Source organism: Balaenoptera musculus, chromosome 6 (assembly GCF_009873245.2).
Source record: "Balaenoptera musculus isolate JJ_BM4_2016_0621 chromosome 6, mBalMus1.pri.v3, whole genome shotgun sequence".
In the NCBI taxonomy this organism is placed as follows: Eukaryota; Metazoa; Chordata; class Mammalia; order Artiodactyla; family Balaenopteridae; genus Balaenoptera; species Balaenoptera musculus.
This window is the reverse complement of record NC_045790.1, coordinates 8,581,746-8,653,265: the sequence shown is the minus strand read 5'-3', so window position 1 is coordinate 8,653,265 and position 71,520 is coordinate 8,581,746. Positions and strand designations below refer to the sequence as shown.

Sequence of the window (71,520 nt, the reverse complement as noted above, 5' to 3'; positions counted from 1 at the left end):
ATCCGTTGGTGGTCGGCTCACCCTGCCAGCGTGTCCTCAGGACCCACTGTTGTCATCTCCACTTGATGGTGGTGGAAACGGAGGCTCAGAGGTTTAAACTACCTAGAGGCAGGCGACAGCTGAGGAGTGAAGCTGGGATTGGAGCCCAGAAGCAAGGACACCAGTGCTGGTTTTCTGAATGGCTAGGTGCTCTCTGTGCTCTGTTAAGACCTTGTCTTTTATTCACGAGCAATCGAAGGATTTTGCTTACCTTACCAGGACCCTTGGGAGGATGGACCCAGAGAAGAAGTGATGCAAGCCTTAGAAATTTCCGGGGAATTCCAGGTCCTCTGTGCGTAGTAGGAAGGGAGGGAAGGATATGACCTCTGGGTGGGGCGCATCTCCTTGTCCCTCTGGACTCCTCATCCCCCAGGGAGGGGTATAGAAGGAAGAAGGCCAGAGCCAGCCCCTCAAACGTCCAGGACCCACGACAGAGCCTCCGTTGCCATCACCTAAGGGTGGGAGGTGTGGACAGAGCCCTGGACTCAGACACAAAGGCTGGAGTTCTGAACCCGCTCAGCTACTCCCTAGCTCCCAGCTAATGACTTAACTGTGTGGTGCCTTACATACAAAGCAAGGAGATACTGCTTGCCTCAGAGCGCTACAGTGAACACGGAAGGATGGGTATTGACACTTTGCATCCATTTTTTTCAATTGACAGCTCTCAGCTGTCACCCCCGCCTTAGAGCTTGCTTCAGTGGAAGACGGCCTTGCCCAAGGCCATAGGCCTCGCAAGGCAGCGCACATCCAATGACACATCCACTCCCAGATCTGAAGGCCTGTTCTCTTGTCCCAAGTTGGGGCTGCGGTCCCACCTTCAGACTCCCTGTGAAAATGAGCTGAGTCTCCATCAAGACTCCATGGCAACCCAGATCGTATGGTAATCCTACGTTTAATTTTCTTAGGAACTGCTTTACTGTTTTCCGTAGCCGCTGCACCATTTTGCGTTTCCACCAACACCACACAAGGGTTCCAACCGCTCCACATCCTCACAAACACGCGTCGTTTTCTGAGGTTTTTTTGCTAGTAGCCATCCTAATGGCTGTTGGTTCAATATAGGTTCCCAGGCCCCTGTTAGACGTGCTGTGTTTCTTAGGTGTCCCAGGCAGGTCTGACACACAAACAGGTTTGAGAAGCACAGCTCTGAAATCCAGTAATCACAGCAACCCGCTCCTGCACAGATCGGATACACATTTCCAAGCTTTCAAAACAAACATCACAAGAAATGGTGCAACAGGCCTGGGACCCTAATGTCCAGAGCCCTGTGTCCTCCGTCTCCTTTGAAGTGGCCTTCAAAGTGGTCTTTGCCAATAAAACGGGAGCTTCGAACCAGCAGAGCAATAAGATCTGTTTGACTTTGCCGTTGGCTCCAACTCTTGTACTGGGTATGAGACTCAGCTAGGACCCCGTTGGGAGAGATCGTTTCTACTGAGCACAGACAGACAGACACCGCACCACACAGGGGCATCGGACGAAGTCTTCCTCCTTCTTGGCGTCTCTCCTCCTCAATCCTGCATGTACCTCCCCTAGGGACCACCCCCGCGAGGGTCTCCACCACGCAGCTTTCCCACCACACTTCACTGAAGCTAGGAGGGGGCTCCAGGCCCAAGGACACCCATCCCGCAGGCCTGAGGGCTCAGGGCAGTGAGGCTGCGACGTCCCCTCCCCTCCCGGCCCTGCCTCCTTTCGGGGCATAGCCATTCCCGAGCCCAGACGGGAGTCTCTCCTTAGAATAAACGCCGGTGGGGTCTCCCCTTCCTATAGAGAACTCCTGGATCCGCCACTCTGATGGGTCCACAAAGCTCTTACGGAGAAGGAAGACTGGGATGGGAACCACCCGCAGACACGCCTGTCTCAGAGCCAGCAACCCCTATTCCACATACAAGCCTTCTTCACTCTCCCCACCCCCTCTTGCTGACCAGACCGCTTCAATTGTGGCAGTTCGAGCATCTTTTGTTTTTTTAAAGTTTTTTTTTTTAATGTGGACCATTTTTAAAGTCTTTATTGAATTCGTTAGAATATTGCTTCTGTTTTAGGTTTTGGTTTTTTTTGGCCGCAAGGCATGTGGGATCCTAGCTCCCCGACCAGGGATCGAACCCGTACTCCCTGCATTGGAAGGCAAAGTCTTAACCACTGGACTGGCAGGGAAGTCCCTTGAGCATTTTTCTTAAGCACTTAGGTGTCTGTCAGGCTCCTGCTCTGGTACTAGGCCTACGCTGGATTCAGGAGGAAGCACCACATGCAATAGTAATGCTGTGATGTTGATTTGTAAATCCCCGGGGTCAAGCACATTGCCTGGGAAAGACCCTGTGGCCGCTGGGTCCACAGGCTGTGGTCTTGCCCTGGCCCTCTAGACTGGGAAGACAGAGGGCTGCATCGTTGCCTCTGCCTCCGGAGAGCTCAGTCCCTCTTGTAAAGGCTCACGAATACCTATTTAAACAGCTTTTTGAGATTCCGCTGGGGCCCTTTCCTAGCTGTGTCCCCAGCTACAGGAAGTTCCCCCCACGTTGTGTGGTAGATGTGCAAGTCAAGCCCTTATGAATACGGTTTTTGTTGGAAAAAGACACGGAGTGCAGCAGACACTGATTGGGTGACCACATGTTTCATAGGCCTCTTCCCAGACACAGGGGTTGAATATTGACTTGTCTAAGCCAATCATGCAATTCCATTTCCTTATCATAGGGCATGTGATACAACCTTGGCCAACAAGCGTCTTCTGAGAAAGTTTTTATCCATTAAAAGGAATACAAGTCAGGGATTCATCTCCTCCTGCTTTTGATTGTTGCCAAATGTGGATGTGATGCTTGGCACCACTGCAGCCACCATGTGACCATGAGGAAAAAGCCCAAAGAATTCCAGAGTCTTAACTTGGTCAGGTCATTGAATTAATCAACTTTGAAACCACCCTCCTTCTGGACTTCTTGTCAGATGAGACAACAAACCCCATGTCTGAAAGCTACTTTTAGCAGGAAATTCTGTTTCTTGCGGGCAGAAGCATCCTACCTTGCAACAGTGGCCCAACATGCAGCTTTGAGTGAAAGGGCCCAGGGACACAGGGTAGCAGCAGCCAGGATATCAATCACAAACTGGCATTATCCACATCTAGAACAGTGAACTGCCATATGATCAGCGCTGGCGCACAAGATGAACCCGGTGGCCATCCTGTCATATGATGGATGAGGAAATTGAGGGTTAGGGAAGTTATAAGAACAAGACTCCACAGTTCTCTATATTTCACAAATTGCTTTTATATAGATCATCGCACTTAATCTTTACAAAAATTATTATCCCCATTTTACAGGTGAGTAAGCTAAAGCTGATGGGGAATATTAAACTATTAATAATTATGTTGTGTTCTACAGTTTATAAAGTGCTTTGCACATCATACTTTGTCTAACTATTACCTTTAAATCCAATCTGTAAGGTGGAAGTTTATAGATGAAGAAGCAGGCTCAGAGGGTCAGCTCACTTGGGCAAGCTCCACTAAGCTCCAGGGATGTTCTTCCTACATCAGTGGTTCTCACGGAGCAGGCCCCAGACCAGCAGCCTCAGCGTCAGCAGACAACTTGTTAGAAATGCAAATTATGGGGCTCCACCCAGACTCACTGAATCAGAATCTCCAGGGTGGAGCCCAGCCATCTCTTTTACTAAGACCTCCAGGTGATTCTGATGCACACTCACGTTTGAGAAACGTTTGCTTTGCACCACAACTGTCTCTATGGTGAATGGTCCAAAGTCGCCCTGCCCAGTGAGCCAGGGGTCTCCATCAAGAGCCAAGGGCTCTTTCTAATACAGAAAACTGAGACTAAACCAAAAAAAAGAGAATATGGACCCCGAACCATAAAGAGAAAAGCGAAGATCACAACTGTTGTCCTAAGACTATATAATCATGACGCATACACTGTACTATTGAGAGAAGATTGTCCTTCAACCCTGAAGAAAATATCTTAGTATCAATAGGCAGAGGCAGTATTATTATGCACCTCACATAGTAGACTAACAGAACTTAAGGATCCCAACTAGTGGAACGGCCAACAATATATACCCACCCAAAAGAGTTGAACATTCTTCAGAAACAGGTCCATAATTTGGTGCGGAGAAGAGATAATAAATACGGATAACTTGCTATGCACCAGCCATTTACAAATGTGATGTCATCTAAGCTCAAACAATCCTTCCTGGTAGGTATAATCCTGCCACGTTATCTTTAAAGAACCTGGGGCTCAGAAAGCTTAAATAACTCGCCCGAGATTCACTCGGTTAATGAGTGGTGAAATCACTATTCAAATAAAGGTCTGGTTTTCTCCAAATTCGGAATTCTTTTGGCTGCTTCACTTTACTATTGACTGTGCTACATCTGGGAGAAAACCTTTCAAAGCAGCTCACACCCAACACCAATGTCTCGTCTGCAAACTTGAGGTTGGCTAGGTCCCCACTGAGGATCTCCTAAGCCCTCTTTGCTTCCACGTGCCCACTCCCACAGCTCTCCACCTTGTGCCCCTGCCTCCCGTCCCAGGGGTCAGGGACTGCATCATGACCGTTTCTGTAACCCTCACAGTGATTCCTTCAATGATTCCTTAAAGTACTTTTAGACACTGATATTGGGGGAAGGCCCTGCTCCTTGGGGGATGCTGGCATTAAAAGGAACAATGTCCTCCCAGCGTGACCCCCGTGCCTCTGACCACTGCCGGACAAATGAACCCATGATCTGAGCCGGAGTGAACATTCTTTGAGTTCCTGTGTGGTTGGATTGTATCAGCCAAGAACCTCCTGTAAGCCACAGGGTGGTTGCTCAAGAGATATTGTTGACAGATTGATTTACTGACTAATTTATACGACATATTTATCCAATGACATAGGGATCTTGGAGGGAGTTCAGAGGAAAATAACCAATATGATTAAAGGATTGGAAAATGTGCTTCACAGGGAAAGGTTATAGGGACTGGGGTTGTTTAACTTGGAGCTGAGAAGCTGCTGAGCGCTGCGTGCACACACCATCTTGCTGGAAAGAAGCGGCGCCTGGTCACGTCTAACCAAGTCTTTTCCCACCTGGGAACCAGGGCCCAGAGATCAGGGGTACCACGCGGCCAGCCAGAGCAGGGCTGGGCTTCGTCGTTACTGGTAGCAACGATCTCTCCCCGACGCCAGGTCCCCCCAGCAGCACACGCACACATGCACAAACACAAGGACTCCCGTGCACATACACGCACGTGCAGGCTCACATACCCCCCCGCCCCCCCCACACACAGACATGCATTTAAGCACCAAGGTGCTGAAAATAGCAAGAAGCTCTTCTTTCCCCCCAAGGCTGGCCGAGGCAAGCAGGCCCATCCCAGGTCTCCATAACTGATAAGAGGAATTCGGGATGATGTCGACACGTCTAAGAGGGCACACAGAGGACAACATGGGTGGCACTTCTCTGGAGGCTGCCCCAAGCGGGGGTGTTTGCACTGTCTGAGGGGCCCTTCTGGATGAAGGAAGGACCTGATGCCCTCCCAGGGCGCCCTCCACGGTCGCACCGCAGAGAGGCAGTGGCTTTTGCCCTTCCCCGTCGCCACGGAGCGGATTCCTGCTCTCTGGAGGGAGCCGTCAGCAGGGGCGTGGGGAAGGTGCAGACCCGAGGCACAGGGACAGTTCGTGGCAGTCACGCTGGGCTTGGCCCTCACTGGTCGAGAGCCCTCTGCCCATCACCCTACTCCCCTGGCCTTGGTCTCTTTGTCGGCACACCCAGGACAGGAGGATGGCACTTGCCTCGTCCAGGGATGAACGTGGAAAGAGCAACGAGGAGGAAAGAGGGCAGAGGCAGACCCGGGTCTGGCTCTGCGGCCTTTACGTAACTTGAGCTCTCTGCGCCTCCCTACCTTCTTCTGTGGAAGTGGGCACAGCCATGCTAGCCTGAGGTCAGAAAATTCAAAGAAGCAATGCCTGGGGACCCTGACCCACTCCTTCCACTCTCTCTGTCGCCCGGGCTCCTGATCCTCCGAGAAGCAAACGTGCCCTGACTCCCACATGGGGGTTCTCCCCCTGCAGGGGTTGAGGGGCGGCCCCACTTCTCCAGGAGCCCGAGGAGGGTCCTCGGGAGGGATTTCTCCCTCTCTGGCTCCAGCGACTGCACTGTTCCCCCTCCAGGTCCAGGTGGGAGAACCAGACAGGCTATGATACTAACATCCCGTAAATCAACGTGCAGGAACCTGCATCTCAGCAGCGCCGTGTTTCAACATGACCTGCCAGCACACAGCCCAGCTGGCGGGGGAAGAGACCCAGCCCTGCGTCACACGAGCAGCCCACTCAGGACGTCTGTCCCAGAGACTCAGGCAGAAGCGCCTCCCTATTGGCTGTGACTTCCCAGACCCCAGATACTCTGCCCCTCGGGTGACCGACCCTATGGGACACCAACGGCTACCTACTCACCATCCTCCGGGGGGCACAAGGGCACGGCCGGCTCCCCTGAGTCCTCTGAGCCCCAGGGAAACGTCCAGCGGAGGGAAGTCAGGCCAGTGTGGGTGCCTCCCCTCTCCCGGCCGTGGTTCAGCCTCCTGGGGCCACGGGGCTGGTGGCCCTCCTCTGGACCATCCTCACGGCCGCTCTCCTTGACCCGAGAGCCCAGAGCCCCAGCCCCACAGAGCAGGCGTCCTGCCTACTCTGAGGCCAGACACCCGGCAGCTCTCCCCAGAAGAGAGCTGGATTATGACAAACCCCGAGAGGATTAGGGGGAAGCCATCTGCAGAGAGAATAATTAGCTTAGTGGGCTACACAGATTTTTCCTGGCCCTCTGCCCAAGGGGGCCACACTCTTCAAGACAGTTAAACGCAGCCCGTGGGTTTGCAGAGGAGCCCTCCACGCACCAGGGTGCACCAGGGTCTTCCCCCTGCCTGATTCCAGCTGCCCGCGTGGGCCACAGGCAGCCTGTGCTGGCAGGGGGCACTGGGGTACCCCACGGAAACACCAGTCCTGAGTAGAGGACACTAGGGAACACAGATAACTGGCTGGTCGCCATAACCCTGGAAAAAGCAGAAAAGGAAATATGACGCTGTCACGTGAGACAGGAATTAGGTGCATGGAGGCCTGAAAGAACCAGCTGACAATTAAACCCATCCGTCAGCTGTCTTCTCTACCAATGCTGAGTAACCAGTTTCCCCTGGGGGGACCGTCCTTACTAATTTAGACTAAATTGATCATTTTGGCTTTATGTTGGCAACGCTTTGGGGGAAGCCTGGAATTTTCAAATCCATTCTCTCTGAGGCCAGAAAATGATTCTTTCCTAGGATATCGTGTTTAGGTGGTGCAGGGTTGCCTATAGGCAGGGATGAACTATGTGATCTGAAGCCTGGAAGTTTCCTCACTGGAAATTAATCAGGTTAATGAGCCACCTGTGGAAACTATTGGGCCTGAGAGTCCTGGGCCACCAAGAGGCAAAGACTTAGCCACTGTACGATCAACATCAATATGCCTGACAAATTCTGCAAACAGAATCATTCAAGGCTTGCTTCTGGCTGACGGATACAGCAATTCAGTCCAAACAACCACATATGAGTGGATGTGGGTTACAGGATGATGGAGATCACTCCCTGAGAAACAGAACCAACATGATACATATAGACATGCAGAAAGACACACAGAAAGAGGGTTATAAGGAAGGGTTGGCTCATGCACCTATGGAGGCTGAGAAGTCCCATGATCTGCTGTCTGCCAGCAGCAGAACTGATGGTATAGTTTCAGTCTAAGCCTGAAGACCTGAGAACGAGGAGAGCTGACAGAGTAAGTCTTGGTCTGAGACTGAAGACCCAAGAACCGGAAGCACCAATGTCCAAGATGGATGTCTCAGCTCAAACAGAGAGAACACATTCACCTTTCCTCCACCAGTCTGTTGGGGCCCTCAGCAGACTGGACGGTGCCCACTGCATTGGTGAGGTCAATCTGCTGTCCTCAGTGTACCGATTCAAATGCTCATCTTTTCCAGAAACACCCTCACAGACACACCCAGAAATGATGTTTTACCAGCTATCTGGGCATCTCTTACCCAGTCAAGGTGACACATAAAATTAGCCAACACACTGCACTTTCCCAAGTAATTTTAATAAGTTAAAACAAACACAAGAGTCATTGGCTGAGTTCCAGATTCTTCATGCAAAGTGCAGAATATGGGTGGCACAAAGAAATTTCAGGTGGTGTGTGTTGGCTCACGTTTATTGAGCACCTGAGAAGTGTACAACATTCATTGATATTCAACAACTGCCAATTCATCTGAACATATGAATAAGCACATAAGGATAGTCAAACCATTCACTGGCTTTCCCCTCCCCCAGAGGAATGTGGGAAATCATTGCAGGTAAAAGGAAAATATAATCTGTTCAATGTCCACATTTGGTTCACATACGTGAACCAAGTGACCTCTAAGTGGAGTGACCATATAGTTTATCAGCCAAACCAAGACACTTTGGGGATGGAAAGAGGAAATTATCAATTACTTTGGGACAACAGGAGTAAACAAGGACTGTCCCAGGCAATTTGGACCTAGGGCTACTCTACCTAAAAGAACAACGTTGTGTAAATATCTATGATTCCATGAGTTGTGTGGTCAAATAGATTTTGTCCTACAGAGAACTGATTTAAATTACTCAAAGCTGTAAAAAGGTAACTAGAACTTTTATGCCTGACCCTCAGAAGCCTTTGTATCAATCAAAGGCTTGATATAGTCGTAAGGGATTCACAACTATATAGGTTTCTAAGATACTTACTATATTCCTACTGCCTCTTTAGCCACTATTTAAGGGGCAAAGAAATCTTAGAGAAGCTCACATCAAATTGTAGAGACAAGAGATAAGCAAGCAAAAGCTAACTATCAATCCCAGCGTTAGACAACCATTTGACTGGCCCAAAGCAGAGCATGCCAAGTGAGTATTAGACACAGAAAGTGCTAGAAAGACTACCGTGATTGGAAAGGTTTCACAAAGGAGGACGCCATTCTTGAAACATACAAAAGAGAGGAAATTCTGATCCAGATAAAGCAGTAAATGCATGCATGAATTCACGTGCTCCCCTCCAAGTTCATAGCCATGAGAGATAAAACGAAAAAAAAGGAAAACCAAAAAGGTATAGCTAGGCTACGGGAAAAAAAAAAGGACAAACATTTCTTTTGCCCTAAATTAGAAGAAAAGCATGAAACAGTGATTATGCCTGAAACCATAGGTTGGCTGGGCTCACCCACTCTTCCTAGGAAAACAAAGCTATAAAAGGTAATGCTGGGCTTCCCTGGTGGTGCAGTGGTTGAGAGTCTGCCTGCCAATGCAGGGGACACGGGTTCGAGCCCTGGTCTGGGAGGATCCCACATGCCACGGAGCAACTGGGCCCGTGAGCCACAATTACTGAGCCTGCGCGTCTGGAGCCTGTGCTCCGCAACAGGAGAGGCCACAATAGAGGCCCGAGCACCACGATGAAGAGTGGCCCCCGCTTGCCGCAATTAGAGAAAGCCCTCGCACAGAAACGAAGACCCAACATGGCCATAAATAAATAAGTAAATAAAATAAAATAAATAAAAATTAAAAAAAAAAAAAAAAAAGGTAATGCTGAGCCCCAGGGTCAGGGTATGACTTTATGACAGTGGATCTCAACTCGTAAAGCAGGGGCTGCCCCCAGGGGACATGTGGCAATGGTTAGAGACATTTTTGCTGTCACAACTGGAAGGGAGGTAGCTACTGGCATCTGGTGGGTTAGGCCAGGATGCTACCAAACATCCTACAATGTACAGAATAGTCCCCCATGACAAAGAATTACCCAGCCCAACATGCCAGTAGTGCTGGAGTTGAGAAGTGATTGGCCTAATAAGTGGAGCGGGGAGGGGCCTCCTCACTGGTGACTGGGTCTGGGATATCCCCAACATTATTGTAGAACAAGAACTCTAAAAATGTCATGACTGGTTCCGACTGGAGACCAAGAAGCACATGAAGACAGCCATAAAACTACTACATGGGGAGGGGCAGCAGTGAGAGAGGGAGAGAAAACAAAGCTAAAACAAACCTCCCACCCAAGGTAAACCTGCAAACCAAAATTTAAAAGCATAAGACAAATACAGTGCAAAGAAAGACACAGATGACAAAATCAGCAATTAGAACATGAATTCACTCCAGATGAAACTAATTCCATGAGACAGTCTGACAAAGACTTTAAAATAGACATTATCTGGGCTTCCCGGGTGGTGCAGTGCTTAAGAATCCGCCTGCCAGTGCAGGGGACACGGGTTAGAGCCTTGGTCCGGGAAGATCCCACATGCCGCGGAGCAACTAAGCCTGTGCACCACAACTGCTGAGCCTGCGCTCTAGAGCCGGCATGCCACAGCTACTGAAGCCCGCGTGCCGCAACTACTGAAGTCCATGCGCCTACAGCCTGTGCTCCGCAACAAGAGAAACCACCGCAATGAGAAGCCCGCGCACCACAACGAAGAGTAGCCCCTGCTCGCCGCAACTAGAGAAAGCCCGCGTGCAGCAACAAAGACCCAACGCAGCCAAAAATAAATAAAATAAACAAATTAAAAAAAACAAAAGCTTAAAAAAAATAGGCATTATCTGGAGCTAAAGCAGTTGACGAGAGAGCTGCAGAGAAGACAGGCTTTGTAATTACTGTGTAGCAGCCACTGCCCCTGAAAAGTTAACTAACTTTGCCAAGGTCGTTTGGCTGGTGTGCGGCAGAGCCAGAATTTGGATCCAGGCAGTTTGGCATCAACCTCCCTGGGTCTCACCCCTGTGCTCTGGTTTCTGTAGAGAGAGCAGCATATGCCCAAGGAAGGAATGCTCTTCTTACAGGAGCAGGAAAGAGAGTGAAGTGTCTAAAGGGAACGAGGAGGGAGGAGTGAAGAAGCAGCAGAGTCCAGCATTATGAGAACCAAGAAAAGCACGTTTCAGATGTGAAGGAACAGTAATCCAGTGAAGGCAGTCGAGACGTCAAGGAGAAGAAAGGTGGGGGGACGAGCAGCCCTGGTTGCGGGCAGGCAGCGCAGAAAGCCTCGGCGAACCTCACGAGAGACACCGCGGGTGAGATCGAGGTGGGAAAATAGAGGCTGGGGCTACAGAGAGTTTCTATTAGGGAGTTTGCCAGTGAAAGGCAGGAAAGGAGATGGTGGCCAGAGGGGACAGCCTGAAGGCAGAAGGCACCAGCCAATGAAGGGGAAAGACCGAGGATGCAGGAGGGAGGGGACAGTGAGAGGAGGGGTCACCGCTCGCCAGGGGGACCTGGGACCGGCATGTGAGTTCCGCTACAGACCATTCAGACACGCGGGAGACACGTCCGCGGGTTTCTGTGTCCCCAGACCTGGGACTGCTGCAGCCTCCCCACTGCCATCCCTCCTGAGTGCCCGTCCCCGTCATGCCGGCACCAGACCCAGCTCGGGGCTCTCTGGGCCACCCTCCTTCCCTCGTGGGCATTGCACACGCTGCCTCACGTGGCCCTTGAGCTCATTCTTCTTTGCGCAGAGGACGCTGCCCTGCCCCATGCTTGGTGTTCTCTGGGATCAACAGCTCTGCATCACCCACCTTTTCAGGCGTGAACCCTCCACTTGCCACTGCAGCCCTGCCCTCCCAACGTCCCCGAGGGACGCCGCGTCACCCCCCTCGCCCTCCCAGGGACGGCGCTGGTCTTCCACAAAACGGTGGCCTCCAGACCACATTTCTCACCATGGTGCAAAGTCCCTTGTCCCTTTGCGGGGCTCACCACCTGTCCTGTCTGGCCTCGTGCCCTGTCTTCCTCAGTCCCCTTAGGCACCTTTGGTGGAGACGCTCCCTTCCGTTCCAGTCTAGCCACCGTGCCCAGAGACTGGGATGTCTGTGTGGCACCCAGCCCACAACCTGGCCTCACATCCCCTTGGCTCGATCCCCTGTGTCTACACCCCACCTCACCAGCTCACTGCCCAGGCTGAGTCCCTCGTTCCGGGCTCAGCTCCGGAAGACTCAGTGCCGTGGGGTGAGGCTTGGCCCCGGCCACCTGGCTCTGGCTCTCCCTCTCTCCCTCCCACCGCCTCTGCTCTTCTCCACCCTCAGCAGACCTTAGCCACCCTCCCCGATCCGGTCACCCCTTCCCAGCTCCAGATCGCTTTGCACGCGCCCAGCGTCCACGGGGCACGGCTCCAGCCACTCTCTTGCTGATCAGCCCAGCCACCTCCTTCCTCTTTTTTTCCACCTCCAGGGGCTGGAAGCTTCTGGAAGAATTCACTCTTTCCTATGGATGACTCCAGACCCAAGTCACTGTCTCCACTGACCTCTGACCAGGGCAACAGGATCTGGGCTCTTCGTTCACAAGGTTAGCGTCACTCCTCTTGCTGCCTGCCCCTCCCACCAGCATCTCAGCCTCTGCCCCCCCTCCCCCGCCACAGTCTCCTCTCCAAAAGAGGCCCTCAGGGAAGCTTCAGACCCCGCCTAGGCGCATGCACCCGGAGTGGTAAAGGCTTTGACCGAATTACATTTTCCTCAGTGTGGGCTCCAGGGACGCAGGGTTACCCTCGCCTCCATCACTCTCCTGCTCTCTACAGCCGTTCTCCCAGACTTCTGCTTATCCCACCAGCCGAACCCCCTCCCTGCCCCCTCCCCCTCAGTGAGGACATCATCTGCGCCCCGTTACTGTAACGTGAAAACCAGACTGGGGTCGCTCTCTTCTCAGAGAAGACGTTAAACAAGCTCCAAGCCCATCTCACGTAGATGGGAAACTCAGCGCCTCTCCCCACATCTCTGGAGGGATTTGGGGGCTAGATCTTTCATCTCGTTGTGCCTGAGTCTCATTTACTGTGGCTAAATTCCCAGTATTGCTGAGTGGCTTTTGAGTTGCTACCTGTCTCTATCCCAGGTTGATCTTGATTTTTCCACAGCCAGCTCGTCATGCGTAATAGATGTCTGTGGCCTTGGAAAAGGTAAGGAAAGGCAGTCGGGTTCCTCGCAGCCCAGCGAGGGAGGCCATTCTGAAGTGGCTCTGACACACCCCTTGGTCCTCACTGCCCCCCACCACTGAGGACCTTCCTTGATGACCTCTCCCCAGACCCCAGCTTCCTCCATCGTGTCCTCTGCCCCAACCTCCTGGACCGCCCCCCCACCAGATCCCTCACCTCTCCTGCCTCTGAGGTCTTGCCACTCCTTTATTTTCCAGCCTGTGTGCCCTCATCCCAGGCAGAAAGGTTTTGTTGCTATGGCAGGAGGGGTTGATTGCCCACTCTCTTCCTTGCCAACAGAACCCCACTCTTTGGGATTGAATATTGAGAGTCCAGCCAGTCTCCATGCAGAGCCATGTAGCAATCATGTGGCCTCTGTCCTCAGCTCCAGTGTTCCCCAGGGCCGTCTTCCCACAACCAAAGAGGCTCATTAAAAGCTATTAAAAAAATCCCTCCCCAAGAGGTTACCCCTGGCTCTAAGGCTAACTTCCACATTTCTCTTTCCCACATTGAAATTAGGGCTGTGTGGTGTGATGTGGTGTGAAATTAGGGTCTCAGCCTTCCACCAGGACCCGACACCCGCACCTCACCACTTTCTATATCATCATCCCCCCACTTCCCCGGGCTTAGGAGAAGAAGGGCTCTCCCAACCTCCCCTGCCCAGCTAACCTACCAGACCCCTCCTCTCTCTGCACCGAGCTGCAGTTCCCGGTTATTCCCACTCTGTCTCTGGCAGAGCCGTTTCCTCCAGGAAGCTGTTCCTGTCTGGACTGGGGTCCCCTCCTCTCTTCCCTCACAGCCCCCTGAGTGCCCTGTCATCCCATTGAGATGGCACTGCTTGTGACTTGGTCTGCTGCTGCCTGAGACTGGGAGCATCTGAAGGCAAGGCGTGTGTCCATCCGTTCAACAAATACATCTGGAGTGTCTGCCGCATGCCAGACACTGTTCTAGGCACAGGGTCCCCATGGTGAGCAGGGCGAAGACCCTGCTGTCATGGAGATTACGTTCTTGTGGGAGAAGACAAACACGTAGGAACTGATACGTGCCAGGAGGTCATTAAGTGCTGTGAAGGAAAAAGCAGAACCAGAGGCTAGAGAGAGAAGGAGGGGCGGCCCTTGGAGAGGCAGGGTGGGGGAAGCATCTCTGAGGATGTGACCTGTGGTCAAGGCTGGAGTGAAGTGAGCTGGCCAAGCAGGCATCTGGAGGAGAGCCTCCGGGACAGAGGCAAGAAGAAGTCTAAAAGCCCTGAGAAGGAGCGTGCCCCGAGGCTTAGAGGGTCCAGCAGTGCGGATAAAGCAAAGGAGAGTGAGTGCGATGGGCTGGCTGAGGGAGTCAGGGCCCGTGTCAGAGCAGAGGCTGGAGGCTGTCTCTGCATCATTTCACACTTTTAGCAGGAAGGCTACTCTCCCGTGCTCCATTAACATTCTTTGAGCGAATGAATGAACGAACGCTTAGAATCATGCTGAGGTTTACTAACATGCTGAGGTGTCCTAAAAATGACCTTTGTCCACTGTGTATCTGCCCATCCCTCTAGGGGTCCTTCCCCAGGGAAACAAAAGGTTCCCACCTGTCAAAGGGCTGCACACTCGCAAAGGCTAAATCTGCCTTCCGAGAAGTGTCCACAGTAGGGTAGACTCTTGTTTCATCAGGATCATTTGTCCTCAGTGGGGCTCCTTTTATGTTAATGAGCAGATTTCCCATCCTCCCCAACCCTGGAAAAATCTCCCAAGATGACTGCCTGACTGTCCCTTTCTCAGGGCCCTGCCAGGAAGTCGGACGTGCAGCTCACACTGGTGACCAGGGGACATATCCTGCAACCTAAACGCCTCCACTTCCTGGTTCTGGCAAATCGCTTTACTTCTGTGAACAAGAACGCCTCACTGCCTGGTCCATCTCATGACCTGATTTGACCCAACTAGAGGTTCAGAAATTAGTCTCCATACACTGAGAGATTGAGTGTAGCTACACGTAACTCTAAGCCCAAATAACAGTGGCTTAAACAAGATGGGGGTGGTTTTACATTTCACATCACAAAAAGTCCTGAGGTCAGTATTCAGCAGCTGGTGCAGCCAACCTTGGCTATCATCAGGGCCCCCGGGATGGGATTCCCATTCATATGCTTGCAACACGACTGCTGGTGCTCCAGCAATCATCTCTGCATTCCCAACTGGAAGAAAGAAAGGGGCAAAGGGCAAAAGGGCTTTTCAAAGCCTGGAAAACATATGCAGGAGCCGTGTCACATGGCCACTCCAATTTGCAAGGTAGGCAGGGAAATGTTTTTCAGCTGTGTACATTGCTGCCCCTGGGAAAATTGGGCCCCTATTGGTAAGGCTAGGGGAGAATAAATATCAGACAGACCACAAAGATTATCTGCCAGGATCCACCTCTTGAGCTACCCATCAACCATAAATACCCTTCTTCACATTCACATTCATGTCCACTAAGGGCAATGCCCTCCTTTCCATCATGTATAGATGTGGTCCCTGTGACCCAAAGTTCTAAGAACTAAAAGTCAGAGTCTGCCCTAGCACAGAAGGTAACTGTCGTAAAAGCTCCCATCAAGTACAGAGAATAATGGGAAGTCCACAGCAGTCATTGGTCCATGGCAATTATGGGAAACTCTGGAACAGAACCAGTGAGGTCTCTTGGCCTTGGCCATGGTCTTTTGTCCTTGGTTAACCAGCCTAGCCAGTTGCTTCACCCTCTCCCTCTGGGAGAATCTCCCTTAAACATTTTCCCCATTGTTCTCCCCTCTGGAATGCTCTTCCTCATCCATTTTTCCCCCCAGCTGCATCTCAGAACAGTGCTTGGGAGGATAGCTTTCCATAGAAATTCACAGCCCTTAAATCCCACCTCTTGTTTGGGTTTGGATGCTCAGGATAGTTTTAGGGATTTAAGAATCATAGGATGTTGCAGGTCAGGTTGGGCTTCCAATGGCAAGTGTCTCTCTCAAAACGTAATTGACTTTGGTTTTAATTGCTTCCAGTCGATTCCATGTGCAAGTAACCACATGGAACCAAAAATCCTATCAAAACGTAATTTTTAGGGCTAAAGCTGCTTGCCTTTTTTTAATTGGCCGCTGTGTAATCCCTTAGCCCTTAAAATATGGCTACTGACTTGAGGTAATTTCCAACAATAAATTCCAGCTGGAAGGCTTAATCCTATCTTTACTACGAGATCACTGCCTTTGCCTGACAGGATAATAGTCTTAGCCCACTGTGGCTGCCATTTTGAATTCGCCGCTTATAAATTGTTCGGTTTGAAGTATAGAAGCAGTTGGGTATTTCTTTTTTTGATCCTGCAAGACTCTAAATTGCAGTGCTCTCATTTGTACACTCACGTTCATAGCAGCATTAGTCTCAAAAGCTAAAAGGTGGAAGCAAGCCGTGTCCATTGATAGATGAATGCCAAATATGGTATATACATACACTGGAATATTATTCTGTCTTAAAAAGGAATGAAATTCTGACACAGGCCACAACATGGATGAACCTTGAGGACATTATGCTAAATGAAATAAGCCAGTCACAAAAGGACAGATACTATAGGATTCCAATGATTTACGAGGTACCTAGAGTAGTCAAAATCATAGAGACAGAAAGTAAAATGGGGGTTTCCAGGGGCTGGGGAGAGGAGAGGTGAGAATGGGAAGTTATTGTTTAACGGGTACATAGTTTCATTTGGGGAAAATGAAAAGTTCTGGAGATGGATGGTGGTGATGGTTGTAGAGAAATGTGAATGTACTTCACGCCACTGAACTGTACACTTAAACATGGTTAAAATGGTAAAATTTATGCTGTATGTATTTTGCCACAGTTTAAACAAAATCATCTTAAATAAATACATGAACAAAAATGTGCAGTGCTCACAGCTAACACAGATTATAGATCACAGGCAGAAGGTATATTTCTTAGGAAAGCAGTATTTCCATCCATCTCTGCTTGCAGACTGTCTCGCTCTAATCTGAATTCACCTCTCTCCCTGAACTTTGCTGCCAGCATCTGAATTCTTCTTCCCAAATTCCCTGATGCTGCAGCTTGGATGGCAGGTGGTATACATTCCAAGGTATAACAGGAGACAGTGTTCACAAATGTTTTCAAATGCATCACAAGATCCCCAGCTTTTAGTCTGTAAGGTCTGATATATTAATATCTCCCCACCTACTTTATTCATTCAGTCTTGTTCAAATATTAGGTTCTGTTACTTATAGTACTGCACTCCTGGTACCATAGTCTGCAGTTAGGAATTGTGACAGCTGTGAGTACCAGAGACCCAGTTATGGTGGCTTAAACATAAAGGGCTTAATTTTGTTATCTAATGAATAGTCCAGAAGTAGGTAACCGATGATGTCGGTTCAGTGTGTCAAGGTCAAGACCTCTCTGATTCAATTGGCCTTTTAGTCATGGTCCAAGATGCTTCTGAGGTCTCAGCCATGACCTCCAAGTAGGAAGAAAGAAGGAGAAAAAAAAGGCAGATAATGTGTGTTCCAGCTGGGTACCCAGCTCCTCCTAAAACCCTTCTCTGATGTTCCATCTAGAAACTTCTGCTTATACCTTATTGGGAAAAACTTCATCATATGTCCAGTCCTAGCTGAATCAGAAGCTGAGAAATGTAGCTTTCAGCTGAATGCATTGTTGCCCCTTCCCCTGAAACACAAGGGTTCTGATAACAAGGCAAAGGGGAAGAATAAATATTGGCTAATGATCAGCATCTCGGAAACTCTACTGAAGAAACTCAAGTTCTCTCAATACCACAAGGCACCATCTCCCAGCCAATCTGTCAACTGTTCTATTAGACTGCTTTCACCTTTTCCTTGGGCATTCTTAGTAGGTATAAAGTGGGTTTTTTAGGTAGTTTTGTTATTTTGTGTATTTACTCTAAATATATATGCTGTATATATGTGAACAAAAAGCTATGTGTGCCATGTAAGTCCCTATAGGGCAGTATTATCAGTCAGGGGTCTCCAGAGAAACAGAACCAAGAAGATATAGATAGATAGATAGATAGATAGATAGATAGATAGATGATAGATGAGCGATAGATAGATAAAGCAATAGGTAGATAGATAGATAGATGATAGGTAGGTGGATAGATAATAGATTGATAGATGATTGATAGATAAATTGATAAATGATTGACAGATAATAGCTAAATAGATAAGTAAGTAGATAGATAGATAGATAGATAGATAGATAGATAGATAGATAGACAGACAGACAGATAGATATGAAGAGATTTGTTTTTAGGAATCGGCTTATGTGATTACCAGGGCTAGTAAGTCCAAAATCTATAGGACAGGCTGGCAGCCTAGAAACTCAGGCAGGAGTGGATGATGCAGTCTTAAGGCACAATTTCTTCATTTTCAGCAAACTTTGGTTTTTCTCTTAAGACCTTCAACAACACTTAGATTAACGTTTGATTAAAGAACTGGGTACTGCAGCCCAGCCAAGTCAATACATAAAGCTCACCATCACAGGCAGGTAACATGATGTAGATGAAACGGCACTAATATGTGGTCAGAGGCTTGAGCTCCAGCCCAGACTCTGGTATCTAACTAGTGATGCCCCCTTTGCTCAAGGTCTCATTCCATTATCTGGAAAGTTTAGGGTTTGGACAAAAACACCTCTGTGTTCCCTTCCAGATGGATTATTTTTAGATAATGTGACCTTACCATGTACCTTCGTATATTTCTAGCATCCAAACTCATGTCTTAATAGGGGTTCAATTCTGATGATGAAGATGATAAAAAATGTTGACGATGAGAATCAACATCATGGGGTATGGAGATTCCTCCAAAAATTAAAAATAAAACTACCGTATGATCCAGCAATCTCACTTCTGGGTCTGTATCCAGAGGAAATGAAAACAGGATCTTGAAGAGATATCTGCACCGCTGTGTTCATTGCAGCATTATTCACGACAGCCTAGATACGGAAACAAACTAAGTGTCCATCAATGGTATGTATATATTGATACAATAGAATATTATTCAGCCATTAGGAAGAAGAAAATCCTGCCATTTGACAACACGGATAGACCTTGAGGACGTTGTGCTGAGTGAGACAAGGCAGCCAGAGAAAGACAAATACTGCATAGTATTTACTTATATGTGGAATCTAAAAAGAAAGTCAAACTCATAGAAACAGAGAGTAGAAAAGTAGTTGCCAGGGACTGGGGAGTGGGAGAAATAGGGAGAGGTTGGTAAAAGGGTACAAACTTCCAGCTAAATGATGAGCAAGGGGACTTCCCTGGTGGTCCAGTGGTTAAGGCTCCGTGCTTCCAATGCAGGGGGGCATGGGTTCGACCCCTGGTTGGGGAACTAAGATCCCACATGCTGCGCGGTGCAGTCAAAAAAAAAAAAAAAAAGGATGAGTAAGGTCTGAGAATCTAATGGTGACTATAAAAAAAAAAAACCAATGTCGATGATGATGATGATAAAGGACAAAAAGAAAATATAATGGCCAAATCTGCCCTGAATCATTCAAGGATATACAAAATCTCTAGGTTATCGTGTATATTGTAGCCTGAAGCAAGCAGTTAAGTCAGCTCTACTTGGGTGTTAACTAGAGTCTTTGAAGCCTGAATGTCCTGGACTTATCTAGAAAACTCTTGAATTCTGCAGTAGCAATTAGTATGGCCAATTGTTAAGACCGGGTTTCAGCACTAGTTTTGTGATCTTGTGCAAGATACATAATCACTCTAGGCCTCAGTCTCCTCATACGTCAACTGGGAATGATTATCATTATACTGATCTCATGGAATTCTTGCAAGCATTAAAAGAGATAATATATTTAAAGCTCCTGGAATATAACTCCCATTATTTACTAACTAAGAACACTCTTTAGCATTGTTCAGTAATTCTATGAGGTTTTTGTTTTGTTTTGTTGCTATAACTAAACAGGCCTTTAAGATAGGTAAGCTGAGATACACATATTCATTCCACAAATGGTAAATAGGAAAGGTCATCAAGTTCAAAGCCAAACTATGTGGCTTTTATATGGATCTCAAGGGAGATTTGAGAATGTCCCTTTTAATGAAAGAACATTGGGTGTGGCCAAAATGAGTCAAGTGCCTAGGAAAGTTCTGTCCATAGCCTGTTTCCATTCTGTCAGTATCACTTCGTGATGTTTCCAATCATGCAACTGGCAAACATCTACTGAGTGCCGGCCACCATGCAGGCCATACACCAACCCCCGGGGCCCCAGGGGAGCAAAAGACATTGCCCACGCCTTCATGTGATAAGCAGGCTGGACCAGGAGGCAACTGTTCAGTAGAAAGGTGAAAGGTCACATCATAGGGTCATGACAAAGATAGTCACAGCCATTCAGCAGGCCGTGGAGCATACCGTGGCGCAGAGTGGTGAGCAAAAGTCGTCAATAAGAGGAAATGCCCTCATGTCTTACAACCTAGAGGAAACAGGCACCAAAACAAATCATCAGAATGGTTAAGTGAACACTTACAACGTGCAAAGTGCTGCCGGTAACGCGTTCAGGGCTACCAGACTTGTCACAGGGACCCGGAAAAGGTTTCCCTGGGAAAGAGACAATTAAGCTGATACCCAAGGCACCAGAAGGATGTAGGCAGAGACAGGGTAGAGGAGCTTCCAGGAAGAGAAGCAGCATATGCAAAGTTCCGGAAGGAGGAGAAGAAAGGGCTGGAGAAGAAAGAAAGACCCCGATCACAGAGGGCCTTGTAAGCCCCATGAAGTCTTCGGGGGCTACTCTACAAGCAACCACTGAGGGTTTTGAAGCAAGAAATTGACATAGTCCATTTTTAAGTATCTATGTATCTGTGTGTGCAGAGAGAGGGAACAATATAGCCTATATAAAATAAAATTCAGAGATCTTAAGCAAGTCGGTTATACCAGAATAACCAACCCCCCAAAATAAGATGCAGAACATTATGATCACCCTAGCAAGTTCCCCCTTGCCAATTTCCAGTCCATAAGCAGAGTTTTGTTTGTTTTTGTTTTTGTTTTCTCTGGTGACAGTGTGGAGAATAGTTGTTTGGGGTCTGGGTATGATAGTACCTAGGCAAGAAATGATGGAGGACTATCCTTGGGTCATAGTGATGGGGGTGGAGAGAAGAGAAGGGACCCGAAAATATTTAGGAGGTAAAGTCGGTAGAACTTGGAGTGACTGGGAAGGAGGTGGAGGGGGAGGAGCAGGTAAGATGACTCGCAGGTTGCTGGTTTGGGCAGCTGGAGGAACACTGAATCAGCCTGGGGGAGAAGAGGGTCCAGAAGACTTTCTAGAAGTGCTGACACACAAGTGGAGCTTTGCAGAATCAGTAAGAGTTAACTAGGTGATCAGGGGTTAGAAGTGCATTTCAGGAAGGGGGCTGGTAAAGGAAAAGCTCAGGGACAATCCTGGAAATGAACACAAATTTGAGCAGCTGGATCTAGCCTCGCCTGAAGCACACGCTGAGACACTTTTGTTCTGTGACACAATAGATTCTCACTTGGTCTAAGCCAGTTTGAGTTTCTGATGCAACAAAGAGAATTGTGACTTACAGACCACAAGGAGAACATTGAAAGGGATGGGAAAGGAAATGAGAAGGGGCTCTAGGTCTGGGACATCAAGCCCCATCCCAGCTCTGGGACCCCAGACTTAGGAGAGAACTCAAGTAAGGGGCATCACCTGAGAGTCCAGGCATGGCGGCCATCCTGTAGGCCCTACCCCAGCATTGCAGGCTGTGACAGCTCCTGCTGGGCAAGCCTGGACTTGGAGACTCACCTCCTTGGACCACTGCATGAAGATTCCCTCTGGCAACACACCCCAACACACATCAGCCCCGGGGACCCCTGAAAACCTATCAAGCAGCATAGCTTCTCAATCATCCATTTCTGGGGAAAGACATCAGCATACCCCAAGCTGAGACAGAGGATAGTGAACACTTCCATTACCTAAATCTGGAAGAAATACGTCGTTTCTATGGATGAACATCGATGTCATGCACTGTATAAAGTCTCTCAAGAATATGTGGCCTGTGAACCTTGAGGACATTATGTTAAGTGAAAGAAGCTGGTCACACAAGGGCAAACACTGTATGTTCCACTTACATGAGGTCTTAGAGGACTCAGATTCATAGAGACGGGAAGCAGAATGGGATTGTCAGGGGCTGGGGGAGAGGAAAGGGAAACGTAGTGTTTAATGGTGACAGAGTTTCAGTTTGGGGAGTTGGGAAACTTCTGGAGATGGATGGGGGTGATGGTTGCACAGAAATGTCAACGTACTTAATGTCACTGAACTTACACTTAAAAATGGTTTAAAAAAAAAGTAAATTTTATGTTATGTATATTTTACCCCAATAAAAGAATTAAATTTTAAAAATAAAAAGAGAGTACATGGGATGACTCTTGAAGACGTTATGCTAAGCAAAATAAGCCAGTCATAGAGCACAAATACTGCATGATTCTATTTGTATGAGATATCTGAAATAGTCAAATCATAGAATCAGAGCACACAACGGTGGTTGTTAGGGGCTGACGGGGGGAGAGGAGGATGGGAAGTTGCTGATCAATGGGCATAAAGTATCAGGTGTGCAGGATGAATAAGTTCTAGAAATCTGCTGTATAGCAGACTGCCTGCAGCTCTATTGTACACTTAAAATGTTTTGAGGGTAAATCTCGTGTTGTGTTCTCACCATTAGAATTTTTAAAAAGGATACGTAGCCTAGAAAGACAGGAGGTTGTGGACAGAGCCCTGGATCATGGCAACATGTAAGGGACCAACGGAGGCAGGGAAGTCTTCACAGAAGGCAGAGAAGGAATGTGTGGAGAGACATAAGATCATTCAGGAGAGAGTGGCTCGTTAGAAGCCAAGAAATAAACAATTGTTCAACAGAAGCATCAGCCAAGGATGGCAAGGACAGAAAGGGACAGTGGCATAGCAACTACACATTGCAAAGGGGCACACTTGGTCCATTCGTTCCCTCCATGAGATAAACAAGAGTGTGAATGTTGCTGAAGAGGGAATGAGTAAGTTTTCGTGAGGAGCCCTAGGGATCCCCTCCCCTTCCCCTTGTCCCTAGTAATCTGCGGGAGTGGAACAAAGTGACCCTAACCCAGGTCCTCCCAGTGGCAGGAGAGGCAGCGAGGGCCCTGAAGTAATATGACCACGAGGACAAGGAAGGTGGAGTCACGTGGCCGACGGGAACGATGGCTCTGAGTGGTTGAGGTGGCAGATGCTGGGACCTTCGTGAGCTCTCACGCATGGCCAGGACCCCCCGGGCCAGGCCCGACACCGAAGAGCCTGGGCAGGTACCAGTGGAGGCAACCCCAGCACCAGACAGCTCAGCCACCGACTCCCCCAGAGTCCCGGGCTTTCCCCCCTGAGGCTCCTGGGCACGGAGTCGGGGCTTATGGGCAGGGAGGCAGGGGGGGAGCAGGGCTCGCCCCTCAGGTCCCCAGCTGGGCTTCTGGGACAGAGAAGGGCAAGGCTAAGCAGGACAGCGAGACCAGCTCCCCACAGATCTTGGCATGCGGGTGTTTGGCCACTGCACGGGGACACCTCCCAGAGCTGTTTTCTGCACCCAGCACAAAACAGGGATGCATGCAGCAGGAAGTCGTGATGCCACTGGCCAGTGCAGAAGTGGGGGAGGCCAGATCCTGGTGGGATGAGGAGTCGGTGAGGAGGTGAGGCTGGCAAAAGGAGGCCAGCCTTTCCACAGAGACAGATCCCTACTGTGGGAGGAAGCAGAGGAGCGGGGCTTGGGTTAGAAGGAGAGGGGTGGGACTTGGGTTGGTAGGGTGTGGAGCATGGGGGACCGTGTGTGTGTGTGTGTGTGTGTGTGTGTACAGCAAAGCCTGAGAAGGCTCACTGCCTGAAGGAGAACAGTTTGTGAGGGGGAGGCTGGAGACAGGAAAGGGTTCCAGGTCGCTGAGCAGGTGTGGGGAGCTGAGACCCAGAGCCAGCTGGAGAGCAGGGGCGGGAGGAAGGAGCCTGGGAGAGGCACCTCGAAGTGGGTCTTCGTGACCTCACAAAGCAGGCACCCTCAGCCCAGCGTTCCTGAAGCTCTGAGTCAGTCCTGGCTAGGTCTCCTAGCAACTGGGTGTAGAGGCCATGGCACTCCTAACACCCCAGGGAGTGAAAAAAGTCTTCCAATTTCAGGTGAAGAGAACACGTGACTTTTCAAAGGAAGTGTGCTCAGATTGATCTAAGAGTGAGGTGTGTCCTCCGAGGGGCCCCTGGACAGTTCTCCTGTCCCAGCACGCCAGTTCTGAGGCCCACCCGCCACGGGTGTGTGCCCGGGGGATGCCAGGCCAAAGTCTTCCCAGCCCTTGGAGCTTGGGGCTATTTTCCGGGCCTGCAGTGACAGTCCCTGATGCAGCAGAGCCCGCGTGGAGGGACAGAGGAGGCACTGTGCCCACCTTCACTCCAAGGAGGGCCCGGGAGGCCCCAGGGGCTGGTCACAGGGGTGCCACCTTCACCAGGAGCCCCAGGGCCCTGTGAGCCCTCTGGGATTGTACACCAACGTGTGGAGGGAGTGTGTGTGTGATTGTGTGTGTGGTAGAGGGTGGGGTCTGTGTCTCTAGGGCAAAGAAGGGGGCAGATTTTGACGGTTTCTCAGAACCATTTCTGAGGCCAGAAGACATGAGCAAGGTGGGCACCTGCGGAGTGAAGAGAATCCAGCCTGCAGGGCTCAGGCCTCTGAGCTGTCCACAGAGGGGTGTCAGGGCTCTGCTGCAGACCTCAGGCAAGAAGACCCCAGGCCAGCTATGTGCACAGGTCAGCCTCTGACCGGCAGCCTCAAGCTGCTGGGGAAGGCCCCTCCCCAGGACCTGTGATTTCACCACCTTCCCTGGATCTTCCAGCCAGCTGTCCCATCAGGTGCCAACCTAGGGATCTAAGAGGGCTGCAGGGGAGGAGAGAGGAGTGACCAGGGGCTGAGACAAGGCTCTGGGCCTTACTCGGGCACCGTCTTCCATCAGTTCCCCCTCCCCTCACCCCAGGGGAGCTCCTATGTTTGGTGGTTGCCCACTTCATGCCACACCTTTTCTTACCCCCTCCTTGAAAGGCACTTGATTCTCCTACATGTGTTGGTGATCTCTAAGAACCTTTCTGGAAGGGCCAGGCGAACTCTCAAGTAAAATGAATCCTAACCTATAGAGGGGAATAAGATGTACCCTGACCAGTCTCTATCGCCTAGCTTCACCAAGCAAGACACATTTCTCTGCTAAAGCATTGCATCTCCAAACCTCTTCTTGGCCAGTCATTTACACTTTAGTATGAATTTCATGATCGGATCGCCATCTCTGGAGCAGTTAGTTGGGAGTCGTCTCAGAGGAATGTCAAATTTTGTTTGAGGGAAGGGGAAGCAAGGATCATAATAATTCAGGACTTGAGGCCTGCTGGAGGTGTAAAAACCTGGAACTGCAGCAGCTAGCATGAGAATGCCCAGAGGAAGGAGCAGTGCTAGAAAGGTGAGGGAAACCTGACCAGAAATGAAAGATGAACTCTGCCCAAGCATACCCCCATTCTGGGTCACTCTTCAGGATGCTGGAGAGCATATGCTGGGCCCCCAGTAGTGTTTTGCCCAGTGACGTTGGCATCTTGATTCCTCAGTCTCATCCTCCACCGCTCGTATATCATGCCCTGCAGAAACCAGAAGGTCGGGAGCACCTACGGAGACTGCTCAACTGGGAAGAGTTTGACGAGCTCAGAGACTCCCGCAGAAGCATCCTGCTGGACACCCTCTACGAAAGTATCATCTTCGCTGTGGGCAAAGGCTTCCCCTGGGTAGAGGTGGCCCAGGTGGTCAAGTTCACAGAAGAGCTGCTCAAGGAAACCAAAGGTACGGGGCATCCAGGGCAGGAGTCAGCGAGGCTTGGGGAGGGCACACAACCCCAGGAGCTCTCCGAGAAGCCTGGAGCCCCTTCCTTTCTTTCCCTGGCATTTAGCCTCCTTGTATGCTCACAAAGAGGGTCCCTGTCCAGATTTTCTGGAAAGTGGAGCAAACAGAATGTCCTTGCTGAGTCTTATCCCTGATCTCCCTGGTGGAAACTCTCGCACCACGCCAAGCTGTTCACAAAGCAACCAAGGGGTGTTTGCTTTTCAGTCAGTCATTTACACTTTAGTATAAACTTCATCATTAGACCCATACCTCTGGGGCAGCTAGTTGAGAGCAGGCTCAGAGGGAAGTCAATTTTTGTTTTAGAAAAGAGAGAAGGAGGGACCATAATTTAGAATTTTTGTTTTGTTTCTGCTTAACATAAATGTGTCACTATTCTGCTTAAAGTCCTTCATTGACTTTTCACTGTACTCCTGAGAGACTGCAAATTGTTCCCAGCATCAGTTTTTGCTCTGCTGAGTGTCTTGAGGGAATCCTCTACAGGCGTCAGCTTGCTGGCAGGGATGGGGGAACCACAGTCAAGTTATGGAGGGAGCATCTCTCCCACCCCTACCCTGTGTTGGGCTTCAGGAGAGGAGGGTAAACATCTCTCCCCGTGATCCATGGCACAAGGGGATGTGGCCACCTCTGTCCACCCCTTAGGCTCTGAGATGCCGATTCATCCATTAAACAAATCCATGGCCACCATCGTAGTCATACTCAGCCAAGAATCATCAGTAGGTGCTAAAACCAGTGGGTGAATGCTTGATGGGAAATGGGCTATTTACTCACTTCCCAAGAACCTCCCCACAACAACCTCACTGATTGCAAAGGGGAAAAGAATGCTTTTACAGTGAGGTAGCCTGGCAGACACCTCCTTAATCAAATGATCCATCCGTAAGAGGACACACAATACTCTGCCGCTTGACGGGATGCAAAAGAATTAGCCAGCCTGCTTCTGTGATGGTTCTAGCAAAGACTCAGAACATGATGTCATAAAAAAAAAACCACTTCCAATTAGGGGCACTGCACAAAGTCCCTCTTCTGTAAGCTTCAAAGCATTAAGGTCTTGAGAACCAAGGAAAGATAGAGGAACTGTTCCAAACTGAAAGACACTGAGGCGACGTGGCCACTAAACACAGCAGGTGGTCCCAGTTTGGGTCCTCTTGCTGTAAAGAATGTTATTGGGGCAGCTGGAGAAACTTGGGTCGGGTCTGGGGATTGGGCAGTAGTGATGTGTTGAGGGTGCACTCCGGATTCTGGCGGTTGTGGTTATGAGTGTGCTCGTGTGAGGAAATGCACACGAAAGGATCCTGGAGGGTGGGGCATTAGGTGGATCACTTATTCTTTAAGTAGTTTGGGAAATTTTTCTTTGTACTATTTTTTTCTAGCTTCATTGAGATACACTTGACACACAATACTGTATAAGTTTAAGGTATGCAACATGACTTGATACATGAATATATTGCGAAATAATTACCACAATAAGTTTAACGAGCATCACCTCACCTACTTACAATTTTTTTTCTTGTGATGAGAACTTTTAAGGCCTTCCCTCTCTTGGCAACTTTCAAATATACAATACGGAATTGTTAATTATAATCACCATGCTGTACATCATATCCCCAGGACTTAATTATCTTATAACTGGAAGTTTTTACCTTGGGCCACCTTCACCCATTTTGCCCACATCCCAACCCATGCTTCTGGCAACCACCTAACTCTTCTCTATTTCCATGAGTTCGGTTTTTTTAGATTCCACATATAAGTGAGATCATACAATAGTTGTCTTTCTCTGACTTTTCTCCCATACCATAATGCCCTCAAAGTTCATCATGTGGTCACAAATGGTAGGATTTCCTTCCTTTATGGCTGAATAATATTCCTGTGTGTGTGTGTGTGTGTGTGTGTGTGTGTGTGTGTGTGTACACACACATATACATATATATATACACACACATATATAGTATATATTCACGTTTTCTTTATCCATTCGTCTGTCAATGAATCCATGGGTTGTTTCCATACCTTGGCTATTGTGAATAATGCTGCAGTGAACGTGGGGGTCAGATATCTCTTCAAGAGTGATTTCATTTCCTTTGAATATATACCCAGAAGTGGGTTTGCTGTATCATGTGGTAGTTCTACTTTTAGTTTTTTAAGGAACCTCCATACTGTTCTCCATAGTGGCTGTATCAATTTACATTCCCACCAACAGTGCACAAGGATGCCCTTTTACCCACATCCTCTCCAGGACTTGTTATCTCTTGTTTTTTTGAGGATACCTATTCTAATAGGTATGAAGTGAGATCTCTTTGTGGTTTTGATTTGCATTCCCTTACGATTAGTGATGTTGAGCACCTTTTCAGGTACCTGCTGGCCATCTGTATGTCTTCTATGGGAAAATGCGTATTCAGATACTTTCCCCATTTTTATTATTTTATTTTTAATATTTTACTATTCGGGTGTTTGCTGCTGAGTTGTATGAGTTCTTGACATATTTTGGATACTAACCCCTTATCGGACATATGGTTCGCAAATATTTCTTCACATTCTGTAGGATGCCTTTTAATTGTGTTGATCATTTCTTTTGCCGTGCAGAAGCTTTAATGTGATGTAGTCCCACCTGTTGATTTTTGCTTTTGTTGCCTTTACTTTTGGTGTCATACCCTCCAAAAAATCATTGTTAAGATCAACGTCAAGGAGATTTCACTGTTTTCTTCTAGGAGTTTTATGGTTTCAGGCTGTACTGTTTTTCTTTAATAGACTTTATTTTTTAGGGCAGTTTTAAGTTCACAGCAAAATAGAGCAGAAAGTATAGAGATTTCTCACAGAAACCCTGTCTCCACACACTTGCAGCCTCCCCCGTCGTCAATATCCCCCTCCACAGAGCGGGTGCATCTGTTACAGTCCGTGAACCTACGCTGATACACGAATATCACGCAAAGTCCATAGTCTGCATTAAGGTTCCTGCTTGGTGTTATGCATTCTAAGGGTTTTGACAAATGTATCATGGTGTGTATCCACCATTAAAATATACAGAATGGTTTCACTACCCTAGAAATTCTCTGTGTTCCACCTCTTCATCCTTCCCTCCCCCTCAATGAGCAGAAAGTAGATCTTTCTACTGTCTCTGTAGTATTGCCTTTCCAGGATGTCATACAGTTGGAATCATACAGTCTGTAGCCTTTTCAGACTGACTTCTTTCACAAGTAATATGCATTTTAGTTTCCTACATGTCTTTGAAAGTCTTGATAGCTACTTTCTTTTAAGGGCTGAATAATATTCCAATGTCTAGATATAAGGGCTGAATAATATTCCACTGTCTAGATATATCACAGTTTATGTATCCATTCATCTACTGAAGGATATCTTGGTTACTTCCAACTTTTGGCACTTATGAATAAAGCTGCAAGAAATATCTGTAAGTTTTTGTGTGGACGTAAGTTTTCAACTCCTTAGGTAAATAGCAAGGAGGGTAATTGCTGGATCATATGGTAAGAGTATGTTTAGTTTTGTAAGAAAGCACCAAACTGTCTTCCCAAGTGGCTGCACCATTTTGCACCCCCACCAGCCATGAATGAGAGTTCCTGTTGCTCTATGGAACTGGCCACGGAACTGGATTCTGGCCATTCCAATAGGCATGTTGTGGTCTCTCATTGTTTTAACTTACGTTTCCCTGGTGACATATGATGTGAAGCATCTTTTCATAAGCTTATTTGCCATCTGTATATCTTCTTCTGTGAGATGTCTGTTAAGATTTTTACCCTTTTTTTCAGTCAGCTTTTTTTCTTATTGTCTAATTTTAAGTGTTCTTTGTATATTTTGCATAAGAGTCCTTCATTAGTTGTGTCTTTTGCAAGTATTTTCTCCCAGTCTGTGGCTTGTCTTCTCATTCTCTTGACACTGTCTTTTGCAGAGTGGAACTTCTTAATTTTCATGAAGTCCAGATTATCAATTCTTCTTTCATGTATCATGCTTTGGGTGTTGTATATGAAAAGTCATTGCCAAACCCAAGGTCATCTAGATTTCCTCCTGTTATCTTCTAGAAGTTTAATAGTTTTGTATTTTACATTTAGATCTGTGATCCGTTTTGAGTTAATGATTATGAAGGGTGTAAGGTCTGTGTCAATTCTTTTGTTGTTGTTTGTTTACATGTGGATGTCCACTTGCTCCAGCACCACTTGTTGAAGATTGTCTTTACGCCACTGTACTGCCTTCACTCCTTTGTCAAAGATCAGTCACCTATATTTGCATGGGTCTATTTCTGGGCTCTATTCTGCTCCATTGGTCTATTTGTCTACTGTTTTGCCAATATCACACTGCCTTATGTACTTTTGGGGAAACTTTTCTATTTTGAAAAATTTTTTTAGTATGAAAGTTTTGTAATCTGTAATTTGAGGTCCTCCACTGGCCTTCTGACCAAGATCGTAAACAGCTGCCAAGCAAACAGGACTCACAATGCCTTGTCCCAGATGCACCCAGAGCTCACCCACCTGTCCTATCAGCAGCACCCGAACGTCCAGTCTCACCACTTTTCGCCACCTCCTCATCCACCACCCTTTCTAACCCACCACCATCTCTTAACCAGTCCACTGCTTTCACATCTTGTATTTCTGCACCCATTCGCCAAACTGCACCATGATTTTTTTCAGACACAAATAAAATCCCATCACTCCTCGGCTTCAAGCCACTCAGTGTTCCTACCACACATATTATGTGCACTTGCATCAGCCTTTTTTTATTTCTTGAGCTGCCCGGGTGCCCTTCCACGTCTCTCCTCCAGGCCAGCGTTCCAACCCAGTGGTCCCAGCCTGAAGGCTTAAGCAAGACATGGCAATGCTCATGGGCTGGTTTCAGGGATCCTTGGGAAATTTCATCCCACCCTAGACACCCCCTGCCCCCTCGGGGCCTTCTTGGCATCCCTCCGGGTCCCGCTCCCCACTGCTCACAGCAACGCCTGGGTACCAGAGTTCAGCCCTGTTGTTTGAGCTCTGCAGTGGCTCGTGGCCAGAACAAACACTGACGAGCAGGAGAAGAATGTCAGCCCCAAGCAGGTGGGAACTCGGACTCTTTCAAGTTTCCATCAGAGCCTTCCACAGGCTGAGCCCTTGAAAAACAGTTGATGATGATGCAAACCCAACTTCATGAGGAGATTAGATTGCACTGGCGCTTTCAGTATTTCTGGCCATCACATACCTTACCAGTGCAGCCTATCTATGCCTGGTAGACTTGGACCTTAGAGTTGCTAGGAGACTTGGTGATTAGGAAACTTAATTCCCTTTCCTGCAGGGACACCCCTCAACCAGCCAGCAAGGTTTTCCCAGCCTTTGCTGGCACTCCAAGCGATGGGGAGCTCCCTCCTTCTGAGGCAGTTCATTCCTTTATACAACCACTCTCATTATTAGGAATTCCTCCTTATATCTAGTTACACCCGTCTTCCGCACCTTCTACGCACACGCCCAAAGTCTGTCCTCTAGAAGCAGGGGGCTGGCCCTGCAGATACTGAATGGGCTTCATATACTCTGACCATTATATCTTCACATGTCGACTGGACATCCCCAAGTGCCTTTTATCCTTTTTTTTTTTTTAAAGAGAAAGAAGGTTTATTCACAGAGAAACACACTCCAGAGACAGAGTGCGGGCCATCTCGGAAGGTGAGAGAAGGCCCAAAGCACATTAGCTTTTGACTGAAGACACTGGGCAACCTCCCTTGCTCAGAATCTTCCCCTGGACTATTTCCTGTCTTTGTCATTCTTAACACTGCATCATTTCCATAGACCCCTCCACCCCACCTCCCCACCCCGTCCCCCCTCTCTTTCTGCCCTTCCCCGGGCATCCTTGTGTTTGTCAATATCATTCTTAAAATATGGCCTCCAGATCCAACACAATACCACCTGCGATCTGATCAATGAAGTGATCCGGGATTTTACCATCACCCTTGTCCTGGTGAGATGCTCCTATTCATATAGCCCATGGGTATATTTTCTTCATCAGCATCAACGTCACAATCATATTGGGCAGGCAGTGCACCATCCCTAGCCATTTTCCCAATCCTGCCCTTGCACATGGCAATGTTGAATGCACATGCAGGACTTTACAATCATCCCCACTGATTCCGTCTTGTCAGTGTTGGCCCGTTGTTGGCTTGTGAGATCTTAGTTCCCCAACCAGGGATTGAACCCGAGCCCTTGGCAGTGAGAGCACAGAATCTTAACCAGCGGGCCACCAGGGAATTCCCCTTCTGGCGTCTTTTAACTCTTGATCCTGGGACATCCAGCTTACAAGATTTTCCCCTTACTTTTAAACCAGCTCCAAATTTGTGAAACATGGCTGGTACAAACATCAAGTAGGAAGAAGCTCTTGGGTGGGCTCCCAGTGCCTGAAATTGGACTTGCTGAAGATAGCATCCATCTGGAGGCTCCAAACCTGGAGAGAAGACTCAAATCCTAGTTCAGTCCCTCGCAGGGCATGAGGTCCTGGGCAGCCACACCACCTCTGAGCCTCTAATTACACATCGAGAGAAGGAGAAAAACAAGAGCGCCCACTTCATAGGACTGAGGTTATGACGATGAAGCCCACAGCACAGCGCTTGGTGCCTGGTCAGCGCTCAGTGAGGACCGGCCTTTAGTTTCAGGAGGGACCACAGGGACAAAGACCCAGAGATGCGACGGGGGGTGATGTGATTCCGAGGTGGCCTGATCGATCAGGTGTGGCTGGCCGGCCATGCTTTATGCAGATCCCGCTTCACATCAGCCTGCAAACGTCCAGGAGTCACCCCAGCCCCTTCTCAAGAGCAGCAGAGATGGTCCCGAGGCCCTTTCTCCTCAGATGTGTCGCAGGGAGCGGGGCAGGACAACGGGCAGGGAGCAGGGGGCCTGGAGGCAAAGCAAACTGCAGACTCGTCCCCGAAGTGGGGCTGCAAGAAAAGAGGCAGATAAGACGGTCCCGGCTCCACCCCCGGCTAACGGACCCGCTGTGAGTGCCGACTCCAGCTGACTCTGGGCTTGGAGGGTGCAGAGTGTGGGTGCAGCAGGGGAGAGCCCCCGAGAACCCGGCCTCCTGAGCTAGGCCCACGCACCTCAGGCCCCGCCACGGTGCCATCAGGATGACGCCTGCTGCTGTAGGAAACGGCCAGACTGGCCCGACGTCGCCCCGCAGAGCCACGCCCACACTGCCTCCCACTCACAAGAGCGTGAACAAGCGCATCACTCCTCAGAGGCGGGGGTGGAATTTCAGCGGGCACCTCCTTTCTCCCCCAGATGCTCCTCCTCACCGTGCATCAGCTCCAGGCCCAGGCTGGGCCAGGCTAAAGGCCGCATAGCCGAGCAATCAGGCACCAAACTCTGCAGTCAGTAGACCTGGATTCAAGTCTGCCTCAAACACATTACTGTGCAACCTTGAGAGCAGTACTTTGCCTCTCTGTGCCTTCCGTTCCTTACCTCTAAAATAGGGCCATAATAGTTCCAACTCATAGGGCGGTTGGAAAAACTAAAGAGACAGGGTCTGCAGAGTATAATAGAGTGGGAAGCATGTAGGAAATGCTCGGCAAAGGTTAGCTCCCACCAGGCGTGGAGGTGAGGCAGGCCGCACAGCAGAGGCTGGTGGTCCAGCACCAGAGGTTGCTGCACGCTGCCCCCCCCCCCCCCGGGGTCTTGTTGTCTGGGCCATTTCTTGTCTCTCCCTCCCCCTGCAGGCAGGACTGCAGATGGGTTCAAGTCATGAGCCTGCAGAATGGAGGTCCAGACTGGCCCCTAATGCAGCTGTCCCGCCCTCAGGCACACTGGTGAGGAGGGCCCAGTGCCCACCAGCATGAGGAGATGGTGTCTCTTCATTCCCCCTGTTAGGGGACCCCGGCCGTCAGGGGCAGGAAGGTCAGATCCCAGAGGAGCTCTGGTCCTTCTCATCTCGTGTCCCGCCTGCCCCTTCCCCCAGGCACATCCCACCCATCACAGGTCGTGGGCCGTGGGATGCAGACAGCCGGGGGTCACACTGGCTGGCCAGCTCACCTTCCAGCTTCTGTTTTGGCTAAAGTCCACAGTGGGCTGTCCCTCTTCTTGGAAGGTAGCTTCTCCAGGGATGAATTTTTTTTGGGGGGGGGCGTTAATCTAGGGCTAGTGATGGTTGAGTTCTGTTTGCATACTAGGTAACAAAGTTGGCAGACAGCCTTTAAGGAGGGTCATGTTTGCACAACAATGATTCAGAGCTCTGCCAGGACGGCCGCCAGCTCGTCTTATCTCCCGGCCCAATCGAGTCTCAGAACCGGGAGGGAAAGCGTGGCCCATTATTCAAAAGCATAAGCTGATTCCGTGCTGGCAAATGGCTCACCAGAACGTTCTGGTCTCAGTCCTTTAGTTGGCACCTCCTCTGCCAGCCTCCGGGAAGCCCCGGGCAGATCCCATCCTGCTGCGTCCTTGGGGCCCAGGGTGAAGTCACCAGTCTGGACACAGAGGGACAGAAGGCTGCCAGCTCCATCCCGGTGGGAGGAAATCACAGGAAGCGGCAGATCTTGCATACCCTGCCTCGGGTCCCGGGGAGGAGAGGAGAGAGATGCTGGGGCATCTGGGGCCCTCGGGGAGCTGCAGGGATTCAGGGCGCCCGGGGAAGCCCCACGATTCTTATCTCCGACGGGCACAGTGCAGCAGGGGAAGGGGGTGGGGAGCAGCCTCCCCCCGGCCCAGCCTTCACTCAAGGCCGGAGGCACCCGAGCCAGCGCAGATGCTCGCCCGGCGCCTGTGACCACCTGCCCAGCATCACTTCAGCCACTTGGCAGCTTCTGCTTCTCGTCCTCGACATCTGGCAGGCACTGGCTTCTCTCTGGTGCTGCACCTGGACACCTGGGCTAGGAAGAACCCCTTTCCTGCTGGCCTGGCCCCCAAATCCTGAGTCTGGGAGGAAGTGGGCCTCAGTGACCGGCCGGTGGAGGCACGAGGCGGCCAGGCGAGTGTCCGGTGAAGTGCGTCACGGCACTGGCATCTGCAGTTCCTACCCACGGCCACTCCTGATTCTCCCGGAAATGTCTTCCAGGCAGCTGTAGGATGGAAGGCAGCTACCCCAGCCGACCCCGACAGCCCGGGGCTGAAGGGAGGCAGTGACTCCCCCAAGCTCCCTGCCAGCGCACTCCCGGCCAGGCCCGGGGCCACCCCGCCAGCCCCCAAGCATCTGCCCACGTTGGCGAGCTTCCAGCCATTCAGGAGCGGCCCCGCAGAGAGCAGGGGCCCTTCTGTCTTCCGGAAAGTCTGCCTGTCCAGCGGCTTTCTCCTGGGCAGCCCGAACCCCACGCCTCTCAGACCAAACCTGGAGGAGGGGCCTTTGGGGGCAACTTTGCTGATGGAGAGTGGACGTTTCCACAGAAGCCGCTGACTGAGATCTTAGAGCATCTCTTGGGGCAAAGGTACAGCTCTCATTCCAGAGATCCCTCCCTGAGCGTATTCGTTTGCTCAGGCTACCATAACCAAGTTCCCCAGACTGAGCGGTTTCAACTACAGAAATGTGTTTTCTCATCGTTCTGGAGGTTGGAAGTCCAAGATTAAGGTGTGAGCAAGGTTGCTTTCTTCCAAGGCCTCTCTCCTTGGCTTGTGGATGGCTGTCTCCTCATTCTGTACGTCACATGGCCTTTCTTCTGTGTGTCTTGTCCTAATCTCTTCTTATAAACGCGTCAGTCATATTGGATTAGGGCCACCCACATGACCTCATTTAACCTTAATCCCCTCTGTAAAGACGCTATCTCCAAGTTCAGTCACATGCTGAGGGGCTGGGGCTTAGGATTTCAGCATATGAATTGGGCGGAGGCGAGGGGGAGTGGGGGGGCCCTGTGTTAACACAGCCCCTGACACCGAGTGGGGTCACAGCCCACCAGGTGAGAATGAGCCCGTCAATCGGCCAGAAATCAAAACCGTGCTGTGGAACCTTCCCCAGCCTTCCCCGAGGGGCTATCCCTGCTGCGTAGGGGGGCACAGAGATCCTGGCATTTCCCTATGTAGCATCTGTAAGCCCCACTGCGACCTTGCATCATGGGCATTATTTTAAAGATGAAGGAACTGAGGCCCAGAGAGTTTAACTAGCTTGCCCCAGGTCAAAGTGGAGTCAGGATTTGAACCCAGGTCTGTCTGACAGCAGAGCACACCCCGTACCCCGCCCTCCCACCTCCAGCCCTGGCCACGCGACCTTCCATCTTGACCTGAGGGATCTGTGCACAGGGCACATAAGACCCTGAGGAGCCCCCAGCCCTGCGGTGAGTGGAACGAGGCTGCTGGCAGGTGGGGGAGCTGAGCACCTGGAAAGCCAGGCGGCACACCTGGGGACTGAGCTCCTAACTTGGTCACCCGGAGCCACTCCCAGCACGAGCCTGGTGTCCTGGCGCCCAGCAGGACGGCTCTGCTGCGGCGGGTGGCGTAGGCCCAGCCCAGAGAGGGAACTGTGCCCGTCGGCTAATGTGTTCTTGCGTGGATGTGCCCGAGTGTGGGTAGATGGTACTGGTGCCCTGGGGACCAGACCTCTGGCCCCTTGGGATGACTCCCTGTCCTCCCTCTAACTTCCCACGTTCTTCCTCGGTCGGCTGGACGTGTTGGTCGGTCTCTGAGTTCCCCAGCAGCAGAGGGGACAAGGGACGGGTAAGAAGTTGCCAAATTTTAGTCTCAGTACAGTGCCCTGTCCCTGAGACGGTGGGATTACGTGGTCATTTTCATCTCGGGGATGATGACGATGAGGATGATGATGAAATCCAAAGTCAGAGGCCCCTCACCAAACTTGAGATGGCCGCAGAGGGCACCCACGATGCCCTAGGTGTGGCTACAGGGGACTGTCAGCTCAGCGGAAATCACCATGGCTTCTTAGAGTCAAAAGGACCCGAGAGGTCACCTGATCCAAGGCCCCTCCCACCACACACACACACATTATTCAGGATTTCTCTCCCCAGCTAAATGCTTCCTCACTCCTCCGCTGATAAAGCTCTTGTTTCTAGAAATTTCTTCCTGCTTCTGAACTGAAATCTGTCTCTTTGCGCCTTCCGCCTGATGGCTCCTGTTCTGACCTCCGAACCCTCCCAAATCAGCTTAATCCTGCTCCACTCACTCAGCCATTCTCCAGCAAGCATTGCCAGAGCACCACGCCAGGGCGTGGAGAAGAGCGGACATCCACTCAGCAGTCCTGACGTACAAGCCCTCCACGTGGATCATCTCATTTAATGTTCACACCAAGCTCTGTTGAGTGGGTACTACTGTCCCCATTTCGTGATGATGCAACTGAGGTTCAGAGAGGTTAGGTAACTTACAAATCATCACACAGTAAAAAACAAAACCAGCATTAACCTTGAGATCATCTGGCCCCAGAGTTTTGGCAGTTCTTGCCAAAGCTCTTTAGCATTAGCCAACTTCTTGAGGAATCGGGGTGAGGGGTGCATTTGCTAAGCAGACAAGGCAGGGGACCACTATGGACAAAGAGAAGAACTTGGGCAAAAGCCCATGACAGTCTTTAAAATACCCGACCCTGTGTTTGCCCTTTGAGTCCCAAGAAAGTGAACAGGGAGGAAATCTCTAAAAGGACAACAAAGTCTTTCTAAATCTTAATGTGTGGGTAGATTTTTCCTTTAATGTGACTATTGGTTTATCTTTAAAACAAACACAAAAAACCTAGTGAATGGGAAAACAGCAGGGTACTTGCTCAAAAAATTAAACATACACTTACCCTATGATCCAGCAATTCCACTTCTGGGCATATACCTGAAAAAAGTGAAAGCGGGGACTGGAACAGATATTTGTACACCCTTGTCCGTGGCAGCATTACTCAAAATAGCCAAACAGTAGAAGCAACCCATCAACAGATGAATGGATAACCAAAACATGGTCTGTACATACAATGGAATATTATTCAGCCTTCAAAAGGAAGGAAATTCTGACACATGCTACAACATGGATAAACCTTGAGGACATTCTGCTGAAGGAGAGAAGCCAGTCACAAAAAGATAAATACTGCGTGATTCCATTTATATGAGGTACCTAGGGTGATCAAATTTGTAGAGACAAAGTAGAACAAGACTTGTCAGGGGCTGGGAGGAGAAGGTAAATGGGGAGTCAGTATTTAGTGGGGAGAGAGTTTCAGTTTTGCAAGATGAAAAAAGTCCTGGAGATGGATGGTGGTGATGGCTGCACAGCAATGCAAATGGACTTAATGCCACTGAGCTGTGCACTTAAAAATGGTTAAAATGGTAAATTTTATGTCATGTATATTTTACCACAATAAAAATAAAATTAAAATTAAAAAGCCCTAGTGGAAGTACTGTAGTTCTGTATATTCCATACTTTCTGTTCACTCCTCAAAAATACTTCAGTAGCTGAGGTATACTCGCCTTGGAGTTGGGGAATGTGGGTTTGAGTCCTGACTTTGCATAGGTCCACTAAGCGTCAGTTTACTCATCTGTTAAATGGCAGCAATTACCTCTATTATAAGTTGATTATGACCAATTAAATAAATTGATGGATAATTAAATGCTTTAAAACTGTAAAGTAGCATGCCAGGGTAGGCTGGTTGTATTATTATTTACTGAGAGCTGAACACTGGGCAACAACTACACGTCCAGAGTTTTTTGGAAAGATCCTCTGGAATTGGGGAATCTGGTCCATTCGAGCAGGTTCCTGCCACCGAGGAGCTCACAGTAGCAGGGAGAGAGAGGAGAGAATGCTCCAGAGTTGCTGGGGAGAGCTATGAACTATTGGGTCACTCAGTAAATGGTCTCACCAGAGGAGTTGCCCCTTCCTCTACCCTCTGAACCCCCTAACTGGGGACAACCAACTCCCAGCCATCCTTTGACCTCAGCAGCCAGTGTGGCCAGGAGAAAAAGCACATCAGCATGCCATGACCCACCCCCAGCAAGGTAGAGAGAGCTTCCAGGTGAGGACCTAGGAGGGAGTGGATTGAGGAAAACCAAGCTCTAGGAACGCATTGCCCTAGGAGCATGCGGGCTCCTCTGGAAAGCCAGATATATCCCAGAATACCTCACAGTCCCCGGGGAGCTGGACGCCACGCCTAGAATCTTCACGATGACGGTGATGACAACCACGTGATGTACCGAGTGCCCCTGTGTACCTGGCGCTTCGGAAAGCTCTGTCACACATGCCCACATCTAACCCTACGAGGTAGATGCTTTTATTGCCTCCATTTCACAGATGAGAACACTGATGCCCAGAGAGGCAAAATAACTCACGCAAGTGGTTAAGAAGCAGAAGCAAGCTGCGAGCCCACAGCTGTCTGAATCCCCAGGCTGTGCTCTTAAAACCACACCAAGCTCTAAGGGACGGCCCCAGCGTCAAGGCCATCTTCGGGCCAGGGGCTGCCCTGGGCTCAGTGGGGGCCTCCCCGTGACTGTGAATGGTGCCTGAAAACAGAGCCCGTGGCTGGCAAGGTGCAGTGCGACCGGATCCTTGGTGCTGTGGTCAGACGGCTGATCAGTGAGCAGCCACCAGCATCCAGGCGAGACCCCCCACCAGCACAAAGGTGACAACTCGCTGAAGGCTCAGATGAGGGTTAGCATGTTTTAGAAATAAAATATTTGCTAATTAAGGTATGCACATTGTTTTTTAGACATAGGGCTATTGCACACGTAAGAGACTACAGTATAGTGTAAATATAACTTTCATACGCACTGGGAAACCAAAAAATTCGGGTGACTCGCTTTATTGCAATATTCGCTTCATTGCAGTGGTCTGCAACTGAACCCGAAATATCTCCAAGGTCTGTCTGTATTTGCCTCAACTAAATCTAAGAAACATTGCATAGGCTCAACCCTTTTTGGCCGTTTGCCGAGCCTATTAGCATATTTTGCTGAGCTCATTAGCATATTAAGGACATCTGTTTAATTTCCCTGGATCCAACATGTGTTCAAGAACATGCATTTTTACGTAACACCTGTTGCAAAACAACCTTCGGAAAACTGTCACCGGGAGGGGTGGGGGGCCCTTCCAGTGTCCGTCTCCAGAGTCTACAAAGCAAGCCCAAGCCTCTTGGCTCAGGATGCTGAAAGGGGCCTTGCCCGCTCAGGCTGGGCTTGGAATCCTGGCTCTGCCGCTCACCAGCTGTGTGCCCTGCAGCAAATCCCTTGGCCTCTTGGAGCCTCAGTTTCTCTCACAGGTAAAGCAGGGTTGGTGGCTACATCTTCTCACCTTGCTGGGAGGAGTTGGGCGGAGCCTGAGATGACCCAGGGCGTGCGGGCCACAGAGGGAGCTCCCTGAACAAGAGTCCTCTCCCCCCCAAAGAAAACACACCCTTTCTGCTGAGCTGGCACCGGCGCCGAAGGGCGGATGAGTTTGGCAGAACCTTTTCAAGAGCAGAAAGGGGGGCAGGGAGCATTATTCAGGACCCCGGATGGGGGTGAAGTGGAGGGTGAAGTGGTGGGCTTTCCTTTCCCACCATCCCGGGCTGCCCTGATAGGTGCTCGGGGATTGGGAAGGGTAAGCCGGGCCAGAGTGCAGCCTCACTGGGCTCCTCCCCTCACAACCAAGGCAGGGGCAAACAAACTGGTTTGTCACGGGGCACCAGTGGCAGCTGGATCCTCCCCCTCACCCACCCCGAAGGAACAGCCCCTCATCTCCTTTCCCAACCCCCCAGGATGCGCCCCTGTGCTCGCCCTCGCCCAGCCCCAGACCCAGCCCGTGAGGGATGGGAGGGAGGGAGCCCAGAGCGCCCGGTCCAGGCCCAGTGCCTTTTTGCCCTGATTCTGGAGCAACTGGGCTATTCCACCCACGCTCTGGCCCCGCGCTCTCCTCCTCCCCTCCGCTGTGCTCGGTGCAGGTGCTGGCCTCCAGGCCCTTGGGGACCGTCTTCAGGAAGTTCCTAGCAGCCAATGCAAATGAAGGCCACTCCCTGTAATTGAAGAGCAACTTGCAAGGACAGATCTGTCCTCCCGAAGCCAGAGGCTTCTCCCTGAGACTTAATCCTTGGCTTTCTGAGTCATCAGGGGCTTCACCCGTGACAAATAGAGGGTGGTCTGGGGGCCAAGTGTGTCTCGCGAGCCAGCTTGGGACAATTTTTGCTGAAAACCAGAACTGGTCCAAAGAGTGTCTTGGGGCTGAAAGTTAGAATTCAGCCCAGGGGTCCTTCCCTGTTGACCCGGGACAAGGCCCACACTTGTGTTCTAAGGCTGAGGCCATGGCCAAGCCCGTAGGAGGGCATCTGCCAGGATGACAGGCAGCTGGGATACCTGTGGGTGTTAGCGCGACGGGGCTCGCGCACTTCTTGATTCAAACCTGGACTCCGTGCCTGGCTGCCAGGGCCGAGTGGAGAAGACCAGGGCTGGCCTAGCCGAACGAGGCAGCCGGGGCTGCCCATATCTGGAGGGCGCAGGTGACCCCAGCCCCACATGCTGCCTGGCCAGGTGGGAAGAGGAGCAGGGTGCCTTCCCGCAAATTCAGTTCCTCAGAGCCCAGAGAAGTTTCCATGATTCACCTCACCAAGTTCACACAAAGATGCCTCCATACAGGCCTCAAGTCCAGCTTTGATTATCAGAAACCGATGACCTCACACTGCTGCCTGCCCTCTGGGACACCTTCACTGGCCGTCCCCACCGTCCTCCACATACTATCCCGCGGAAATACCTGCCTGACATCTCGCTTCTCAGCTTAATGCCTCTGAGTGGTCTGCAGCTCTGAGCTGAGATTCTTAACCTTTCCTTTAGGAATTTGATGATTCTCTCTAATGTGCACTCTCCCCAGAAAAAATGTGCATGCAAAATTCTAGATGCAATTCCGGGGTCCCAGTCAGTCCTGAAGCCCTTCCTTGGATGTCCTTGTGTTTCGTGAATTCCGGTTCAAGAGCCCAGCTTCTGTGATGAAGTCCAGCTCTCTCATGCGACCTACACAGCTTGCCCTCTGCAGACTGAAGACCTCAAGCCGTCTGTCCCCCAGGCCAGTCCCCCAGACTTCAGCCTTACCTCCCAGAAACTCGGAACCAGGTGTGGCTTCCTGCCCCTGCCCTTCTGCTTCTACGAGTTCCACTTTTTCAGATTCCACATACAAGCAGAATCACACAGTATTTATCTTTCTGTGTCTTGCTTATTTCAATCAGCATAATCTCCTTCAGGTCCATCCATGTTGTTGCCAATGACAGGATTTCCTTCTTTTTTTAAGGCTGCATAGTATTCCATTGTGTGTGTGTGTGTGTGTGTGTGTGTGTGTGTGTGTGTGTGTGTGTGTATCATAGTTTCTCTAACCATTCATTCGTCTACAGACATGGCAGACACTTAGGCTGTTTCCATATCTTGGTTCTTGTAAATAATGCCATGAACATGGGGGTGCAGATATGTCTTCAAGATCCTGATTTCATTTCTTTGGGTATATACTTAGAAGTGGGATTGCTGGATCCTTTTGAGAAGCCATTTTAGATGTTTTTCCCTAACTGCCCACTGCTATCAAATTTTAATATCCTAGGTATTCTGTATGTCTGATTATATACTATATGTATATCTGCTTTATACATATAAAGTTTACTCTTTGTATTCGATGCAAGGTTAAAGATGACTAAATAACATTTTAAAGTTAGATTAAAAACTGAAAAGCTGTCAACGTTGAACTTAACTATACTTTCTGAGTAAATATTAATGTGACTTATTTACGTACGTAAATTGTCAAATTACATATGCAAAGAAGAATTTATACAAATATATAATGATGAGAGCAATGCAATCAAATCTTAAAATGTCATTCAAAACTGTTATTTTTCTGGCAAAACAATGGACAAAATTAATTTCTTTAAAACTATTTTCAGTAAATTTAACTTTCAACTTTTGCTTAATACAGCAAGGTAACCAGTTGATAAGGGTGTGGTGTGGGGTGGAGTGGTCTGGGAGGCCCCTGTGAGAACCAGTGGGACCCACCGAATGCTCTCTAGCCTGCCAACCTCCCAACCTCCAGCCTTTCATTTCCTTCAATGGGCCATGCTTTATCCAACCACAGGGCCTTTGCACAGGCTATTTTCCCTGCCTGCTTTCATTCTTTTCCACCTCTCTTTGCCCAGTAACTCCTCTGACACTCCCCATCTCAGCTCCTTCACCACTTCCTCAGGGAACTGCTCCCCGATTTCCCTGAGAAAGTCACTTCTTTCTACTGTGCACCTGCCCAGCCCTATGTAGCCCTGAGCAGGGTTATACTACCTGTGTGTTTCCCCTCAGCCTTTCACCACCTTCCTGGACCATAAATGAGTTCTTGACACATGGAAGGAAGGCCCTTAATGAATATTTGTTGAAGGGATAAATGAACAGCTCCTTCACCACACTTCACATGTCAGAATTTGTTCATTTACTCACTGGATACCTATCGGCCCCTACTGAGCACAGAACCCTGAGCTGGGGGCTGAGAACAAAGAGGGGATGTCATCTGTTCAACAGTCTCCTCTTCCACAGACTGGAAGGTCTCTGAGGACAGGGGTCACGACAGAGGTAAATGTCCCACGCTTATCATATTCTCTTGGTGTCCCCCGCCCCTGCTCCCCAAGGGTCCCCAGGAAGAGCCTGGGAGTCGGGCAGGCCTCTATCCCCCTCCACATCTGGCCATCAGTCCTGCCACTCAAATCTGCCCCTTCTGCCCACACCTGCTGGCCTGGCACTCCAGTCCGGACTGGGCCGCAGTCTGCCCACAGGCCACCACGTAACCGGAGTCTCCCTGGGCAAGCCCTGCGCTGCCTGCAGTACAAAGCCCTGGCTTCTGAACACAGCACTCAAGGCCCTCCCGTGTGCTTTCCTCCCACCTCTCCACTCAATCCTTGCTGTTTTCTGCCTCTACATTTAGGTGCCAACAACGACAAACTCGGTCTTGTTCCCCACCCATGCCATGTGGTTGCTTGCCCCTCTGATCTCGCTCGTGCTGTACCCATGCCATGCCTCCCCCACCGTCTTTGCTGGCTCAGTCCTACTCAGCCTCTGCGATGTCGCTCATGCCTCATCTTCTCCAGGAGACCCCCATCCTCGACTGAGCACTCCTCGTCACCTGATTCTTTTCCTCTTTACACGTATATTAACATTTGCTTGTGCATCTCTCCTGAGAGAACTTTGAGGGCAAGAGTTGCGTCTGATAAGACACATGATAATATTGCTAGAACCTAGCATAGTGCCTAGTAATTAATAGGCCCTCAGTAACAGTTTGACAAATTAATTGTTGATGGATGGAGAGATGGATGAATGGATGATGAGTGACTGGATGGTTGGATGGATGGATTGATGGATGGATGGAAAGATGGATGGATGGAAAGATGGATGGGTAGATGGATAATGGATGGATGGGTGGATAGATGAATGGGTGGATGATGGATGGATGGATGGATGATTGGGTGGATAGATGGTAATGGATGGATGGATGGATGATAGATGGATGGATGGATGGATGATTGGGTGGATAGATGGTAATGGATGGATGGATGGATGATAGATGGATGGATGGATGATGGGTGGATAGATGGTAATGGATGGATGGATGGATAGAGAGATGGTTGGGTGGGAATGTGTGTGAGTGTGGATGGGTGGATAGAGAGTTGGATGGATGAATGAACAGACCAATGGAGAGATGAAAAGATAGAAGGAAAGAAGTGGCCGGGAGAGACTTTTCTCACAGCACAGAAACAAATGCCTCTTTTCCTATAGCATTCGTTGATTACTGCCTTGTAGTGGGTTCTGTGCAAGGCACTTGGACATGTCATCCCATTTGGTCCCCCTAACAATCCTATAAAGTAAACATGAGTATCCCCCCATTTTACATGTGAGGGAATGGAGGCCCAAGAGTCACAGCTGGGAAGGGACAGAGCTGTGTCAGCCGTCCGGGCCCAGCGCCCTCCCCTCCACCACCCTGAGGCAGAGCACCGTCTCGGGCCTCGAAGCCTGCTGATTTGCCTTGAAAGGAAGGGGAAAGCACAGCCACTAACCTTTAGTTCTGCACGGTGGAGAGACCTCCCTCCTTCCCTCCCCCAGGAACTGAAGCCTAAATGCCAGTGACACTTCCCAGCGCTTGCTAACAAGCTCAAGGCGGAGCAGCGCTCCATGTACTAATATTTCTCTAAGACCCTGATACCTCTCCCTCTCAGGGACTCAGGGGAGGAGTTAAGGGTAAACAGGCCCAGGCAGAGCCAAGAGTGAGGACAGAGTGAACACAGAATTGGCGGCGGGTGAGGAGGGTTTGAGAAACAAATGGTGTGGGCCAGGCGGACACAGCCCCTCCTGAAGGCGCAGGGGGCACCCTGGCTGGGGCGGGGAGGCTCCACCAGGGCCCCGTGGGGGGCTCCCCCGGGGGGGGGGATGAGGACGGGGATCTGCGGGCGGGCTGGCCTCCACCCCGGGAGGAAAGCCAGGCTCCCCGCGTGCAACGCCTGGGCTCTGCCTTCAGTAGACGGGGTTGTGGACTCCCCGAAAGCCTGTGCCCAAGCTCCTGATCTGAAGAGCTGACACTGAGTCAGGGGGCGGGAGGGACTTGGCCGAGTTCCCAGGGCGCCCCGGGGATGGCATCGGTGTGAGGACTCAGGTCTCCTCGCGCTGCGGCCAGGGCCGTTCTCTGTCCCTTGTCCTGCCCTCTCCCTGCCGGAGGTCCGTTCACAGGACACGCACCTCATTTAGCCGCGACCCTTTAACGAACCATCCCTGTCTTAAGACGCAATCACATGCTGGAGAGAGTCCTGCCCCAGCTCCAACCAACACCCCTACCCGGGCTTCCGACGGGCTTGTGAGGAAGAGGCGTGAAAGGGAGGACCTGGGAGAAGGGCGGTTTACCCTCCAAGGAGTGTTGCCCAGTGCTACCCTCAGAGCTGATTGATCTTGCGCGGTCTAAAACAACACTTGCCTAACTCTGTGACCCAAGTCGCCAAGACAATGTCTCTCATGCTCCACTCGATTCAGAATCCTTTTTTATACCCTCCATCTCCTCTCCCAAAGGGTCTGAAGTGGAAACAACATAAAGCACAGCTGAAATAAGTCTTTAAAACAAGAGTTATGTGTCAAAATATAGGTAAGGCATGAGATAACCGTATCAGAGAAAATGGGATAAATGTAAGCTACTGCATAAAATTGCCTCTGAGCACCCGAGAAGCCCAGGTAAAGGGGAAACATGATGCGCTCCATGGCTTTCAAGACCTCCTAAAGGGTGACATAGAATAGCGGTAGGACGTGGACGCTGGGGTCCAAGGCCGTATCAATCAGCCGTCAGTGCAGCTTCAGCCCACTCACACTCTATGATGCCCTGGCCCCTCTGCGCCCACAGGCTGCTCCATCACTGAGGCTGTGACGATCCTGGGGAACAAGCTCAAGAGATTACCGGGGGCAGTTGAACACCAACCCACCTGCTGGCCCAGTGCGACTACTTCCACAACACGTTCATGCCGCCATTACACTCTACCAGTACGTCCTGGGCCAGGACCAGGACGTCAACCTGACCGTCACTCACCTGGAGGTGTGCGTGCCGCCCCAGCCCCTCCCGCTGGCTGCGGGCAAGGACCAGGCCATCTGGAAGCACCAGCAGCAGGTGGTGGGGCTCAGCGCAGCCGAGGTGCAGACGCGGGCCTACGTGCTGCAGCTGAAGGAGGCCCTGCAACTACAGCAGCGGCATCTGTTGCAGGAGATGCTCCCGGAGCTGCCCGGGTGGCAGCGCCAGGCCCTGAAGAGAGAGGTGAGGTGGGGTCCTCGGGGCGGGAGGAGGCTCGCCCTGCCCCCCCCAGCGTCCCTTCCCACCAAGAGTACGTCCGGGCTGGACCTGAGGTCCGCAAGAGGTCCCACACACCCAGGAGGGGGCAGAAAGGGGACAGGCTTTGCGTGCACGTTTCATGAAACATCCCTGAGATGTATAATTCATGGCCCCATTTTAGTGATGAGACCACTGAGGCTCGGAGACTTTAATCGCCTGGCCCAAGGTCCCCGAGCTAGCCTGTGGTAGAGTTTACATTTGGACTGAGGTCTGGCTGACCCCAAGTCCAAGTCCTTTCCACTGCAGATTCTGCCAAAAGAGCCCCCAGGCTGCGAACCACCATCGATTTCCTCAGTGCCCTTCGTCTGCTGCAGCGCCAGCATCCATGGGTGACGCCTGGGCCAGGCGGGGGGGATGAAGGAAGGGCCATAGGGGACAGACAGCTCAGGGCGGTGATGTGATGAGGCGGGGGAGGGGTGGAGCCAGCGGCCCAGGGGTGTGTGTGGAGCTAGGGAACTGGCTGCCCTCTTGGCAGGTCTTAAGGACCACTGGGGCTCCAGGAGCCAGAGTCCCTGACGACCAGCTCTTCAATAAATGGCGACGAGCTTGGTCCCAGGGCAGCCAACTCCTTGAGGGCCTGGCCGAGTCTAAATTCATTTTTTAACTATATGTAGGCACTGATAACATCACTGTTGCTTGTTTTTGAACACAGAGACAAGTATGTGCGTGTGTGTATATATGTGTGCGTGTGTTGGGGAGGTTTGAGCTGGGGTGGGGACGGGGAGTCTCAGGGACTCTGCGTTCCAAAAGCGTTCTGGTTCTGAACTGTCAGCCAAAGAGTGGGTGGCTTTGGGAAGCGTTCCTTTAAAGATGCATAAAACACTGGGGAAATCTCTAAACAACCATGAATACAATGGAACGAATGATACTCTTCTAAGTTTAAGTCTTCCCGGTAAATAGCGCATCGGCTGCCCTTCGTGCAGTGAGCGGGGACCCGACAGAACACAAGCAACGGCTTGTCTCCACCTCCTTCCAGGGACCTTCCAAGATACGTGGGCGTGGGCGAGGCCGCGGGTGGAAGGGCCCGCCTCCCCTCCTGCCCCTGCGCCCCAGCCCCCCTGCAGGCCTCCATTGCATGGCTGCTGGTACCTGCCAGGTGGAGCTTGTAGGCCAGGGTCCCCTCCGCTCTGTGCCCCTGAGCTGGGGACACTCAGCACCGCAGGATAAACATAGTGCATCTTCTTGGAGCGCAATAGTCCCCGACGCCCTAGGGGAAGAACACTATTTTTCTAGGGCAAATGTGAGATTTTGCGTGGGATTCTAACTTAAAATATGAGATCTCAAAACAATGACTTGTAGGTAACCAGATACTCAAGGTATGTCCCCTGACACTCCCAGGACAAGCGTGACCTCTCCGCCACTGATTGGTTGCTTGGGCAGGGAACTTGGAGAAACACAGTTACACGGTCCCTGTCGCCAGGATTTTATGATGCCATGATCCTGATTGCGATGACAGACAGGGTCTCCTGTTTAACCTGGCGCGTGGTGGCTGAGTTTTCATTCTTCCCCAGTCTGGCTAGTTGGGGGACACACCCACTCTCTGAGCAATTTCCCCTGACCCCTCCGATGAAGCCTGCAGCTGGAGCTTTGAGATGTGAGAATGAGATGAGGGCAGAAGAGGAAGGAAGGGTGCTGGCATCCACATGGAGCTTAACCAGGGACTTCCCTGGCGGTCCAGTAGTTATGACTCTGAGCTTCCACTGCAGGGGGTGCCGTTTGGATCCCCGGTCGGGGACCTAAGATCCCGCATGCCATGCTGCAGGGTCCAAAGAAAATAAAAACTGGAACTTAACCAGAAAGTAGGGGATATGGGGCTGGCCTCCGAGCCCAGAACAGTGTGAACAGTAAATGACACACTCCAATGGGGTGATTGCCACAGTACGCCTGAAGGAAAGAGGGAAGAAGCAAAAAGAGAGCTGTAGGAGAGGGCCACAGGGAGGGAACTGCAGCTGCAGGTAGAGGACCATGGCCACGTCCAACCCCAGCTGGCTGGCAGGAAGATGAGAGACTTCATCCTCTCCCCACCCTCAGATCTCCTGCCAGGGTCTCCCATTGGCTGAACTCAGCCAGCAGCCACAGGTCAAGGAGAGCTGGTTGATGCAGACCTTAAAAGTCAGCCTCCCAGGGCACAGAGTGGGGTGGAGACAGATGGAGAGTGGGTCTGGGGGGAATGGAAGGTCCCAGCACACTGAGAAAGGAGGCGGCTGTGTTGAGATGTGGCTACTGCGGTGGGACTCTGTCTGCAGACAGCCTGAGCCTTCCCCAGGCCCTGTTCACCAGCCACATTCCTTTTCTTTCAGGAGCTAGAAAATCTCATCAACGAGGCCATTCATATCCACATTGAATGCCTGAAGGAGCTGCTGCAGTATGAGATACAGATAACCTTTGATATTTTGGACCTGAAACTACAGAAGAAGACTCTAAACCTCAGTGCTCCCACCCCTTCCCCGCTCCCCATCACGGGCCAGTCAGGCCAAGATGAAGCTCTTAAGTTGTACAAAGCAAACAAAGGAAGGAAAGCCAAAGCAAAGAAGAAGTAGAAGGCCCCGGGGACCGCGGTCTGAAGACTCTGATTGAGGAAGAGCCACTGACAGATAGAAAAGGATTATGTGATGTGCTCAGCGCCCAATAGATCAGAGGTTTCTAGCAATTAAAAGAAGCAAAACAACACTCATCATATTTTCTCTGTCTTCTCGCTGGAAACCATCTTATACCACCTGAAAGTCCAACCCAAATGGATTTCCCTTGCGTGGAGGAGAGGGCTGTCCTGTAAGCCCAGGCAAACATCACTGACTAAGCCTGAGCTCAGACACGGACGACAGAACAGCCCCCAGAGGGTTTCAGCAGGTAAGAGGGAGGGCAACACCGGATGCCAGGGAGGCCCTGCGGCCAGCACAGTGGGTGGAAACAGGTGCTGGGACTCCTTCCTCTCCGAGGTTTGTACAAGGCGATCCATCGCGTGCAGCCTGCCCTGCCTGCCGGGTCTCCTGCTGGAGGACGCAGAGCCCACGCCTCTGCAATACTCTTCCTTCTGTGTGAATCCACAGCGTTTAGCCGGAAGCAGAGGAACAGGTGCCATCCTAGATGTCAGAGACCTGGCGTTGAACCCAGCTCTGCCGCTGGTCGGCTGCGTGACCTTGCTCGTGTCCCTTCATCTCTGAGCCCAGGTCTCTCTCCTGCCAAGTGGGAGGCCTGCTGGCTAGTGTGGAAGGCCCCTCTCCCACGTTAACATCCTAAGGGAGAGACGAAGCACGGTCGGCTCTTCTCGGTTTTCAAGGGGTTCAAGGTTGGAGGGGGCTGAGTACCTCCTCAAAGCTGTAGAGTGAGGCAGTGAAAGCATCAGGACTGGAGCGCAGGCCGTGGGACCCTTATCTGTGCTTCTTCCCCTGCAGCACTGGGCCTCGTGCAAAGAGCCTCACAAACCCTGTGGTTGTTGGCTTAGTAATGCAGCTATATAGCTGACAGGTGACTGTGGCCCCCGAGGTCAGGGCAGAAAGGACGGTACCACTCACTGCCTCTCGCCGGGCCAGAGACCCGCTCTATCTCCCCGGCTGTCTGCTGCGCGTGGTCCTTGCTCACGCCGGGCCAGGCCACTGTGCAGGACTCCCATCCCTCACACCCAGCTCCCCAGGGCCACCGCTGCTCCCTGGGTCTTGCCCCTAAGGTGTGCCTGGGTTTACACGTTTCCAGGCAGAGTTGGTCTGCTTTCGGAGGCCAGGCTGGATTTAGGTCGAGGGAGCCCTGGAGCGGGCATGTCAGCAGCCCTGGAGCCTCCGAAAGAAGTCCAGGAGACAGGGGACCCCCGGCTGGGAAGGGGACCCCTCTGGGAGGGCTAATCCAGACTCTTCTGCTCACCTTACCTTGCTGCTGCAGAGAGTGTGTTCCGTACCTGAGAAGTGGCTAGGCTTCCCCATATCTCTTTGGACAGAGGAAGGAGGACCCAGGTTTTCCTCAAATGTTTTTATTCATTCATTCATTCATGGATTCATCCTTCACTCCAGAAACATTTTTCAACATCCATATCTACTGTGTGGCTGAAAGCACTACGGCCCCGATGGAAGTGTGAGAGCTGCCATCCTATCCGGTCCAGGCCTGACCAGGATCCCAGCCTGTGTGGGTTGTGTGTGTGTGTGTGTGTGCAGGAGGTGGAGGGGGAAAGTGGGGTGGGTACCCCTCCAGCCCAGGCCATGTGCTGGAGGACCCCCATCTAGAGCAGGAGAGACTTGGGCGCCCTGGCCAGCCTGGGAACCAGCTCTAGTGCCCAGAAGCCACTGGAAGGCCTGGCTGACACTGGGCTGGGTCACTGACATGCAAAGGGGTCGATAGCTCCCTCCTGCCCTGTCCTTCCCCCAGGTTGCGGGAGGCTCAACCATCCTGTCTGCAGCCTCGTCCACACCCGGGCCCCAGCCTTGCCCTGCCGGTGCCCAGAGAGAACCCTGAGGCTCTGGGCACTTTCAGACTCAGGCCATTAGGAGCCTGAGCTGTGGGCCGTGGACCAGGGGCGCCGTCCTCCCCACTGGACCTGGACCTTCCCCGGGAGGACTCCTGCCATGGGAGCCCCGGGTCGCTACCCCATGGTGGACCGCCGGCCTGGCCAGGATCCTCCTCCTAGGACCGGCCCAGCTGCCAGCGGTGGGGTGGGCGCTGCGGGGGCTGAGAGGAGGAAGGGAGCTCCTGCAGCCTCATGCCCACGCTGCTTGCACCCCAGACCCTGCCTTCACCCTCAGGGACAGCGCTGCCCCGCCCCCTGGAAGGGTTGGGTGGGGTCAGAGTGAGGGTTTCAGCCTCATAGTACGTGCAGAGGTTACAGAGTGTTTGGGGGAGGAAAGAAAGAAAGAAAGAGAGAGAGAGAGAAAGAAAGAAAGAAAAGAAAAAGAAAGAAAGGAAGGAAGGAAGGAAGGAAGGAAAGAAGGAGGGAAGGAAGGAAGGAAGGAAGGAGGGAAGGAAGGAGGGAAGGAAGGAAGGAAGGAAGGAAGGGGGGAAGGAAGGAAGGAGGGAGGAAAGAAAGAGAGAGAGGGAGGGAGGGAGGAAGAGTGAATGAATAAAAAATTTAAGAAAACCCTGAGCCTCGCTCCTCTGTCCACAGGGGTGTTGGGAAGCTTATCAAACTTCTCAGGTGTAAAGCACCCTCCCTCGTGCCAGGGCCTAGAGCAGAGTTGCAGGCTCTACCGTGTGATGGAAGAGGGAGACCCCCCCGCCCTGCCCTTCCCCGTGGAACCCTCCAGGGGCTCGGCCCGGCCCTGCGCTGGAAGCCTCTGCCTTGGAGAAGATTGCCCCGCTTAGCAAGAGAGACAAACGCCCCGCATACCCGGCTGACTGTCGTTTGGTGTCATCTGCTCAAGGACAAGCAGAGGAGGCTGGGGGCCGGGCATCTGAGAGACACCCCACAGAACCCCAAGGTCCTTCCAACCCAAGGGCAGACTACGTGCCTTTGGAAATGCTGGCTTTCAGGCACGGGGCCCGAGCAGGCTTAGGAAGCCGCCCTCCTCCAACTCCTTCTCAAACACGTAAACGTCCTGGCTACAGTACTTGTTAAATATCTATTTCATGTGTAGCTGAGTTACATTAGTGAAGGAGGGCAGGACAGAGAGGTCACAAGGGGCCAGAGATGAGGAGGAAAGTCACAGCGGTGAGTGGATTCCAAGGCCTCCTCGGGGACGGGAGTGGAGACCTCGGGAGCTAGAGCCGGGATTTCTGCATCAAGGTAAGGCCACAGAATGGGTGGTCCCACTGGGAAAACCCTCCCTGTCACTCGGCTGAAGAAGCAGGAGCGAGCAGCCTCTTGCAGGAACTCGTGGAGGACCCCAAGTCTGCTGTTCCCACCCGTGCCGCACGCTCGTGCAAGGCCTGGACGCGCACACCACCCCTAACTCTGGCCTGAGGCTAGAACATCCCCTAGAGCCCGAGGATAAAGCGCCCCATAAGTGAGGCGACCACACGCTCTGGTTTGTCCGGGACAGTCCTGGTGGACCTCTTTTGTCCTGGAGTCCTGCCTGATTAGTCATTGTTTAATGGAGTGTTAATAAGAATTGCTCTAAAAGAAGCCAGGATACGACTGGTACTCCTCCACTTGGACTTCCAGCTCCTGCCAGCTTCTTTTATTTTTTTTAACATATTTATTGGAGTATAATTGCTTTACAATGTTGCGTTAGTTGCTGCTGTATAACAAAGTGAATCAGCTATATGTATACATATATCCCCATATCCCCTCTCTCTTGCATCTCCCTCCCACCTTCCTTATCCCACCCCTCTAGGTGGTCACAAAGCACCAAGCTGATCTCCCTGTGCTATGCATCTGCTTCCCACTAGCTATCTGTTTTACATTCGGTAGTGTATATATGTCCATGTTACTCTCTCACTTCATCCCAGCTTACCCTTCCCCCTCCCCATGTCTTCAAGTCCATTCTCTACGTCTGCATCTTTATTCCTGTCCTGCCCCTAGGTTCATCAGAACCATTTATTTTTTAGATTCCACATATATGCATTAATATATAATATTTGTTTTTCTCTTTCTGACTTACTTCACTCTGTATGACAGTCTCTAGGTCCATCCACGTTTCTACAAATGACCCCATTTCGTTCCTTTTTATGGCTGAGTAATATTCCATTGTGTATATGTGCCACATCTTCTTTATCCATTCATCTGTCGATGGACACTTAGGTTGCTTCCATGTCCTGGCTATTGTAAACAGTGCTGCAATGAACACTGCGGTACATGACTCTTTTTGAATTATGCTTTTCTCAGGGTATATGCCCAGTAGTGGGATTGCTGGGTCATATGATAGTTTTATTTTTAGTTTTTTAAGGAACCTCCATACTGTTCTCCATAGTGGCTGTATCCGTTTACATTCCCCTGCCAGCTTCTTGGTGTGTGAGTCACGTGTGCAGTGAGCAAGTTTTCAGTAAACTTGAGGCTAAATCCGGAAGATGACGAGGGCTGACCTGCCTCTCCTTCCCAGGCCTTTCCTGTCTCAGGGTAACCCTCTCAAGGACAGGGTTTGCGGCTCTCCCGGAGATGCTGGAATGCTCGCGGACACAAGCAACTCAGGAGCGCTGACTCCCCCCGCTGGGGCGGTGCAGGGACGGACTCTGTCGCTGCTCCAGTCGGTGATGTGTGGCCTGCAAGAGGCATAAGGCCACAAGGCCACTGGAGGGCCAGTGGGGGAGTGGGAGTGACGGGCGAAGGGCACATTCGCGACATGCAGGACCTCAAAGGCAGGAGTCTTGCTGAAGGGCTCATAGGCAGTAGTCGGAGCAGCTTTGCTGCAGCAACTTTGCCACTTACTGGATGGTGTAAACCGACAGTTATTTATCTTAGTGTTTGCAATTGCGTTGTCACTTTTCAATAACCCTTAGAAGCAATGAGTCTGACAAAAGAGGAAAGTGCGTAAGTAATGAAAATGTAAAGATCTTGACTTTCTCTTTTTCAAGAAAGTTAATGATGAAATGGTAACATGCGCAAATGCTTCTCCGCATTTACCTTCCACCCTGAGAACTATAGTGGTGTTACTGACTACACAAAAAACAAGACATGAATCCACTCCAGAATCATCAGCGTCTAACTCAAAGGTCAGCATTAACTTTAAAAAGACTGTCTAAAACCCTGATCAAACCTTATGCTGTGTGTTTCTGTGAGGGTGTTTTGCATGAGGTTAACATTTGAATCTGTAGACTGAGTAAAGTAGGCTGCCTTCCCTCATCTCCACAGCATGTGGCCTCGTCCCATCAGTTGAAGGCTTTAATACAACAAAACCCTGAACTTTTGAGTAAGAGCAAAAAGGATTGGAGGGATATAGAGGCTGGAAGAAGGGAGACCAGGAAGGAGGCTCTTAAAATAATTCAAGCCAAGTATAAGATTAACTGTCAGGTATGCAGTACACAAATATTTAGTACTACTGTGTGCTAGCAACTATTCAGAGCCTTGAGAATACTGCACCCAGCTGCAAAAAATCCCTGCTCATGAAATTTATAATCTGGTGGGGAGAGAGAAAGTCAATGAGGTAGCAAGCAAATATTTGATGTGACACATGGCAACAAGTTATATGAGTTGGACACATGCTGTGTGCTTACACTTGTAAGCACTTGATATGTAGTAACATGTTATTTTCATGACAACCCTGTGAAGTGTGTACTATTATTATCATCACCATTTTATAGATGAGAAAACTGATGGGCAGGGGCTGGATAACACCAGGCAGTCCCGACAGAGCTCATACTCTTCGCCTCCCCACGTTACTGCCTTTCAAGTATTGGTGGCCTGGCAATGGCAGGGAGTGGGGAGAAGTCCACAAGCAGGGTGCCATCCTCTCCCCAGACCAGGCATTCTGAGCCCCTCAGCCTCCCCCCTCTCTCCTCCACGCTGACAGCTCCTGAACATTCATCCCTTTTTGCCAGCTGTCCCCCTGCCAGCCTGCAACTCCTTTGAGAGCCAGGAGCCATGGTACCTCTCTTGTGTCTTCTTAGACTTTCACATGGTGTCAGGCACATTGTATGCGTGTAGACCAGAGAGCACTGCCAAAGACCACCTGTTCAGCAAAGAGTGGCTGCGTGGATGGAGTAGAAAAGGAGAACCATGATGGGAGAAGCACTTTAAGGGCGCTCATGCTGTGCACGCCGTGTTCTTTGGTTTTTTTGGGGTCTTCATTGCTGCACACTGGCTTTCTCCAGACGTGGCGAGCAGGGGCTACTCTTCGTTGGGGTGCACGAGCTTCTCACTGCGGTGGTTTCTCTTGTTGCGGAGCACGGGCTCTAGGCGTGCAGGCTTCGGTAGTTGTGGCACACGGGCTGAGTTGCTCCACAGCATGTGGGATCTTCCCGGACCAGGGCTCGGACCCATGTCCCCTGCACTGGCAGGCGGATTCTTAACCACTGCGCCACCAGGGAAGTCCCATGTGTTCTCTGTTTCAAAGGGGAGAACTGTTTTATCGATAAAACATTGGAATTTTCAATAACAGGTGAGAAATCAAGTCCCCAACCTTCTTGGCCAGGATACTCAGAGTGGAGCGGGCTCCCAGCCCCTGGTCCTCCTCACAGAAACTCAGGTACAGGGCTAACAACAGAGACATTGACGTCACCTTACAGGCACCTGGCGCCTATAGGCTCACAAAGTAGCCCTCCGCTTCAGTGGACATTTACAGTTTCGACTGCCCAGATCAACAGCTCCTTCTCCTGTCCTCCACCTCCTGCACCAACCAGGTGGTTCTGATGGAGGCTCCCAGCCATAGTGTCTCCCTCCCCGGCCAAAGGATGAGCGTGTTCCCCAGTGGACCAATCCTAGTACTCCATTGCCCTTGGCCACAGTGATTGGGCCAGGCATGGGCACATGACCCAAGCTAGACCAATCAAAATACGCCGTAGTCACCCCACCCACCACACCCCCAGCCATGGTGATTGATTCAGGTGTTTTTCTACCTAGAGCTGGCAGGGTTCCCTTCCTCTAGGTGTGAGGCTGTAAGGATTCTAGGAGGCTGGTATTCTAGTAGCTGAGATTCCTGGCTGAGAGAAGGAAGACACCATGCAAGGGGAAGCAGAAAAGAAAGAGGAGAGATTGATTGATTGAGAGATTGCTCCTTAATCCGATCACCTGGAGGCAGCTCCGCCCTGTCAGTGGTTTGAGCCAATGTGCACACACCCATGATCTGACTGAGGTCAGCAAGCAGGCAAGGCAGGGAGCGCTTCTCCCATGACAGATAAGGAAACTGAGGCTCACACAGGTGAAACGATTACTCAAGGTCACTTGACTAACAGGGGGCGAAGCCACGACAGATGCAGCCAGAACTCCAACCTCGAGATGAGAGTTCTTGTCTCATCTACTGCCTCAAAAGGCACGGTCCCTGTAGCCAAGACCACTGCCCTGCCCACATGTTTAATGGCTCTTGGGTATAAGTCACACTTTTTGCTCTGGACTCTTGAGCCAGAACACAGTATCTACTCTTAGATGGAAGACTATTCAGGGCCCATGGGATGGAACCTCTTCTATGGGAACTTGGACCCTCAAAGTCCAGTGGAGGATTTGAGCAGCAATGAACTGAATTTACCCATCGTTATTATTCTCTCTTCAGGAAACATCCACCCCAACAGCAATGCCATCATACCCTACTTGTTCAACAGGGTCTCGGCCATAAAATGCATTAAGTCCAAACTTCCGTCAACCATTCATGTTTTGTTATTATAACTCTTTACAGTGGTACTTTGAAAATGTCCTCCAAAGAACCCAAAGGGCTTTCTGACATTTTCTGTAAAGTTCTTTTACACCTACTCCAAAGCTTGAGAAACCAGAGGCCATTCCCAGTGCCCACATTTTTGAAATAAGGGGCAAGGTAACCCTTGTAACCTTTCTGAGCCCCCTGCCTACTCCAACCTTCTGAGAACATGGCAACGTGATTCCCAGCCTAGGTTCCAAGGCACCTGGGCCTGAGTGAGAGCAGGAACATACTTTTCTGAACCTGCTATGGTAAGACTGTATTCTCCAGGCCCCATCATCCCAGAAGAGTTTCTTAGGAGGCTGTCCTTCCTGTGGGTTTCAGATTTCCAGCAGAATCTGGAAGTGCCACTTCCATGACCTCTGAGCAGAGGAAGTGGCACAGCTAGAAAGAGCCTCTCATGTAAACCGGCCTTAGGTGTTTTCTTCTGGAGGACTCCAAGTACCTCTAAAGTTTTTGTGAATAATTCAGGCCAGACAGGTGGACAAAGGCTTTGGAACTTTTCTAGCAAAAGGGTAGAGTTGTTGGTGAAAGGTGGGCAGCGTTGCTCAAGATTCTTTGCAAGAAGCACTCACCTGGCCCAGTGGCTACCGTCTCCAGGACAATGCCAGTTGGAAATCTTAGCGTCCAGAGGAGACTCACTTTCAAGCTCTGAACCAGGAGATTGCTGGTGATTGGGACTCAAAGCCCAGAATTAACAGCAGCCTGCAGGTGCAGCTGAGAGAGCCTGACAGCTTCATGGAGTAGCCACTGCCCACGTGCTGAGAAGGGCACTAGACGGTCAGCATCTCAAAGGGCCGTGTCATTCTGGACATCTCTTGTGGGCCACCTCCCATTCTCACGGCCTCACCTCTGATTCCAGCCGAGGCTACAGCAATGGTTCCACGCCGATTTTGTCCACCTCGTGCTGACAGCACCTAACTCCAACATATGCCAATGTCCCCTGCTTCCTGCCCCGGGACTTCCCTCATGTCACAGCCTGAGGCATTGTCAGGAACACCCACGTCCTGGAAGTGTGGGGGGACTGAACATCCTATGGAACCCTCCGACCAATAGGAGGGGGGATCCCATGGCTAAATGCTTCTCCCTTTCAACCCTCAGGCAGACGATTCTGAGACACAATCTTTGCGGCTCCTCAGATTGTCCCAGTGGGATCAAGTACTAGTCACCCATTGTGGTGGACAACTCAGGGACACACCTAAATGTTGGCTTTCCTTCCTCTGTCTTCCCCCTTTGGTCTTCATTTCTGCTCTCTGAGGTCACTTGTCAAAGAAACTGTATATTTCAGGCAAACCTTTGTCTTAGGTTCTGTTTTTGAGAGGAACATAGGCTAAGACACGTCTTTATCTTTGGGTTCCCATAGACCAGCACTAGCTCTGAAGTTGCAGTGATGATTGCTGTGCAACAAACTATCCCCAGACTTAGTGGTTTAAAATAACAACCATCCGGATTTGGCTACTGGGGCAGGGTTCACGTGGACTGCTTACTTGTCTCTGTCCCACGTGGCATCAGCCAGAACAGTTCAACTGGGGCTGAAGGAGCCACTTCCAAGATGCTGCACCTCCATGGCTGGCAGGTTGGTGCTGGTTGTTGGCTGGGAGCTCAGCTGAGACTATTGACTCAGAGCCCTAATCCTCCTCCACATGGGCCTCTCCATGTGGCTGCTTGGGCTTCCTCACAAGCTGGGTTCCAAGAAGGAGGAAGTGGAAGGTGACAGTCGTCTTAAAGCAGAGCATCACTTCTACCGTATTCTATGGGTTAAAGCGGTGTTCGATCCAGCTCAGAATCAAGGGAGTGGGAAAATAGACATGCCTTTCAGGGAAAGGAGTGACAAAGCATTCTTAGCCAACTTTGATCTGCCACATTGGCACAGAACACTAGATAAATGAAGAGTTAAATAAATGGTTAATTACAGAAGCAAATTCAGTAATTAATGCTACCAGCCATTATTCAACAATTACTATTCCCCCCCACCCACCCATATAGCCACTGTCACTCTATCTGAAATTTGAGAATAAAACATCACCTTTATTTATTTGAGACCAGGAGTCTTTTTGACCTCAGAGCCACAGAACAGCAGAGCTGAAGGGATCCTAGGGGTACCTACTTCAGCCACCTCACAGTACAACTGAGGAAAATAAGTCCCAGGGAGAGAAAGGGATTTGCCCAAGGTCACCATCATGGTCATTGGTGATGATACCAACCCAGGGCTCAAATTTCCAGCCCAGACCTTCCCACCACACCGGAATGCTGGGTGGAAGGGTGCAGGAAGGGCTGCCTTCTCCCTGCCTTTGAGTCTTTGTCCCGGGAAATGCCACACTCCAATCTACTGTGAGCAGCTACTGAGCCTGTGAAAGGGCTGAGGTGTCAACACGGAAGAGGAGCTCAGACTGGAACCAATAAGACCTCCAGGTACAGCTTGGCCTGCTCTACACTTGCGCCCATCACGGCCACATGGCCCAGCCAAGCACGCTGGTTACTGCCCCATTTCAGGAGCGTTTGTGGAACCCCTGGAATGTGCGAGACACAGAGGAGACTGCAAAAATAGCAACATGAAGGTCATCTCTAACTTAATACCGAGTACCTACCAGGTGCCAAGCACCTTACTGCATTGTCCTCATTTTACAGAGGAGAACACAGGTTCAGAGGAGTCGGAGAACTTACCTGTTGTTCCCGAGCCAGTAAGTGGCCTGCTGGGGTTCAAACCCAGGCCCCTCACACCTAAGCCTAAACGTCTATCTTTCTCCCTGAATCAGCCATCACACTGAGGTGACCCCTCCCCTCTAGGAGGCTGCATCTAGAGGTAAGCCCGAAACAGCTGGTACCCAGTCCGTAGGGCACTGCGTGACCACGGGCAATGGCCCACAGACATGCAGGTCATGGAAGAGGCAGGATTCGGGCAGTAGGGCCCTCGGGACCCTGGAGGGCACAGGAGGGCAGGCCTCAGGGACAGGAGGCACAGGAGGGCAGGCCTCAGGGACAGGAGGCACCTGAGCCAGGGCTCCTGCTGGGAGGAGGGTGACGGTTAGAGTGGGCAGCGGTGTTGAAGGGCAGGTTGGCTGGTGGAATCCGGGGCTTGGAATGTCTGTGTATGTTGGGGGAGAGGCCTGGGGGGCTCCTGGACTCCAGGTTCAAAGGGGAGTGAGGGAGCCTGTGTTGAAGCTGTGTTTGCACAGCGACCCTACTGTTTTTTAATTGCTTGTGCACCAGGGCGCCCTCCAATAAGCCAGCCTGGTGCAGACCAGGGTTGGGAGGGGAATATGGAAACGGGCCCTCGGTGTGAGGCTGGGACTTTTGAGCCGTGTTCCCAGGAGGGAACCACCGTGATTCTCAGATGGGCAGTGACAGGATGAAGCCAAAAGAAAAGTGCACATTTATTAAGTGCCGCCTTTGAGTCATTTGATGACAGCCTGGAATTTTGACCCACCCATCCACCCCGTGTGTTGGGGGGCTCTCAGGATTCCGTTCTTCCAGCTGAGGAAACTGAGGCTCAAGGAAGTGGAGTGACTCACCCTGGGCCGCACAGGGCAGCAAGTAGGGGAGCCGAGAGCTGGCCCGAGGCCCTGCCCTCTGCGCACCACTTTCTCCCCCAGGCAGCAAGGACAGGAAGACCGTGTCCTTCACAGTCACAGTAAGGCTGGGCCGAGGGACACACACAGGAAAAGGCCACCCCAAAGCCGCTGGGCCTTTTCTGGCAGAGCAGGCGCCCCAGGACTGGGGCACCCCTGGGTCTTTGCCCTGCCTCGCAGGAAGAGAGGTTTCCACCCTGAGCAGGACGGTGCATGTTAGAGGCCGGGCGGCAGCCCCGGGCCCGGGCCGGTTCCCAGCAGTCGGGAGGCTGGGCAAAGCTGCTGAGTCACGGCACAGCCTCGGACAAGTCACTTCCCCCCTGCCCCGGCACCCGGCCGGGCATTGCAAGTGGAATCCTGGTGGCCTGCACCTGGTCCCAGGGGCCTTCCCACCAGAGCCAGCTGGCAGCTGGTCCAGTGGGGAGGGGTTGGATGACACAGGGGAGCAGGGAACATGTCGTTTGAGAACTGACGTTCAGTGGCAAGTAGAACCCACATGTAGAAAGTAAACATGTGGCTCCTGATCTTCGTGGCAAAAAAGCCCCACACACCCTTGGGCGATGGGAACATGCCCGGGAGAGAGTCCTGGGGTGACGAGGCTTCTGAAAACGGGCACAGCTGAGAGCCAAGACACCCCAAAGGTGGAGGTTGTACACCTCACTCCTCAGTGTAAGGAGCCCGTGAACTGCTCTCCAGTCGAGGAGGGGGGTCCTCACTTAGGGCAACTCAGGCTTGCTCAGCAAACTGCGGGACATCCGTGGGGTCTGGTAACATGGGGCACAGAAACGTGGCTTCTAGAAGCGCCCACAACAGAGTTCATCACCCGTTCAGAGGCATGCACTGCTGCGGAAATGTATTCAGGCTACAATGTTCACTTTTTTAAAAAGCGAGTTTACAAAATGATGTAATCCCGATATTCTAAAATAAAGTTTAAAAATGTGTGTGTGAGCACACACAAAAACCTAGGAAAAAAAAAGAAAAGCCTAGAAGGAATAGAACAAAAAATAATAAAAGGTTTTTAAATTAGACCTGGAAAAGATAACTTACCAAAGGGCTAAATTTACTTCCAAAGAGAACTTAGCATCCTTATTGCAATAGAATTAGCTGCCAGCTCCTTACTTTGATAAAGCCTAACACTGATCATTAGTGTCAGCCCCCTAGATCTGTCCCCTTGGGGCGAGAGAAGAAGCTATCCCAAAGTCTTTTATATCAGGCCTTGGAAAGTCATGACGTGTGTGTATATGTGTGTAATATGTATTCCTGTATATATGAATGTGTGCAATATATGTGTGTAATATTATGTGTATGTAATATATATGTAGGTGTAATATATTTGTATGTGTAATATATACGTGTGTATATGTGTGTGTAATATATACATGTGTAATATATGTATGTAATACATATGTGTGTGTGTGTATGTGTTATCAATCAGCTCCCCACATTCAGCACCAATTTTCTTCCTGATCTGCTCTGGTGGGGACAACATCACAAATAGTTTTCATTCCTGACAGATGGCCAAGGGTGGGGTATGGACACAGGCTAAAAGGTGGCAGACAGCCAGTGGAGAATTAAATTTTTCCAGCAATCATCAAAAGGTGACTGCATTAGGAATTTATCCCTCACCATTGATCATCTCCGGAGCTTCTATTTATTACCATAATCTGAAAGCTCTTGACATACGCTAGTACCAATTTACAGGTAGAAAAACTGAGTCCCACAGAAAGGAAGCGACTTGTCTAAGATCAAACACTGAGCAGAGGGTGGGCCAGGCAGTGTTCGAGGCCTGAGTAGGTTCCGTCATCTAGCAGATACTGACGGGGCACCTACCGTGTGCCTGGCACGAAGCAGGCCCCATGGAATCAAAGATAAATAAGATGCTTTTCCCAGATAAATTCGTTCCCAGACTAGCGGGAGGATAGAGGCTCGAAAGCAGAGATTGCATCGTCACACCCTCGGTACTGTGTGAGAGGGCTGTGGCAATATTCACACACCCGCTGGGGCTGAGGGCCGGGGGAAGGTGGGTCAGATGGGTGAGGATGTGTGGAGGAGGCTATCTGAGAGGGGGAACATTCAAGCTGGGTCTTGAGACATGAGTAGCAGTCCACAGAGTGAAGATGCTGGGAAGGGCATTCCAGCCCGAGGGAACAGCCTATGCAAAGGCACTGGGGGATGAGGAAACAAATCCTATTTGGAAATCTGCTGTGCCCAGAACACAGGGTGTGCTGTGGGGAATGAGTCAGGGGACAGGTGGCTGCCAGCTGGACTGGGGCCCGAATGTCCCTCTGAGAGGTTCGAGCTTCGCTTTGCTGGTGTTACCAGGCAGGCAGAAGCTGGCCCCAAAGGGTGACATTTGCAGACCTCATGGGCCCTCCAGCTGGACTGGAGGGGGAGAGGCTCAGGGCGAGAGCCAAGTGACCGTGGTGTGGCCCGGGAGCGGACAGTCGCTGTGGGGCGGGGAGGATGGAGTCTGGGAGTCCCCCTTGGCCACAGAGGGCCCAGCCTCCCTTGGGAGACCAGCTGCAGTCTGCACACCTGGTCCTGCCTGAGGGGAGGGGTGCTCCTGGGTGTCAGGGTTACGTGAGGACCTGCCAGTCTGCGCTCAGACAACAGAGGCCTCTTGCCTCACCCTGTGCGGCCCAGCAGCCTGTGTGAAGAGGTAGAGAGATCAGGTGATGTGGGCAAGGTGACGCAGAGTTCCAAGGGGGCGGGGCCAGGGCCTGGTGACACATGGAAACGGGGCCGGGCCAGATGTCTGGGGGCCTTATGCCGCAGCCTGGTGACAAGGCTGGGCAACAGCCCAGGGCAGCTGAAGTGAGAAGGGATGATGAGGAGGGACGTGCTCAGGGCCTGGGTGTGGGAGCCACACCCCCAGCACAGATGTGTGCAGCTCAGGGGAACCCCGCCCTGGGACCCCCACCACTGCCACCTCCCTAGAGACCACTCCCATGCTGAGGCCAGGAGCAGAGAGGAGGGGGACTCTCCTCCTTTCCTTGCTCCTTTTCAGAGGCTCAGAGAACCAGGGTATTCTAGCCCCTAGAAACTCTCAAGTCTGGACTCCTAATTCACAGAGGCCCAGAGAGGGAAAGTGACTTGCCCGACGTCACACAGCAGACAAGTGGCCGGTCCAGCCCTGCAGAGCATAAAATGGAAAGGCCTAGACCCCAATCTTCCTTCCTTCACCCACTTCTCCTATCTGCAGGCCTCCCATGACCAGGCGACCCCAGATCAGAGGACGGCACAGCCCAGGCAGCTCGGGCGGCCCTGTGTCATCAGCCAGGCTGCGAGCGGTCTCGCTGCCCAGGGAATGCCCCCACCTTCCTCTCCGTCGCCCACCAGCTGTTCAGGCTCAGCTGTGGTGGGTGGTTGCTCACGCCAGGTGCAGCCGAGAGACAGCCCATCCTCCTGGGCAGGAACTGCGGGGGGCAAGTTTGTCTCCTGCTCCATTGGCGGGATCCCCATCTCTGCTTTGCAGCGACGGGACCTTAGCCCCTCTTTGCCCCACCTGAGCATCAGCTCCACCTGTGAAAGGGCATAATCATGCCTACATCCCGATGGCTGCAATGGTCACGCGAAACACCAAATGCAGAAGGGCTTTGTAAATAACGGTGCCCCCAAATGTGAAGGACGGAGTGCTGCCCGCACGTCCTGTGTGCCCACTCTGGGATCTGTCAACACCTACGCACACGTTTTCTCCAAGGTGAGCACACGTTCGCCTGTGCTGGGCCTGAGATGCTCCCTTTGGGCGCTTTTATTCACTGAGAACCGGCTTCCCGATGAGGGTGGAGGGGGCGCCTTTACCAGGGGCCTGGGAAGCAGGTCTGGGCGTGAGTAAGGAGGTGCATCCCCAGTTTGGGGCCGGAGTGCCCGGGGCAGGGGGCCTGTGGGAGAGTCGGCTATCATGCGGGGTGGGGATGCGCCTGGATGGCGGTGGCCGGCGGTCCTGCTGGGGCCCCCGTTGATGACCGTGTGTCTGAGCAGCCCCTCTGCCCTCTCCAGGACTTAGTTCTCTGAGAAGCCCCTCTCCCAGACCTTGGGCTCCTACGCATAATCCTTGCCCCCGGGCTGGAGTCCCGGGGATCCTGGCTCCCAGGGAGGAGCCCAGCCCCAGGGGCAGGATGGCGGGGGGGAAACCAGAGAGGACGGACGTTCTCTACGGGAGGGGAGAGCTGAGCAGGGGCAGGGGCAGCTCCTGGTGGCGCTCATGAGTGGGTGCTGTCCCTCCAGGCCCCCCCTCCCTCCCTCGGTGCGGACGGGCTGCGCTCGGGGAGCCTGGCTTCCCCGGGGGCGGCCACTGCCCCAGCTGCTCCCCGAGTCCTCCATCGACCACGACTCCTGGGAGGGAGGCCCTCAGCTCCCCCGTGGCCCCCCCGTGGCCCCCCTGTGGCTCCCCCGCCCAATTAGACGGGGAGCAAGGCTCAGAAAGGGTCAGGGACTCACCCTGGCCACACAGCCCGTCAGGGCAGAACAGGGCAGCAGCTGGGTCCTGGGCCAGCCCCTGCCCCTCCCTCTGGGCCAGCCTGGCGTCTCACTTCCCAAGCCCACCGCTCTCCGCCCTCTGCCCTCGGACAGTGGCCAGGTGAGAGGGGGCTGGTGCGTGGACTGACCGCGAAGAAACTGACCAGCTTTCAGGCCCGAGCTCCAGGCATGAAATCTGACAAACACATAAAAAGGTTTGCAGTCACTGCCCTCCTTGGACGTGGTTGACTTTGGAGCAGGAAGGCTTCCGCTCTCAGGGGACTTGGCCGCTGAGGCCCCAAGACAGGCCGGAGTCCCTGGGCCTGGAGCCTGAGTGCTCTGAAGGTGGGGACCTCTGGGCGTGCTGGGCCCCGGCCCCGTTTCCTGTGGCTGCAGAACGGGGCGGGGGAGGAACGCTCGGCCTGGGCGAGCTAATCTGGAGAAGTGATTTTCCTCCTCAGCCAGCCCCTCCCGGGCAGGGCTCTGGGCCCGAAGGTAGCCCGGCCAGGGCTCCCAGGGAGGGGCCGGCTTATCAGGCAGGAAACACTGGGCTCCGGCCACATCCTCCTCCTCCTGGTCACAGCAGCTCCCATGGGCAGGAAAATGCTCTGCGGTCAGGCTGCGCCTCCACCCTCTCCAGGCCCCTCCTGCCGCCCTTCGTCCCCCAGCGGCCGGGGAAGCCGAGTATGGCGGGCTGTGGCGGCCACCTCGGAGTTCTGCCCGGCAGCCCTGGCCTCCCTGCCCCTCTGCTGCCCCTGGACCACCTGCTGCCTTTCTGGGCAGCCTGGTCACAGAGAGGGCAGACGAGTATGGCAGGAACACGACAAAGGGGCACTGGCTCCCAGAGACGTCCGGCTCCCTCTGGGCCACCCCCTGTTCCCAGAAGTGTCTGGGACCCTAGGGCCATGGGCCTGCCCCCACCAGAGCGTACCGGGGCTCTCCATCCCCGGGACACTCATCCCCAGCCTCCCTCTCCTGGGCCAGCACCACCCAGACCAGCCAGGCTGCAAGAATCCAGGAAGAAACTTCTAGGGAAGTCTCCTGGAGGCATGCCCACCCACAGGCTCCTGCGTCCCCTCCCATCTGCATTCCCAGGAACCCTTCTTCCCATCACCCGCGTCCCTGCACTTGTGCCACTAGCCCCCGGGGTGGTGGTGGGGATCTCCCTCAGCCCTGTCTCAGCCGCCCTCCTTGGCCAGCGCTGCTGAGGATGACTGACCCTCCGGGCCCGAGGGGAGGGGTCTCACCCGGCCACTCCCCCCTGCAGCTCTGCACTCAAGGCCCTTCACCAGCTTCTGCTCTGAGCTGCTCCCTCTCAGGCGAATCCCCTGACCTCTCTAGGCCTCCAGTTCCTTTTTCATCAAATCTGGGGATTGACAACACGATAACAATTCCTTCCAGCTCCGACCTCCGTGATTTTTTTTCAAGGTCACAGAGCTGGGAGGAGAATTCTTTCCAGTAAAAATGTAACTGCTCTGTTTACATGAGGACACCTCGATCGATCGATGGTCCTCATCAGAACAAATCGCTTTATCTTATTATACCCTGTCTTGCAGATTTTAAAGGATGTTACGCACTTTCCTGGACCTTCACAGCACCCTGAGACGTGGGAGCTGGTGCTCCTATTTTTCAGGGAAGGGAATAAAGAAAAAGAAAGTTTTGACACTTGTTGGAATTGGAGTGGAGGAGCTATAAAGCTCTCTTGGATTCTCTGACATGAGAAGGACAAACCGGCATGCAGAGACACACGTGGAGCACGTGGAAGCCTTTGGGCCCCTGCCCTGGTGGCAGGACCCCACCCGTGGATGTCGACCACACCTCTCAGGTCCTGTCATCAGAACCTCTAAGGTACAATAGCCAGCTCCCTGAGGCCCCTGGAGGCTGCAAAGACATTTCAGTCGTCAGAATCCACTGATTGTTTCCAGAATCCAGTGGAATATTTTTCTTGTTTTAAGGTCCCCCCACTTGTCCCAGACCTGTGCCTCCTCCCCGCCCCTCGGATGGAATGAAGGTGAGTGACCAGTGAAAGAACAGTCAGCAGAGCTAGGGGACCCGCCTTTTGGCCCAGGTGTGGCCCTCTGAGAGATGTCTACACCCCATGCCTACAGGCAGAACATTCCAGAAGTGCCCACAGAGACCCCTCTCCCAGTCCCGGGTGATCCCCCGCTTTCCTCAATCACGGTTTGTATAATGGAACCTTCCTCATCCCTCCCCCTCCCACGTCCCTACAACCTTCAGCCTCCGGCTCAGGGGAAAACAGCCCTGATCTGGAGGAAAACTCAACCCACACCGGGGCCTCAACATGGTCCCATAACAAGGAGGAAAGGAGTGTGACCACTAGCCTTCAGGGGGAGGACCACCTGGGGACAAATCCCGTAAATCTCCTCATATGACATCGAGCAGATGTGGATTTAGACTGAGCAGGAGGGATTTAGGTGAGGTACAAGAAAGAACTTTTTGATGATGGAACTCGTTAGACGAACTTACAGAGAGAAAACTCATTTCTCTAGAGGACTCCAATCAAATAGAAACCCGTCTGCCGAGAATGGCTAAGACGCAGTCCTCAATAGAGACAGGGGAGTGGACTCAATGACCCAAACGGTCTCTGTCAACCCCAGCTCAGTGCCAAACAAGGAAACGGATGGATCCTCTACAAGCCCCTTTCATGAGGTCCGTTCCCTTATTTCTCCTGCACAATCAGTCTCAGCGTGGTAACTGCTGAACACGTGACTCTGGGTTTTTTAAACTAGTACCAGCCTCCAGGCCTAAAAGAAATCTAAATTGTTTAAAGAGATCTGAAATAGACAATAGCTATTCTGTACAGGTGTATAAAGCCTTACAATTTCTCAAGTGCCCACAGATTCACAAACTACCTGTCCTGGATGAGAGAACAGGTCCAGAGATTTACCCCCAGTCCAATCAAAGTCTAGTGATGGGGTGAGGTCACACCCCTGCCCTGAGTTCCGGCTCTTTCCAGATGCTCTCCCACTACCTGGAGCTCCGAGCACCCTGTGAATGCAGACAGCTGCTCTGCGCTCCAGGGGACTCTGGGGACCAACACAGTTCCCGTGCTGACTGACAGAGGAAGCCTTTCCCCCATATAGTAAGCTGATGTAGATGGAAGGGTGTGCCATCTACCATGGCACTTGAGGAAAGGAACACCTCCAATGTGCCAATGAAGCCAGCAGCAAGCCCATAACTGGTCCTCAGGAAGACAAGCCACCATGACAGGGGAAGCCCACTGAGCATAGTCAGATTGGAGTTAGTTATAAACAGTCTTCAGGAGTTTTCCTTCTTCCTGGTAGGAATGAATTCATTCTGGAAATTGCATGGAGTCATCTTGTGCCTCGACAGCCAGCTGAGATGTGCTGGGAGGGCCAACAAACAAGCAGTCTGATCAAAAACTGTAAACTTGTTCATAGCTTAGACCTGTGATACCCCACTGGGAATCTAGCCAAGGACAGAAACAAGTAAATGTTCACTGCAGTGCTATTTATAATGGCAAAAATGAAAATGCAACAACTTAGTTATCTAATAGCAAGGGGATGGCCAAGTAAATTAAACCACATTCATGCACTGAAGTACTGTGCTTTCATCAAAAATGATAAATATGAAGACAGATATCAATGTGGCAAAACTTCTATAATAGGATGATGAAAGGATAAAGCCAAAAACCAATGGTATCTGTGTCTTGAAACATGAATACAGGACTGGGGAGTTCAGTATACAAAAATGAGTATGTTGAAAATAGTTATGTTGGGAATTACCTGGTGGTCCAGTGGTTAGGACTCCGCCATTTAACTGCCAAGGACATGGGTTTGATCCCTTGTTGGGGAACTAAGATCCTGCAAGCCACACAGCACAGCCAAAAAAAAATTCTTTTTAATTTTAAAAAAAGAAAATAGTTATGTCAAGGTCATGGAGTGGGTAATTTTTCTCTTTTTCTGAAATTTTTTCTTATTGATTTTTCAACCGCAAAGAAAACACCTTTTGCAGAAAAAGTTTAAGAACATAGAAAAACGTTTATTTAATATTAATGAATAAAAATGTCTATTATCAAAGACATGTGTATATGTAGAGCTATAGACAGACAAACAAGAAAGACTTGGTGCATATGTGTAAAAAAATTACCAGTAATGTCTCTCTAGGTTGTTGACAATAGATGATTTATTTTTTTCTCTATTATTTTTTTTTTCCTAAACTTTCTACAAAGACTGTGTCTCTTTTGAGAATTAAAATATCAATAGATGATATAGATAGATAAGTGACAGATAGATGGATAAGTGGGTGGGTTGATGGATGGAAAGATGATAGAGAGATGGGTAGGTGAAGTGGGTGGATGGGTGAATGGATGGATGGATAGATGGATGGATGGATAGATGATAGATAGATAGATAGATAATGTCTCTTTCCTTTTCTCCCTTCCTGTCCTCTTTTCTTCCTTCCTTCCTTCCTTCCAAATTCCTTTCACTTGGGATGAAATCAACAGCACAGCTTTTTCTAAAGGAAAGGTAGGCAGTTACAAACGCTGCAAATCATCCGCCCTCAGCTCTATTCTGCTGCCCTAGGATGGGACGGGAGAGGAGATGCTCTGGTCCCCTGTGCCCACCTCCTAACCTGTTTACTCCAGGCTACATTGTAGCAGGGGAGGGGGAACAGCCATGGCTGCATCACCTCCAGTCTCAGAGCCCTGAGAACTGCACACACAAGGGCTCCAGTGTCTGAGTTCCCAGAGAGATGAGTGAGAAGATTAGGAACCCAGAAGGTTTCAGGTCTTTAGCACCAGGACTAACTGGAACACCTACAGGACCTCTCAGATGTTTACCTTATTCATTTATTCATTCACTTATTTGTTGAGCAGCTACTACGTGCCTGCCCTGCTGGGGAAGATGCACATGGGTGGATGACACCAACGCCAGCTGTAAGTGCCAGGTCTGCTCAAGTCCTGCGGGAGCTCAGGGAGGAGAGTGACCCGCCCCTCTGCCTGCACAGGTAGGGACGTCTGATCTGGATCTGGAATGTGGGTGGGATGTCATCAGACAGGTGATGGGAGTGAGGGTCTCCCTGGTCGGGGAGTAGCTCTGGGAAAAGCATGGAAGCATGGGAAAAGAGAGCATTTTCAGAGAACAATGGGCCTTCCGTGCAGTAGGTACACTGTGGGGGAGGGGCGGGGGGCTGGCCATGTGAACACAGCACCCTCCCAGCACCCAGGAACCTCGCTGGCTCCCTGTGGACCCACCACTGCACTCACCCTGTGTGCCATGGGCGACGCACAGGCACTGAAGGGTCTTAAGGAAAAGCGTGACGTGGTAACGTCTATGTTTTAGAAAAACAACTCATAACTGTGCACACCCATCAATTCCCATCAGCCAAAGCCAAAAGTGCTTTTGTCACCGGGGCGGAGGGGGGTGGCGGGGGGTGGGAGTTGGGTCCCCGGGATGGGCAGCTAAAACTCTGAAATACCCCCGGCTTCCGGGCATGACTGTTTCACTCATAGCTGAGCAAAAGTGAGAGAGCACCCTGCCGCCTGCCAGTTTCCTGCCCTCCCAGAGGCAGGGACAACGCCCCCACCCCGCACAGTGTGGCCTGGAATGAAACACGCCCATCTGGCAGCGTCCAGGGCCGGACGCTAACACACAGACAAGGCCAGCAGACGCCGCATGACAAGCCCTCCCGCCAACTGATGACCCCGCGGACGGCCACTGTCAGCGGCCATGCTGGTGGGCCTGAGCAGCAAGGAATTCGGGGGTCATCTAACACCGGCCCTGCCGTTTCCTCTTTGTCCGTCCTCGTTCCCTGGGCTGTAAGAGGTACGAATGGGCCGTATGTAATCCCATGCCTGGTGAATCTCTATAAAAGGAGCTGGGAGACTGTTCCACCGCCAGCAGATGCTTCTGACGAAGTGCTGAAACCTCAGCCTCCGCCAGTAGGGTGACTCCAGGGTGTTACCTCCCACCCTGGGCCTCAGTGTTCCTGACTGTGCGATGGGGTGGAGTGATGACGGGCCCCACCTGGGGCTGGGGATGAGAAACAGACCATAAAACTTGCTGTAAAACTCCCTACATCTATAAAGTGCTATTAAAGTAATGACGAGAGATTACGATCAAATTTGCAGGATGAACGTCTGCCTGTGCGGACCCTCCCAAGACCTACTCCTTGGCCCAGAGGCCCTGGAAGAACACAAGGCTACTACTGACATAAACAAGTTACAACGGCTTCCCTGCAGAGAAGAACCAGACGTGGTGACCTGCCCAGGGACTGAGGGATCATCAGGTTTTTTCCGGGCACTTTTTGGCTGGGATTTTCATCCTAAACCTCACAAGATGCTATATCCTTTAATTAAATTACCCAAACTTGTGCTCCCCTGTCTTCTCCACAACACTCCACGGAGCTTTGAGAGCACACGATTCTTGTAATACCACATCTATAAGTGCGTAGTAAAGAGGGCAATCTAAATATTCTTCAAAAGATGATTTCAAAAAGAAGGGGGAAATGTGGTAGCCTTAAGGAAGCAAATAACTGGGCACTACTTCCCATCCTGAGACAGCCTGGCGGCCACCTCATTCCACTTTACAAGTGTGAAGTCCTCCCTCCCGAGGAGAAAACTGTTTCGCAAGTAGGCTATGAATCCATCTTTTCTTTCAATATCAATGCCAACAACAGTGTTTCTAAGGTGTAAAATTAGGCTTTATCTCTTTACCATAACTCATAAAATAAAACCAACCACTCCTACAAGATAACTTTTTAAAATAAAAAAGTTGAGGGAGAAAACATTTTGACCAATGCTGGAAGGCGCACTGGGCATAATA

At 51.3% G+C, this 71,520-nt stretch overlaps 1 protein-coding gene across 1 annotated transcript; it reads left to right on the top strand.

Annotated features, from left to right (window-relative positions):
* The first annotated feature begins 24,009 nt into the window (after window positions 1-24,009).
* C6H8orf74 (chromosome 6 C8orf74 homolog) lies at window positions 24,010-49,022 on the top strand. Its single transcript, XM_036855587.1, is given in 7 exon segments — window positions 24,010-24,057; window positions 25,549-25,741; window positions 46,003-46,046; window positions 46,048-46,074; window positions 46,076-46,118; window positions 46,121-46,407; window positions 48,783-49,022. Coding segments are annotated over 7 exon segments (882 nt in total).
* The last annotated feature ends 22,498 nt before the right edge of the window (window positions 49,023-71,520 follow it).